The 58,586-nt window shown below is 34.8% G+C and overlaps 9 protein-coding genes and 1 long non-coding RNA gene across 12 annotated transcripts; 6 read left to right on the plus strand and 4 right to left on the minus strand.

Moving 5' to 3' along the window:
• The first annotated feature begins 6 nt into the window (after positions 1-6).
• On the plus strand, positions 7-1,498 carry LOC111385156 (protein NRT1/ PTR FAMILY 3.1-like). The gene is made up of 2 exons (XM_023009531.1): positions 7-439; positions 513-1,498. The coding sequence occupies exons 1-2, from the start codon at positions 231-233 to the stop codon at positions 1,195-1,197; spliced, it is 894 nt and encodes a 297-aa protein (XP_022865299.1). The 5' UTR covers positions 7-230; the 3' UTR covers positions 1,198-1,498.
• A 5,544-nt stretch (positions 1,499-7,042) lies between these two features.
• Positions 7,043-9,806, plus strand: LOC111385153 (ACD11 homolog protein-like). The gene is made up of 7 exons (XM_023009529.1): positions 7,043-7,137; positions 7,281-7,357; positions 7,463-7,715; positions 7,991-8,163; positions 8,258-8,403; positions 9,239-9,421; positions 9,530-9,806. Exons 1-6 carry the CDS (start codon positions 7,108-7,110, stop codon positions 9,343-9,345), a joined length of 786 nt encoding a protein of 261 aa, XP_022865297.1. The 5' UTR covers positions 7,043-7,107; the 3' UTR covers positions 9,346-9,421; positions 9,530-9,806.
• A 2,700-nt stretch (positions 9,807-12,506) lies between these two features.
• LOC111385154 lies at positions 12,507-15,023 on the plus strand. The gene is made up of 4 exons (XR_002701019.1): positions 12,507-12,654; positions 12,917-13,661; positions 13,741-13,828; positions 13,928-15,023. It is a non-coding gene; the product is annotated as an uncharacterized LOC111385154 (long non-coding RNA).
• A 5,495-nt stretch (positions 15,024-20,518) lies between these two features.
• Positions 20,519-22,872, plus strand: LOC111385161. Its single transcript, XM_023009536.1, has 5 exons — positions 20,519-20,873; positions 20,969-21,072; positions 21,170-21,341; positions 21,418-21,540; positions 21,742-22,872. The coding sequence occupies exons 1-5, from the start codon at positions 20,682-20,684 to the stop codon at positions 22,576-22,578; spliced, it is 1,428 nt and encodes a 475-aa protein (XP_022865304.1). The 5' UTR covers positions 20,519-20,681; the 3' UTR covers positions 22,579-22,872.
• A 1,284-nt stretch (positions 22,873-24,156) lies between these two features.
• Positions 24,157-25,606, minus strand: LOC111385158 (30S ribosomal protein 3-1, chloroplastic-like). Its single transcript, XM_023009533.1, has 2 exons — positions 25,239-25,606; positions 24,157-24,610 (listed from the first exon to the last, which is right to left on the minus strand). Exons 1-2 carry the CDS (start codon positions 25,503-25,505, stop codon positions 24,329-24,331), a joined length of 549 nt encoding a protein of 182 aa, XP_022865301.1. The 5' UTR covers positions 25,506-25,606; the 3' UTR covers positions 24,157-24,328.
• A 475-nt stretch (positions 25,607-26,081) lies between these two features.
• Positions 26,082-28,964, plus strand: LOC111385157 (aluminum-activated malate transporter 9-like). Its single transcript, XM_023009532.1, has 6 exons — positions 26,082-26,545; positions 26,754-26,891; positions 27,206-27,475; positions 27,585-27,721; positions 27,905-28,051; positions 28,166-28,964. Exons 1-6 carry the CDS (start codon positions 26,209-26,211, stop codon positions 28,763-28,765), a joined length of 1,629 nt encoding a protein of 542 aa, XP_022865300.1. The 5' UTR covers positions 26,082-26,208; the 3' UTR covers positions 28,766-28,964.
• Positions 28,965-29,368: 404 nt separating this feature from the next.
• LOC111385155 (mitochondrial import inner membrane translocase subunit TIM10-like) lies at positions 29,369-33,837 on the plus strand. The gene is made up of 7 exons (XM_023009530.1): positions 29,369-29,375; positions 29,469-29,546; positions 30,567-30,706; positions 30,814-30,866; positions 31,173-31,211; positions 31,376-31,445; positions 33,597-33,837. The coding sequence occupies exons 1-7, from the start codon at positions 29,369-29,371 to the stop codon at positions 33,645-33,647; spliced, it is 438 nt and encodes a 145-aa protein (XP_022865298.1). The 3' UTR covers positions 33,648-33,837.
• Positions 33,838-34,549: 712 nt separating this feature from the next.
• LOC111385151 (probable serine/threonine-protein kinase BSK3) lies at positions 34,550-39,650 on the minus strand. The gene is made up of 10 exons (XM_023009525.1): positions 39,326-39,650; positions 39,026-39,237; positions 38,617-38,752; positions 38,018-38,151; positions 37,826-37,931; positions 37,528-37,613; positions 36,874-37,062; positions 36,228-36,392; positions 35,489-35,602; positions 34,550-34,939 (listed from the first exon to the last, which is right to left on the minus strand). Exons 1-10 carry the CDS (start codon positions 39,405-39,407, stop codon positions 34,697-34,699), a joined length of 1,467 nt encoding a protein of 488 aa, XP_022865293.1. The 5' UTR covers positions 39,408-39,650; the 3' UTR covers positions 34,550-34,696.
• A 3,929-nt stretch (positions 39,651-43,579) lies between these two features.
• LOC111385152 (phosphatidylinositol:ceramide inositolphosphotransferase 2-like) lies at positions 43,580-47,964 on the minus strand. 2 transcript variants are annotated; one of them, XM_023009526.1, is made up of 12 exons: positions 47,498-47,962; positions 47,276-47,365; positions 46,676-46,762; positions 46,503-46,571; positions 46,322-46,402; positions 46,037-46,108; positions 45,831-45,891; positions 45,640-45,739; positions 44,330-44,425; positions 44,190-44,236; positions 44,004-44,116; positions 43,580-43,904 (listed from the first exon to the last, which is right to left on the minus strand). In XM_023009526.1, exons 1-12 carry the CDS (start codon positions 47,528-47,530, stop codon positions 43,824-43,826), a joined length of 930 nt encoding a protein of 309 aa, XP_022865294.1. In that variant the 5' UTR covers positions 47,531-47,962; the 3' UTR covers positions 43,580-43,823. The 2 variants fall into 2 exon arrangements, with proteins under 2 accessions (XP_022865294.1, XP_022865296.1); XM_023009528.1 differs by lacking the exons at positions 43,580-43,904; positions 44,004-44,116 and having other exon boundaries at positions 44,185-44,236; positions 47,498-47,964.
• Positions 47,965-52,838: 4,874 nt separating this feature from the next.
• LOC111385159 (phosphatidylinositol:ceramide inositolphosphotransferase 2-like) lies at positions 52,839-57,223 on the minus strand. 2 transcript variants are annotated; one of them, XM_023009534.1, is made up of 12 exons: positions 56,757-57,221; positions 56,535-56,624; positions 55,935-56,021; positions 55,762-55,830; positions 55,581-55,661; positions 55,296-55,367; positions 55,090-55,150; positions 54,899-54,998; positions 53,589-53,684; positions 53,449-53,495; positions 53,263-53,375; positions 52,839-53,163 (listed from the first exon to the last, which is right to left on the minus strand). In XM_023009534.1, the coding sequence occupies exons 1-12, from the start codon at positions 56,787-56,789 to the stop codon at positions 53,083-53,085; spliced, it is 930 nt and encodes a 309-aa protein (XP_022865302.1). In that variant the 5' UTR covers positions 56,790-57,221; the 3' UTR covers positions 52,839-53,082. The 2 variants fall into 2 exon arrangements, with proteins under 2 accessions (XP_022865302.1, XP_022865303.1); XM_023009535.1 differs by lacking the exons at positions 52,839-53,163; positions 53,263-53,375 and having other exon boundaries at positions 53,444-53,495; positions 56,757-57,223.
• Positions 57,224-58,586: the final 1,363 nt, after the last annotated feature.

The following is a 58,586-nucleotide window of genomic DNA, read 5'->3' on the forward strand; positions in this document are numbered from 1 at the left end:
AAAAAAAAAATACAGCTTAACCACCGATGTTGCTACGCCACGTCAACAATGGATAATTATCATCCTATCCCCTGTGGACAGGAGATCAACTCTGTAGAGGCGAAATAGTTTATCTAAAATGTAAAGTTTAGTAACTATTTTGAAACCGAAATAAACCCGATTGATCTAATGGAAATCAGGCTATTAAGTTCGGTGACTATTAGGTTTTTAAGCTGTTGGCAATTTTAATAATGTACAGGTTTTTGGACAAGGCAGCTGTTGTGACAGAGGAAGACAATGTGAAATCCCCAAATCCATGGAAGCTTAACACAGTCCATAGGGTTGAAGAACTAAAATCACTTATAAGAATGGGGCCAATATGGGCAGCTGGAATTCTCCTCATCACAGCCTATGCCCAACAAAGTACTTTCTCACTTCAACAAGCCAAAACCTTGGACAGGTATATATTCAATCATCTAATCTAAATTATTAGAAAGAAAATAAATTTATTAAAATTATGCCTTCATGAACAGGCACCTCACCAAATCCTTTGAAATTCCTGCTGCATCCATGAGTGTCTTCACTCAAACCTCCATGCTGTCGACTATCATCTTCTATGATCGAGTATTTGTGCCTATAATACGCAAATTCACAGGCCTTGAACGCGGTATCTCTTTCCTTACACGAATGGCAATTGGGTTTTTCATTTCGTTATTAGCCACATTGGTTGCTGGTTTTGTCGAATTAAAACGCAAAGATGCAGCAATGGCACATGGACTAATCGACCTGCCTGGAGACATAATTCCCATGTCAGTGTTTTGGCTAATGCCACAATACTGCCTTCATGGAATAGCAGAAGCCTTCATGTCGATTGGACACCTCGAGTTTTTCTATGATCAGGCGCCGGAAAGTATGAGGAGTACCGCTACTGCATTGTTCTGGTTATCCATTTCTGCTGGGAGTTATACAAGTACACTTCTGGTTACTCTTGTGCATAAGTTCAGTGCCGGACCTGGTGGATCAAATTGGCTTCCGAATACTAATTTGAACAGGGGAAAATTAGAGAATTTCTACTGGTTAATCACTCTACTGCAATTTGTCAACTTGATTTATTACCTGTTTTGTGCCAAATTCTATACGTTCAAGCCAGTTCAGGTATGGAAGGCAGAAGATGAAAAGGTCGAAGAAGATACAATCGAGCTAACAAGCCATGTTTAATGGCAAGATATTTGGAGGTTACTGAGCATTGTCTAGAGTTTAGCCTCGGCCTTTCTTAACTTGAAACTTCTGTATGTAGAACGTTCCACCTCGATGTAGAAGGAATTACGTAGACTAGAGAGAAAAATGTAGAAATGTGTGTATGACCTAAAACGTGTGCATTTTCAAGACTAATTTTTAGGTCATTGGTTTAGTTTCTATCTAATGCAAGGATTCACCGAATAATTTGATCGACATGCATATGTATCAAGAGTAGCGCTATTAGAAGAATTATTACCGCTTTTTTTCAAACACCCAATTTATTTAAGGGAAAATTGCAGTCGAGGTATCAAACCTTTCGTTTATTAGCAGACTTTATCTAAACCTTTAGTTTGTGCCAGCCACAGTTCCAAATCTTTCAAAAATATACACCGGGGGTCCAAATGGATGAAATCCGTTCAGTTGACCGTTAGTTGACCAAGAATAGTAAATGTTGACCTATTTTGACTAAATTGGAAATGGTAAAATGGTAACTTGATAATTATCATATTAAATAAAAAATCAAAAAATCAAGAAAAAATCAAAAAATAAAAAAATTAAGAAAAGAAATTAAAATAGGGTCATCTTCACCCCATCGCCCAGCCCAAAACTACCGCCGTCAACGGCTCAACTGCTTGAAGCTGCATCCCAAGCCCCAACAAAAAATGAGCGACAGTGTTTCTATGGACCAAAAACCATGTTTTTATCGACCGAAAACTAGTGATTTTCGGCCACCATTGAAGCCGATTTCACATGTATTCTCATCGAATGCTTTGCGTTTAACACAAAATGAATGGGAAAAACTTTATTAGTCCAATTTGTGAGTGCTTATACAGATTTTTTCCTGTATCACCAAATTAATAGGGAAAACTTTACTGGTCCGGTCTATTACATTTTATTTCTAATTTAAACCATTTCTTGATGATTTGGGGCCATGGAACTGCTCGTCTAGGGGAGCATTAACAGCTTGTAACGAAGTTAGGCTATGGGTGTTGAAGGATTGGCCAGAATTGGAGGAACAGTCATTCGCAGTGACGATTTTTTGTGCATGAAATATGCCTGATTTTCAACCAATTATTGTTATTTCTGGTATGGGATGTAGAGTGGATTAGGAGGGTTGGTGATGTCAAGATCCGATGGTTTTTTCGGCATTGAGTGGGTGGTGGCGGTGTCAATGGCTATCACGGTGTGACTGGCCGGAGAAGGAGAAGGAGGAAATGTGGGGTGGGGTGGGGTGGGGCCTGTATTAGTTTTGAATTTTTTCTTAATTTTTTTATTTTTTGTTTTTTTGATTTTTTTTTCAATTTATTTAATATGATAATTATCAAGTTACCATTTTACCCTTTTCAATTTAGTTAAAATAGGTCAACATTTACTATTCTTGGTCAACTAACGGTCAAACGGACGGTTTCCATCCATTTGAACCCCCGGTGCATATTTTTGAAAGGTTTGGTACTGTGGGTTGCGCAAACTCAAAGTTTGGGTAAAGTCTGCTAATAAACGAAAAGTTTGGTACCTTGGCTGCAATTTTCCCTTTATTTAAATCAATTTGAACCCCCGGTGCATATTTTTGAAAGGTTTGGTACTGTGGGTGGCGCAAACTCAAAGTTTGGGTAAAGTCTGCTAATAAACGAAAAGTTTGGTACCTTGGCTGCAATTTTCCCTTTATTTAATTCAAGAAAAGTTGAGCTGCATAATCAAAAAATTATTATTTTTTCTTCTTAAGAATATTTTTTTTTTCCTTCTTCTTTTCTTTTCTTTTCTTTCTTCTTCTTCTTTTTTTTTTTTAAGTATGGTGTCAAAAAAAAAAAAAAAAAAAAGGGTTAAACTCCCGTTTGATGGGGATTAAAATCAATGTTATAAATTAATTTCATCTACATATTTCATTAAATTTACAACTTTTTCACCATACGTTTTATCAAAATATTCTGAAAACCTATCAAAACAAGGGCTAAAAAAATATCTATAATTATCTATCTGCAACAAAAGAAAACTTGTGGGCATTGAATGTGACTGGAAAAGTATGCAATTTTAGCCATTAGTCAATTAAAATATTTATCCTATTCCAATTAGGCTTGCAATATTGCTTTTCCATGCTAATTAGTTGCTCATCTCACGAAAATATTTGTTTGTTTAAAATTACTGCAAGTGCACGATTTGTTAACAAGTAGCCAAAAACAATTAATTGTTGGGGTTCAAAGTAAAAACACTAAAAAATATTATGCGAACAACATAATTCTTATTTCACAGGGTTTAAACAACTTCACAAGAAAATCAGACAAAACTGATCCTACAACTAAATTCATCAAAGCATGAATATTCGAATCACCACTAAACAACATTATGTCCAAATCATGTCAGTCTTTTTTTCTTTTTTGAAAAGTTCATTTTCAACCTCAGATTCTCACAATAAAATATTTCACACTTAAATTCAAACATTTTTCTTACTTTTTAATTACACATTTTCCAAAAAATTACTATTTCAAAACTCATTTTCTCCCAAAAGACTCATTTTAAAGATTATCAAATAGGGGCTAAAGAAACTAACATCCAGAACATACGTCAAAGTTAAGAATAAATTTTAACTGCATATTTCATGAGATTCACAATTTTTTTATTTCAAATATCAACAATTTTTGTCAAAATCCACTAAAATTTTAATTTCCACTAAACAGGAGCGTAATATACAGCCCATGTTTGGCCCCCATTCTTATCTCATTCTCATTCTCAGTCATTTTCTCTATCTTATTTTTAACCATACAATCTTCCATAAAATAATATTACACACAAATAAAATAAATTTCATTCTTTTTCAACCACATATTTAAAAAAAATATTATTCCATCCATTAAAATTAGCTAAGAATGAGGGCAAAACACCCACATAATATCATGGAAAAATTGCAGTCGAGGTACCAAACCTTTCGTTTATTAGCAGACTTTGCTCAAACCTTTAGTTTGTGCCACCCACAATCTCAAACCTTTCAAAAATATGCACCAGAGGTTCAAATGGATGGAAACCGTCCGTTTGACCGTTAGTTGACTAGAAAAGTCAAAATTTGACTAATTTGGACCAAATTAAAAAGGGCAAAATGGTACTTTGCATTTTTTCTTAATATTAATAATTAAAATAATTAATAATAACAATAGAAAAGTAAAAACAAAATAAATAAAAATCAAAGAAAAGAAAGGAAATATTGTTCATTTTCATCTTCACCACACCCCAACTATTCATCATCACCCCCACGTCCCCACCCCACCCCACCCCACCACACCCCAAATTCTTCATTCCATGTCTGCAACTTCAAAATCCTTTAATCTATTTCACTTCCCAATCTCGCAATCAATTGAAAACCCGAAGAACATCAAATTCAAACATTATCCCTACTTAATTAATTAAAATCCAAATCCGAAGAACAAATTTCTTGCTACAGTGGAATTGGAGAAATTCCACTTTCGCACCCGACACCAAGACCCGCACGATGCGAGAGTCGTCCGTCCGTGTTAGCGAGGTTGCTACTGAGCAACTTGAGAAGCGACAGAGCGACTGGGCGTTTGTAAGCCTATAGTAGTGATGGACCTTATATGGAACCTAGAATCGTCTCGATTTCTATTCTGATTTGTAATGGTTTTTGGTAATGGGTGTGAAGAGTTGTTGCCGGCAATGGTCTTTTGGCGGCGGTACTGGTGACGGGCGGTGGTGTTGGATCTGCTGGTGGCTGGTTTAGGGGTGGGGTGGAGTGGGTGGGGGTGGAGAAGACAACAATTTTCTTTATTTTCTTAATTTTTTGATTTTTTCTTTATTTTTTGATTTTTTTCAATTTATTTAATATGGTAATTATCAAGTTACCATTTTACCCTTTCCAATTTAGTCAAAATAGGTCAAAATTAACTTTTTTTTGGTCAACTAACAGTGAAATTGACAGTTTCCATCCATTTGAATCTCTGGTGTATATTTTTGAAAGGTTTAGGACTATGGGTGGCACAAACTAAAGGTTTGGGCAAAGTCTGCTAATAAACAAAAGGTTTGGTACCTCGACTGCAATTTTCCCTAATATCATAGTGAAACCTTGATTTTAGGAAAAATTGCAGCTGAGGTACCAAACCTTTCGTTTATTAGCAGACTTTGACCAAACCTTTAATTTGTGACACCGGAGGTACCAAACCTCCAAAAAATTCGCACCCGGAGTCCAAATTGACAAAAACAGTTAGTTTTACCATCAAAATTGTTAGTTGACCCCAAAATTGACATTGACCAAAATTTTGACTGATTTTTAAAGGTTAAAATTGTAACTTTACATTTTTTAACAAAAAAGACAATTATAATAAATATTGATAATTAAATAAAAAAACAAAAATCAAAATATAAAACCACCCACCACCCTTCCCTTTTTCCCCAATCCCGGAGCCCCAAAAACCACCACCGTCACCGTCCACCGCCATAGCCAGCCCTTCGAGATCGCCTTCTGCTTCATCTTCATCTTCTTTATCGTCCCATTTGGCAATGATTGAATTAAAGCAGAGAATCCTTATTGCGCTTTCGAAAATTGACCTACTGAGATGCCCACCAGATCGCTATGGAGGACCTCGAGAAGATTATTGAAGCCCTGTCCAATGATGGGGTTTCAACGCTACTCAATTGCCTATACAATGCCAAGAATGACCCGAAGCCTGCAGTGAAGAAAGAGAGCATTCGACTCCTTGCTGTACTCTGCACTGCTCGCACTGATTCTGCTGCGACCCATTTGACCAAAATCATTGCTCACATTGTTAAGAGGCTAAAGGATTTAGATTCCCAAGTTAGAGAGGCCTGTTGTGATATAGTTGGCTCATTGTCTGCACTGTACTTGAAGGGTGGAGGAGGGAGTGATGGGGGTGGGATCGCTGTTTGTCAAGCCGTTGTTTGAGGTGATAGGCGAAAATAACAAGGTTGCGCAAGGTGAAGCAACAATGTGTATGGTGTTGGGCGGTCGACTGTTTATTTGGAGAATTTGAAGGCAATGAAGGGGTGGCGTTGGGCGGTCGACTGGCGTTGAAGGTGTGGCGTTGGGCAGTCGGCTGGCAGGTAAGGAAGTGAGTGGTTCCTGGTTTTTGGTTTTGGGGTGGGTGTTTGTAGGGTGAAGTGGAAAAGATGAAGTATATTTCTTTTTTTTTAATTTTTTATATGAAAAATATAAAGTTACATATTTAACCCTTTAAAAATTAGTCAAAATTTTGGTCAATGTCAATTTTGGGGTCAACTAAGGGTTTTGATGGTCAAACTAACGGTTTCTGTCAATTTGGACTCTGGGTGCAAATTTTTTGAAGGTTTGGTACTTCCGGTGGCACAAACTAAAGGTTTGGACAAAGTCTGCTAATAAACGAAAGGTTTGGTTTCTCAGTTGCAATTTTCCCTTGATTTTATTTGATCTTCGAGCAATTGAAACCTCACCCATGGGGGGTCCTGAACAAAAAAATGGAACCCCTATCTATGGGTAGGGTTTGGTTGGAGGGCTATTAGTCCCCTATTTTTGTAGCAAAACCCTTATTTTTTTGAGATTTTATACATATTAAGACTTGTCAACTTGCCCCTAAAGTGTGTATTATTCACACAACTCGATCAGAATAGTATGGTTGATAGAGTCTTAGTCAAATATTTCATAGGTAATTAATTGGTGGTATTGCATCATCTTGATTCTTAGACAAGTCATGGTGCTTTAATGTCCAAACATGAACATACACGTAACGCAACTCCACTGCTTTCTTTAATGAAGATAAGAAATTTGTTAGAGGTTCGAAAGTTTCAACTTTTATTAATGCTTTAATTTGATGTATACATATAAAATGATTTATATAGAAATGCAAAAACCAATTGACAACGAGGTTGACGAAAGTGATCTGACGGTCACGGTGCATGGCTCTTTCTCATGGCCGTTCCTTTGGGGTAAGGTTTCGATGACTTATTTCTTCTTCAAACATGGCGATGCGACCATATTTATTACCTTCCCACCTACTTGTGTATATATATATTGTCTTTATACATAGATATAAGTTTTCATTATCGATATTTGTTGGATTTGAGGTTAGACGGTAGATCGAAAAATCATGGCCCCCAATTTTCATTCTCTCTTTTCCAGAAGAGAAAGACAGTGGACAGCCAAAAAGTAAGCTTCTAATTTTCTCCAAAACATCTTCGTTTCTCTCTTCTGACCTTTTTTTTTTTGGGTGTTAATGTTTGAAAGTATGAAAAAATGTTCTTGAATCTGAAGGACCGGAGAAAGGGTTTCGAGTTCAAGAGTTGCCATCGTTAAGGACGCGGCGCTTGAGGACGCTAACACTGGATTAACCCAGTTATCGGCGGTTGCGAATTCGTTCGAGGAGCTTTCTTCGGTGGTGAACTCCAATGGTTTCAATTTTGATCTTCGTTTGGAACCCTTTTGCGATGCTTGTTCGCTTGTTTCTGATCTCTTTGGTTCTTTGGGCATAGCGTTTAAATTTGCCGAATTGGAGTATGTTTCTAAGGTTGGTTTTATTTAATTCCTATTCTATTCTACATTTCGTCCATATGTACATGAAGAATAGTTGCATTTTTATTGATCTTTTATATTATTGATTTAGATGTGAAATTTTGTGTTAGTGTGTGTTTTCAATAATTCAAGATTATCTAAGGAGGATTCTTGGTTCATGTGAATTGAAAATGATATTCCTTAATGATCTTCCAGAAAAAAGACAAATGAAGAAGAATAAGGGCCCGTTTGGTCTGTCTAGGTAACATATAATGCTCCAATTCATTTCAGGTAAATGATCTGGCAGAAGCATCACGGATACATGGAACTTTAAATAATATACTTGATTTTGATGTAAGAAATGATACAGTGAAAACACAAGGAAGCCTCTCACGTAACTTGCGCAGAGTTAGGCTGGGTCTTGATCTCATCAGAGCTTTATTCCAAAACTTCTTGTCATCGGAGTACGTTTCTCTTCCTTCCTTTAATACCATCTTGTCAAAATTTAGATTTTTTTCTCTGGAAAGGATGTCTAACTTCTCACTATGCTACTTCCAGTGATTGTTCTTTAAAAGAAGCTGCTTCAGCAGCTTATGCAAAAACTTGTGCACCATATCACGCATGGGCCATCAGGACTGCTGTTTCTGCTGGTATGTTTGCACTGCCGACAAGGGAACAACTACTGCTGAGGCTCAATGAATCTGGCGAGTTTATTCGTCACCTTTGCTTGCTTTCTTTTGATTTTCCTGTCATTAAATAGTAAGATCGTTTTGGTGACTACTGGGGGGCTACGTTTTTTTATTAGAGTACCACACTGTGAAATTGTGGAAATTGGAAAGGTTACTAACCAGTTCTGAACATAAAGGTTAATGTATAATAGAATTTGCAGTGAAATAACTGCAAAAATTTCTCGACTAAGTTCTCCATAAGGACCTATAGGAAAGGAGCTCCACTTTGGAAGTTACTTTGAAGGGCTATCAACCACTCACCTGTTTCTGCAAAATACGACCTTTATAGTTCGTTAATGGTTGATAAGGAATTTGAGAATTTGGTAGGCTTTGACCACAATCGAACTTGCTATTTCTACGAACGTATAAGCTATATGTTTAGTGATCAATCCCTGAAATTCTGTCTTCCCACAGCATCTATTGGATAAAAACAGAGTTGAGCTTTAAAGTTGAGATTTGGAACTTATAAAACATTAATGAGCCTTTTTCTGTATGATGCCTAGTGACTAAAAGAAGATGCGTAGTTTTGATAGGCGTTGACAGGGAGAGATTGGAAGTCGCAATTCACATTCACATCATACTTAGCACGAATTTAACAGTAATATAATATGCAAGTAAAGGTCTCTTGACAAAGGACAGTGATTATTTAAAATACAGGACAGACATTTTGTCAGCTTTGAAGTAGTTTTCATCATTGTCAATTACGGATTATTGCTTTTATGCATAAAGTTTCTGTTTAGATTCATGATTTGTATGCTTTTCTGATTTATATACTGGAAACGCGACTGATACTGATACAACATCATTTCAGACGAGTCAGCAGAGAAGGAAATGCAAAGATACATCGATGCCTCTCTTCCAATCATAGAATACATTGATAAATTGTACACTTCAAGAAATATCAGGTTGGATTGGTGAGCTTTGCTTCATTTGGAAGAGGCTACTGATATACAAACCTCTTTCTCAGTGCAGCAAGATTGGACATTTTCTGAAGGTACATTCAAAGCATGAAAGTCCAATTTGTCCTGAAAAGTTTTTTTTTTTTTTTTTTTTTTTAATCACTGCCGACACGAATTCTCACTTCTAGTATATGCTTCTGCAGGCTTGTTGCCAAGCATCCTAGCAGTCGAAAACTCGAAATAGCAGTATCTTGTTCATGTAGGCCAGAAATTTAGGTGGAAGTAGCTACTTTTTCTACAGAAATACCAGTTATTTGTGGGTTAATTGGCACGTGTGCATAAGATGTCCTGCCAGAAAATATAATTTCGTAAAGAATAGATCCTTTTATTTGATTTCGTGATCCACTGATTGAATTATCAAACGATATTGGTGAAGTCCGGGTGACCTTTGTGCCCAAAAAGTGCATATTTAACTTCTCATCTAAGTCCACGTCTCAATGTTATGTATCTCTCTTAGGACGCCTACTTCTGGCATATGGTTTAGCCTCTCCACATGCTTTTTAACTCTGCCTGGAGGCCTGGAGACGAGCTTTCTTGGCCGTTTTCTTTAACTATGATGCTCTTAACAACGTTAAGGGTTCTCAACTATTTTTTTTTTGTTTTTTTGTCTGAACAAATGCAACTAGGGCTGGTCAAATTTTTCGAACCCGAACCAAACTGAATCGAACTTGACGGTTCTTGTCAAATTAAATACCCGAACGGGTATTTGAATTGAGAAACGACGGGTACAGTTTGGTTCTCGGTTCTAGACCAAGAATCGAAGAATGGAATAAGAATCGAATCTTTTTAATTTTTTTTATATTGAGTAAATCAAATTATTATAATTTTAATTTTTTCTAAATAAATTAACAAATTAACAATTTCTAAATCCAAATTTTTGATCCAATAATTTGTTTCATTTTTAATTGTTGGCCCAATTACCCATTTTATTGTTTCATTTCTTAGCTCAACAAAATTCAATCCACTAAATAATCATAAACACCTATACTAAAGTGCATAACGTTGTCTTGACTCTCGCAGCCTCGCTAACATTCTAAAACCTACATAATCGTCTGTCGACGCTGTGACCTCCGATCGAAACTGTGACATTCGCTGACTGAAATTTTGACCGTAGCGATCATTTGAATAAGGTAGTCTACCGGTTTCTGACATTCCAAAATCATTGAATATATCATTATTTGTATTTACATAATGTTGTTATAAATGTTAAAAATTTTAATTATAGTACAGAATCGAACGGAACCGAACCCGAACAGTTCCATAATTATATTTGGACCTGACGGTTCCATTTACTAGATACCCGAAAATTTTGGTTCGGTACCGACCCACCCCCACCCCTAAATGCAGCCAATTCAACACCATAAACAGCAAGAAAGTTCCTTGACCTGGTATAACGCAGTATCAAACCAGTAATAGGTTAAGAGAACGTTTGGCATGGTTTTTGAATAGTTAAAAGAAGTCTTTGAGACCCAAAAGTTGTTTTTGAACTAGTTTGACTAATTTTGTTAAAATGTTTTTTCTTAATATAAAGAGCTTTTGGATGAAACTGGTTTAATATGATTTTTTCTAAAAATACATTCGGAATATAAAGTTTCAGTAATACTATTCAGCACCTCTATACTTTGACATTAGTCTAGGACACATCATTTGTGTCATTAAATTTTAGATTCAATTAAATATAAGGATTTATGACTCATTTATTAGGACACATGACTTTTTGACATCTAAATTAATGTTCAGGTACTAAATAACATAATTCAAAAGCAAAAGTTTCGTCAAACGGGTTTTAAGGACACACGCATAAGTTAACTCGCGTAACTCCAAGGCATTTTTTAACCGAAGAAAATATATATATCTGCAGAAACTTCACCACTTCTCGGTATACTCACCAAATATATTGCAATCTTCACCATCCATTCCAATCCCCAAACCCTATGCCCCAACTGTATATATCAACTTTCAAAATAATTAAAAAACTAAATTAAAAAAAAATGTCCGTTAATCTATCTTCTCCATTTCATCTTGTCCGAGGAAATACATGGAAATGGTCAGTTGACAACATTTCCAAAAACGTCTTTGACAAAAAAAAAAAAAAAAAAAAAAGTTAAATTGTGAAGTGAAAGATCAAAAGTCAAAAATACCCTTACTTCATCTTGTGCAAACTATGGAAAGGAAAAAGAAAAAACTCAGTCGGGATCTAGTCGACCACACTACCCTCACAGTCAACTCAACGCCAACCACCACACAACCTAGTCATCAGCGACATTATGTTCAACAATGTTAGTTTTTGTGATTATGAAATTGATTTTTCACATATGGTAAAGATTAAATTTAGTATTTATTTAGTCTATTGGTCATTATTTAGGTAGATGCTTGAGTGCATACTAGATTTAAGTGTTTTTTGGGGGCGGAGATCGCCAATTCTTATTGGATATAGCGATTTTTTGACCAAAAATTGGAGATGGCAGGAAGGCTGTTAACAGTTGGCGAACCCGACTCTTAATAGTCCTTCCTGTGGCCCATATATCAGTTGAGAGAGGTATAGTACTCTGGACAAATTATTAATGTATTACTATGTTAACAGTTTAGACTAGTTGATAGCGATACACTCCACTTCGACCTCGAGGGCAAAGTCGTTAGTTTCTATATTTAAGTTTGCCCTCATGATTGCACTGGAAATCACGGGCGACGAAGCAGCGAGCAACGATATTCAAAGAAACAATAAGTCGTATGACACATGTTTTCAAGAACAGGGAACGATACTTCTACCGTAGTTGATTGATGCAATCAGAGAATGTGACGAAGTGTTGGACATATTGAAGCTGGGATTCGCTTATATCCTAGAGAACATGGTGAGGTGTTATCACAAAAAGAATGTGATTGACCTTTTTCATTAAAAAGTTATTGACGACATCGATGCCTTCAACAATTATCCGTGGGGGCGGAGGTTTTTAGCACACCGTACACGTCTTCACAAGATCACATTCGAAGTCCAAGAAGCCCTTGCATAAGTACAATACTTATGGATTGTCATTGACAATGCATGTAAATGTTTAACATAATTAATATTAAAATATTTTTTATTCTAAATTTATATATAATAATTATATGTATTGCAGATATGGGCATATGAGACTGTCCTCTTCTTGGGTACCCGATTTGCGAAGAGAGTGGAGACACGCTACTCTCGACTGCATCATTGGCGAGTATCTCGAGTAGAAGATTGTCTATTTGCTAGACAATTATCAGCTCTCTTTGACGACCTCAGGTGAGTATTATACATTTGTGATTTATATTGTATGTTGTTTCAAAATCTCAGCACATGATCATTAACTAGTTGAAATGTCAATATGTCAATTTGAAATCTAAACTGATTTAACATAGTTTCGCATACTCAAAACAACTATATTTTCGATTTCATCCTGGACCGAGATTCGATATGTTAATTGAATATAATTTGTTAATTATTGTTTTTAATGAGTTGGGCTATTTTAATGAAGTTATTCATTTTAAGGTTCTTATTTGTGTAGGAGCGCGGTCTAATTGATCGAAAATCATTTTTGCCCCAGATATCATCACCTCTGCCAATGAGATCTCCTTCTTTATCATTTAGACACCTCCCCCATGGATCTCCTGCACACAGTCAGGGTTGTTATTTCGATAATCTATATGTACGTCTAACTGATTTTATTAGAGAGGAGATGTGCACGCAGCACGCTACAAAGTGAGTTGGAGAGGAAGTAGGGGCTCTTTGACAATAGTAAGAGGCGAGGTAGAAGATTTATGCCATGATGTTGGAGTGCTACGAGGCCATTTAGTAGACATTCAAGAAGAGATTGCTGCGCTATAAGACGATATAGTAGGCAGACGAGAGGGAGACAGATTGCATGATAGAGAAGGTGACAGAGAGTGTAATATAGAGGATGGTAGAGAAAGGGGTCACACTTAGGATCATTTTATTATCCGTGACACGGGATAGGGTCTCCTTGATGGTGACGTAAGAGGTGGCAGAGGATGAGAGAATAGAGGGTTGGCCCTGATGGCAGATAAAGAGAGGATGATTGTCATGACAAAGGATTAAAAGCATGCTATTGATGTGCCAGAGTAGGTGGCCTACAAGAGGTCAAGATTACAGTCATAGTACGCCACTTCTCCCTTTATGGCTGAGGCGAAGAGGAGGACGTTCATAGACGGGACATTCCCCAATCTTTTTTTAGAGGTAAACCCTGCCAAGTGGAAAGCTTTTGAAATAGAGTGGAGAAGAATTATGCCTAGGTAAGTATTTTATAATTTTAGTAAACTATGCTAATTCATCTATACTTCTTTTAACATTTTTTCCTTTTCATTTTCAAAGTTAACTACACGATAGCTCAAAAGACGATACCGGATGCTTATAAGTGATTTTAGGATATCACGACTTCGACAGCTTAGCTCGTCAAGATGTAAGTGTAATATCACAATTGTTTTTTATTATGTATATATAATTTGTTGTTTATTAAATTAAATAACTCTCTCTTTTTTATTGGTGTTTCATGTTGTAGCACATCAACCTGACTTTGGACCTATTGTGCAATCAGGCTCGAAGATATCTAAGATCATTTGACGTTCCAGGCCGAGTCATTTTGAGCATCGAGTCCCTACATGCCATTAACATTGTGCATCAATCGCTTCAACTTATGGGGAATGAGTACAGGTTGCCTAAATATATGCTCGGGTGGATCACAAGGATGAGATCGAGTATCGGGAAAAAATCATGGGGCAAGTCGAATGCATATGTACATTCTAGTGATCACTAATTATCACTGCTTTGCTGTGGAGATTGTCTTTCTTGATTCCACTATATACGTGTACGACTCTGATCATACCTGTTGGACACAGGGTCAGGTCGAGCATATATTAGAGCCAGTGCCTATAATCGTTCATTTGATAGACAATTACCACATAATAAGCAAGCAAGGCCAAATGTTTTAATGTAGGGAGTTCGTCTTCACCAGACCCAAACTTCTCCTCTCGCTTTTGATTGGGTTAAAAGTGTTTGTGGCGTCAATTCCTTTTGGTGTACATCTTACCCAAAATACCAAGAAACATAAGTTGTCAGCTCATATCTATCTATCTCCGCTCCTCAATCAAACAAAAGTAACCGTTTGATCCTATATAGCCTGGACCTACATACTCATCGTGGTCGTCCTACAGCCTCCCACACCCATATTCCTAACCTCTCCTCCTATTTTATTTGCTTACCATGCGGTCTCTGTGTCGATTGAGCCCAGTATAGTATTAGTTTTTTAGATCTTAGAAATGAAATCATATCTGCCCGGAAGTGATTTGTGTGACAAACTAGTTATCGTGTGGGACATGACGATGATGAGACGATAGAAATCGTAAGTATTTATAAATTTTTTAATTTGAAAACTTAGTTTTTAGTTATTGAACTAACACGTTGTTTTTAATTGAATTGGCGATTGCTGTTGTTCGTAATTAGGTATATTGAACTTTTGAGTATAATACATAAGGATGATAGAATCAACCAATCCTGAAATTAGAGGAAGAACTTAGCATGCAATTTGTATGAAATCAATAATGGTACGTAAATATTATATATTGTTCCATTCGAAAATGTAAATATTGATTATTTAATTTAAAGTCGTTATATGTTATGTCCCCGTTTGGCCCTCATTTTGGGATAATGAAAATGGGTGGAATAGTATTTTTCTGAAAAATGAGTGGTTGAAAAAGAATAAAAAGTTTTCGATTAACGTGTGATATTATTTTATGGAAGATTGTGTGGTCGAAAATATAAGGGAGAAAAATGAAATGTAATGAAATGAAAATTAACGGGGCCAAACAGGGGCTCTATATCGTTTATTAAAAATGTATGTATTATTCATTTAATTGTTTACAATCCGTAGTAAATTGTACATTATTTTAATTGTATGAAAACAAAGTATGGGACCCTAACTAATTGCAAGTTCTTAATAGTTGATTCAGAACATGAAACTGTGGTTGAAGATTAACATTGATAGATTACACATTGATAGATTACACATTCGTCTAATTTTCATATTAGCTAGTATGCCAGGTTGCTCTGCACCTACACGGCTGAGGAAACTCTTCGATAGATGGTATTGAAGATGTACGTGGACTTTCAGGACCACACGTTGAACTTTGAGTGGCAACAAATGAGTGAATTACCCAAATGGTCATTGAACTTTATAAAAAGTTTTCATGAGATCACTGAACTTTAAAAATCACCAATTTATCACTAAACTTTGCAAAAAGTTTCCGCATGGTCATTGAACTTTGTAAAAGGTTTTCCAGGAGTCACTAAATTTAGTGATCCATGGGAAACTTTTTGCAAAGTTTAGTGATGAATTAAGCGATTTTTAAAGTTTAATGATCTCGTGGAAACCTTTTGCAAAATTCAATGATGAATTGGATGATTTTTAAAGTTCAGTGACCTCATGAAAACTTTTTATAACGTTCAGTGATCATTTGGGTAATTCACTCGCCAACAAATTATAAAATGGGAGAATATGGTCGAAAACTTTCCACGCGACTTCATTCAGTGGAGAAAATATAGTTTTAGCATATGCTACTTTTCGATAATCAGCTATATAATAAGGAGAATATAAGATTCTTGCTGCAAAGCCTCTATAAATAGTCACTGCGATTGTATGCTTACATGAAAAACTCTCCAGCTGAAATTGATCACAAGTGCATGTGTAATCGGTCAAGTCCACCATGTATGCCATATTACGTGAACATTTTATGGAGAAGCCGCAACTCATTTAGTGGTTCTACATTCAACTTTCTTACAATCACTGCAGCCTTGAATAGTTTATCCTCCTGGTGCAGCTAACACGTGCCTGTAACTCTGTGATTCCACACATCAATTTTGAAACCACTACTACAACTTGTTATGAATGTTTTCAATCATTGCGAGGATAGATAACTTTCAATCCTTCTTGAATAATACATTGAGAAACTCTGCATTATTTAACATCATCATATTATATTGACGGCCTGAAAAACGTGGCCACACCTAATGTCCAATCACTATTTTTATTAGATAATCCCATGTCAGAAATGATTTACTTTTTATTTTGATCATAAACTTATTAGTGACATTAATTTGGAAGGCCATTGGTGAATTTAACACATATCTTATATATCAATCAGCTTAAGCCTATCAACAATTTCTAGTTTGCAAGGCAAGTTTGAGGTTTGTAGAATCCATTAGCTCTCCTATATCAAAGTTAGGAAAAGTCATGCTATAATGTTTGTGATGTGAGATTCATGTTTTTTCAGGTTTATTTTTTGTTTTTTTTTTCAACTTCCTAATGCAGGAGCATACCTTAAAGAGTAATTATATTCACACCACAATTTTTATTTTTTGCATCACATTTTAATTGCACTTAATGTTCTTAATTATTGCTCTTTATAGTACTTATGTCCCTAAAATCACTATTTCGGTATGATAGTTCGCAAAGTAAGGCATTTAGATTGTGGATAATAATCCCCTTTCATGGTGATCGGCATTGGGACCATTGGAATACAAGAAAATTGCAGATTTGGATATTTGAAAAGTAGGTGATTCAACCATTCAAAAGATCTTAAAATTCATCTTTTTCAAGTAAAAATTCTTGATTCGGAATTTATGTTAAAAAATGTTACGAATTATTACACTCCCCTTAATTATTCTTTTTCAACCATGTTTCTCTCTGAAATCTCCATTTTCTCTATTAGAGGAAGCATATACATCTCTCAAAAGATGGCAAGATCCTCTCATCTAAGTTTTGTACGCTGTTTTAACATGTAAAGAGTTTGACTACGTCTCTTAACAAAAATAAGATGGTAGGATCAAGGCATAACTTTAATAAATAGGCAGAATCTTTTGTTGAAAAAAAAATGTGGGGTTGCTATAATGTTTTGTGGATTGTAGGTTGAATTAACCTTTTCGTGTGGCAAGGTATAAAACAAAAGGTTGTGTTGTTTTCCAAAAGTATTGCATATTTTATTTTATTATATTTATCCAAAGAAAATAATAAAATATTGTTTGCATCTCTATCACTGAATTTGTTCAGTCGCATTGGATTTTTTTTCACCAATGAAAACTACCAGTAGGATTATTACTCAAGAATGGGTTTAACTTTTAGGTCGGACTCTTGTCCTTTAATTTGTTGTGATGCCAAGAAACTTGTAGTATGAAATTAGTAAATTTGGTTTATGAATTCTATAAGTTATTATTATTATAATAGAAAGTTTTGTCTTCTCCTAAATGAATATTTTAATTTGTACTAACTTTAAGTGTACAAAAATAAATCGACGTGTTTGGTAAGCCAATATCTTTCTCTCGATTTCACTAATATTTATACAAGTAATTCAATCTCTTTCTCTTAATATCATGTTTCACCTCGTATTATTTATGTAAGAGTGAATTGCACAAATGGTCACTGAACTTTAAAAATCACCTAAATGTTCACTAAACTTTACAAAATATTTTCCAGAAGTCACTGAATTTTAAAAATAACCTAAATAGTCACCGAACTTTGCAAAATGTTTCCCAAAAGTTACTAAACTTTCCAACCCCTAAACCACCTTAGAGCCACCATTTATGGACCACCAAAATCCACCCTCCGGCCACTTTGGCTGCTAGACAAACATACCACCTTGAAGCTCTCGTTTCCCTCTTCACAATTCATCCAACCTCCAGTCATAACACCAACCGATGTGGCCAGAAATCCAAGCCAAATTGGGCAGCCTGAAACAACAAAAAATGAAGATTTCGGCCATTTTTCGTGCTTGATCAACCCATTTTGGCTTGAACTTTTGACAAAATCGGTTGGTGTTATGACCTGAACTTGGGGTGTGGGTTGTGAAGAGGGAAATGAGGGCTTTAAGGTGGTATGTCAGTTCTGCAGCCAAGGTGGCTAAAGGGTGGAGTTTAGGTGGTCCAAAAATGGTGACTCGCTCACTTTCGACCATTTTTGTGCTTGGTCAGCCTATTTTGGCTTGAATTTTTTGTCAAATTGATTGGTATTATGATCGGAACTTGGGTGGGTTGCAAAGAGGGAAGCGAGGGCTTCAACATGGTATGTCGGTCCAGTGGCCAAAGGGTGGATTTTGGTGGTCCATAAGTGGTGGTTCTAAGGTAGTTTAGGGGTTGAAAAGTTCAGTGACTTCTGGAAAAAATTTTGCAAAGTTTAGTGACCATTTAAATTATTTTTAAAGTTCAGTGACCTTTTGGAAACCTTTTGTAAAGTTCAGTAACTATTTGGACAATTCACTCTTTATGTAACATTATTATCCCATAGGCAAAGCTATTTAAAATATTATGAAAACTACGTCTATGTGATAGATTTGCTAATAAAAATGGATATGAATATGAACTAATTTATATTTTACGTTCTCTAATCAATTAAATAACGATTTATTTATAAGTTAGTATTATAATAAAGTTAAATATATACTTTAAAGCACCAAAAGTCCTAGTAATAAACATGGTACTTGCCCTCCGGGGCACAACTCAACTGATGGATCAATCAACATTGTCTTGCTTCCAGCGGTAGAGTAGAGAGTTCGATTTCTAGTGGGAACCTGCGGCCAAAAATTTGGTATGGAGCAATCACTGTGAAGGAGGGTCTCTTGTGCGCAAAAGTGTACAGATAATGGGGGGAACTTGCAATCCAATTGAGACATAACCCGCGATTTACCCCCTCCAAGGTTCTAGGGGCAATGGTCTTGAGGGTCCAGGATTTAGTCTGGTGTAAGTTGGGATACCTGGATATCAAAAATAAAAATAAAAAAATAAAATAAAATAAAATAAACATGGTACTTTATATTCTTCCTAGTCTACTAGACGTGTTGTTATGGACCATTTTGGACAAATGGGTCTGATTTTGAGATTTCTTGTACAATTTGTACAGTTTTATTCATTCAACAAGTTTCCTCGAAACTTCTCATCACAAATTTCAACAACTTGACAAGTTCTGAATTAAGATGAGTAATTTTCTTAATTAGCCCTTGTTTGGTATCGATTAAAATTCAGATTTTAATTTAAGTCAAAGTTAATAATTAATTTTAATCACTGGGTCTTACAACTTTTCAACCATACATTTCATCAACTTTTATCAAAATCTTCTAAAAATCTGATTTTAATTTGGATTAATTTGTCCATTAGTCAAGAAAATTTGAATACTTACTGAATGAGGGTAGCTTTTACTAAACACCACGATAGCCACCTCAGTTGAAAATTATGTTTACCATCTTCACCCTGCTCGAACTATCTTCCTTGTCTGAAACAGTTTTCTTAATCGAGTTAAATGTGAAACAGGCGGATATACTAACGATATTTTTATTTATATTTTGACTTCTTTAATATTGTTCAATTTGGGAAAGCAAATATGATATTTAACTTTATATCCTTAGAAACAATATGTTCATTAAAATTAAAGCGTGTTTGGAAAGTGTTTATTCATAGTTTAAATTATAAATTGATATAAAATGTGTGATGAATAAGCGAATTGAGTCTAAATGTGTGGATAAAAAGTGATCGGAGTGTACATAGACAGTTTATGAACTTGGGCAGACATAGGCTAAGGTTTAATTAGATTTTGTAATTGATTAAGCAAATATTTTCATATGAATTGACATTTCCCTACTTTGAATTAATAATGTCTTTTGCTTTGTCAAAATAATAATAATAATAATAATAATAATAATAATAATAATAATAATAATAATAATAATAATAATAATAATAATAATAATAATAATAATAAAATCTCGGGGAGCTCCAAATTCCATAATCAAAGCAAGATTAAAATAATAATAATGATGATAATGATAAAATAAAAATATTGATTTTCCAATAGTTTAGAGATAGAGAGTTGGATTAATTTATTAAATTCTAATTCGATTGGACCTAAAAGAAGAAAACCATCCACTCTATGATGTACAAAGATACATAGAAAATGGCATATCACCATCAATTTCATTTTAAATTATTTTTGTGAATTGATGGGATAAATATTGGCTAAAAAAAAGTTAGTAGAATATGCCAAACCATTCACGTTTAATCCTGTTTTAGGTCACTCAAAAAAAAATAAATGGTAGTCTTATTAAAATACCCAAATATTACTAACATTCATGCATATATACAGACATATTAGACTCACTTCCGTGTCATCAAAGAAAGGTGTAAACGGGCAAGTCTGGTTTGTATTGTAGCCAATTCCCTTTGTGTTCACAAACAGCTCTTTCTTGTTCTCACTATTCTTCTAACAGTTGGGAAGAATGGGCATTAGAAAGAAACTGCAAGCTGTTCTTGGAAAAGGCTTCAGAACCTCAAAATTCAGATTCAAAATCAACCTCGCCATTGCCCGGCTTTCAGTTCTCAAGAACCAGCGCCGAGCACGCTACTCCATTGCACGGTCTGATGTGGTAGAGTTGCTTAAACTTGGCAACCATGAGAGTGCTCTTCTTAGGGTAATTTCATCAACTCAGTAATCACTTAATTCTCAATCATACTTTGACTTACTTGAATGTGCTTTTTTTGTGTGTGAAATGATGGTTTTTGATAGGTTGAGCTAGTGATCATGGAGCAGAATATGTTGGATGTGTTTGCTATTATTGAAGGCTACTGTCATCTGTTGATAGAGAGGGCTAACCTCATAGAACAAGAAAAGTTGGTTTCTATTTGGTTTTGACTTTTTCACGGATTTTTTAAGAATTATTGAAACGTTTTCATATATATTTAAGAGGGTTATTATTCTTCCTGGTAGAGTATGTCCTGATGAGTTGAAGGAAGCCGTATCAAGCTTAGTTTATGCGGCCACAAGGTGCGGGGAACTCCCAGAACTTCAAGAGATACGAGCAATTTTCACAGCGCAATTCGGGAAAGAATTTGCAGCTAATGCTGCTGAACTGCGCAATGGATGCATAGTAAATCCAAAGGCAGGCTACTTATCATTTCAACACTAATACAGTTAAGAGCTAAGATAAATTATATGCTAATTTCATTTATGTACAGATAGTACAGAAATTGTTGACTAGGGTGCCAAGCTTGGAGGAAAAATTGAAGGTTCTCAAGGAGATTGGTTCAGAGTACAACATTGATATACAAATTGAAAAGGCAGCTTCTGTCGTTCCAGTGGTATGGATATTATTTTGACAACATTTGAGTTTATTGGACAATCTAATACAAATTTGGGATGATCAACATACCCAGAAACAAAAAATTCGACATGGCTGATAGTGCTGATTAGGTCACTTCAGTGTCGTAGAATATGATTAGGTTCCACAAAATCCAACATTGTGAACATTTATTGATTACTTGGTTATATGCTATTTTCAGGTAAATCTAGAATCAGGTACAAAAAATCAGCAAGAGTCATCCCGAATAACCACATCAGGAGTCTCTAATCCAGAAGAGAACAGGCGAATGTGGCCTGAAGATATAGAAACGGTTGAAATTTTTTCTGATTCGGTGAAAATGCGGAGAAGGTACACTGATGTAGCTGATGCAGCCCAAGCAGCTTATGAGTCTGCATCTTATGCAGCAGCAGCTGCGAGAGCTGCTGTGGAACTGTCACGGTCTGAATCAACTGATCCTGATGGTCCTAACAGTCCTAATGTCCAGGAAAGAATTGAGCCAACGAACTCTAAAATTTTTACGAGGGAGAAAGCGGTTGCCAGATTCATGGATGCAAAAGTTGATCCGATATTCAAGAAAACCCACCCAATACAAAACTACAGTTTCAGTTCTGGTATTGAGAAAAAGACAGGACACTATAAGAATGGAACAGAATTTAAGATATCGCTATCTGGTTCAAGTTCTGATTCAGCTGACGACTATGAGGAAACTAAGATGTTCGTTGGTGAAGAGGGCCGACTGGGGAAGGAAAAAGTTCTTGATGGAACTGATGATGAAACTGCATATATAAGTAGAACTCCAAGGTCAGAGACTTATTTCATGGATACCAGTATAAAGGATGATATCCTGGAAGGTAGGAGCACAAAACCTTATTGTTCATCCCACAAGAATTTCCTTTTAAGATCTCAAACTGTATTGACAATGGAGTCCGGGCCTGACAATTCAAAGAAGCACTTTGCTGAAGAAATCAGGACTCAAGGTGCACAGCATTTGAATGTCCACAAGAGACCAATCTCTGTAAGGACTAGACAGGCATAAGGCCAGTAACAACCACACAAACTACAGAAGAGGATATATATATAGTCACTGCAACAACTTATGAGAGTTTAATTTAAATAGCAAATACTTTATTTTTCTCATATTATGAGAGTTCAATGTAAATAGCAAATACTTTATTTTTCTCATCATGATATTTCTTGAAAACTATGTAATGGATCTGATGGGTGGCACTTTGTTATATTTCTTTTTTTCAAATGTAAAGCACACAATACTGACAATCTTTATTAGATTTACAAATTTCAATAAAATGCTAATATCACTAACTTCTGAACACAGACAATCTCTTACTGAACTCCAGTGTGATTGGAGGACACAAGATCGACATTATGAGGAGGAAACATGCAGTTTAGAAGCTACTCATATTAACATCTGCTATCATGTAAGAGAAGAACATTAATATTCTCAGCAATTTTAAAATTTGTATATTAGAAGAGATTTCCTTATCAGCAGAGATAAAATAACGTCAACAACGGCTAGATGAACCTAACATGCTAGTTATATTTGGAAGTACAATCATGTCCAAGTGGTTAGCTTATATAATGTTAGGGTACGATGTAGACGAAAAGGTAGTCTAGTGCAATAACTCAATAGCACAAAAGAAGGAAAGGGGGGGGGGGGGGGGGGGGGGGAAAAAAAAAAGCACATTGTTATTACATTTAGCACCTGTTGTTTGAAAAGATTTAGCCCATGTTTGGTATCGATTAAAATTCAGATTTTAATTTAAGTCAAAGTTAATAATTAATTTTAATCACTGGGTCTTACAACTTTTCAACCATACATTTCATCAACTTTTATCAAAATCTTCTAAAAATCTGATTTTAATTTGGATTAATTTGTCCATTAGTCAAGAAAATTTGAATACTTACTGAATGAGGGTAGCTTTTACTAAACACCACGATAGCCACCTCAGTTGAAAATTATGTTTACCATCTTCACCCTGCTCGAACTATCTTCCTTGTCTGAAACAGATGTTGGGCAACCACACACATGCATTATTATCTGGACTTCTCACCTGTTCTCAGTTAACAAAATTCAAATACAAAGTTCTGCAGATCAGCTCAAGAAATCTTAATTCTGGTTTCTAGATTCTATTTGTTAATATTTGAACAAAGCATGGCATAATCATGTTCAAAAGAGCATATAATCTGAGTTTAAGATAATTTTTGTGGCCAATATGCTATTTACGAGCACCTGCCAAAAAAATATAAAAATCTATCGTAGTAAAGATACTTCCCAACATGATAGTGCACCGGATTGCCTTGGCATAGACCCCAAGTCAGGAGCCAGAAGGAGAATAATCATATGAAATGATAAGCAAATAATAAGAACGTCTGCTTACGTACTTTCTGTTCTATGATGCTTAATATATAAGTATATCAAATTGGTAGTTATTTGTCAATCATAAAAAACTTTAACCCATAATTATTAAAATTGGACTAGACCAGCCAGTTCAACCGAAAATCAGTAACTGGACAACGACCGATCCGGTTAGCTACAGGTCGAGGTGCATGATGGGTAGTTATCTCTCAAATAGGTTGCTCCGGATCCTCAACAATCTGAAATTTCAAAACTCTGCATAAATTAACCATAGAGGAACATGCTTTAAACAGCTTCTCAGTTCAATTATATTGGCCCAAATTTGAATCACAGGTACAATATAGTACGAAATCAACTTAAACTCAAAAATGTTACATTAAAGACTAAACAAGTGACAACCCTATACTGGTGTCTAGGACAAATTGCCACCACTCTGTTGCCACAGATTGATAATATCAGTGGCCTGATTAAGAAGTATAATCATTTTCTTCTGGGATATCCATGGTTTACTCTCTAGAGTTGTCTTCAGCTCTTCCCATGCGTCCTTCCTTGGCCAAAAGAAGTAAGGACTCAAAGGGACGGTGCCATAGCCCGGTATCATCTGATCGAGGCAAAGACCAATGTTCTTTTCCATCCAAATGAACTTCAATACCAATCTAGGCTTCTCCACTGATTTAACCTCCACTCCTAGCTTCTGAAAATTCATAGATAAAAAAGAGAAAAAAAATTGAATGGGGATCGGATTGATGATAAAATACAATCCCCAGCCGCAAACAATGTTTCCATTGGTGATGCAAAAATGAAAAAATTTTGTTTGCTTCTCCACTTAGCGACTTCAAACCAGTGAGTCGGTTAAAATTTTGTAGGTGCAAATAATTAAACACACACGTTATCAATAAGAATTCATATAACAAATATATAGTCTCAAGAAAAATTCTTTCTTTCATGCCGTTCGGTTGAAAACTAAACTTAAAGGAATATGTGCCATCTCTAACAGTTGAGATTTTAGATGTGGCAATTCAATATGGTATTGGAGCACGAAGGTCTTGATTTTAAGGTTTATCACCACCAATTTATGAAAATTGTAATGCGCCTTTGATTTAAAAAATCCGATCTGCATAGGGGTAGTTTGAAGACTAAACAAATATGTATAAATAACTGTGTTTCCCCGACAATTAAGCTTTTAGACTCAACGGTGGCAATTATAATAGGACTCATACCGTCCTGTAAATTAATAACTTAAAAATCAATTAATTATATGCATACTGACTCCGAAGTTGCAATAACTAAAATGAAATGCACATAGGATTAGTGCGTCGAACCTCAGATTTTTGTGCAAGCTCAGAGTCCGAAACCTCAGTGGGTGTTTCCGCAGGAGCTAATTCTGAGGCGGCGGCAGCATTAAGCCTTTGAATTCTACCAGTAGGTCTAATTTTTAGGCCAAGATGGGTTGAGGAATGCAAAGAGGAAGCTCTGGGTTTCAATGAATTTGAGGTTTTGATGGGTGTAAAACAGGGCTTCTGGGAAGTAAAAGAAGGGAATGACAAAATGCTCTTCGCACTTGGTTGAACTGGAATCGACAACATCATGCTCTTCAGTCTTTATACCCACACGCAGAGTCGAGAGAGACGGAGACGGAGAGAATTTCTATTTATGAAAGGAAGCCATTGCCATTGACAAATGAATAAAACTCCCAGTGTAACGTGGATAAGGTATCAGCCATCTGGGCACTGGGCCGATATTAATGGGCCAAACTTAGAAATGTATGTCCGGTGACATAATGAGCCATACTTTACAAGGGCCGGTCCAATGGCTGGCTGGCTAGACTCGATCTATTTGACACTACCAGATAGGAATTTTAAGTGGGACGAGTCGCTTGTCACCTCGACTCACATCCCTGACAAGTTGTAAGCACGAGCAAGCGGATTTTTAGCTACAAAATGTATTTTTTGGCTTAAAAAAGGTTGGAAGTGGATCCACAAAATGCTAAAAATCACTTTGTGACATTTTATTGAAGAACTGATTTGAAATGTGCATGATGTGACGTTAATATTTTATCACAATATTATGATCCATATTGTCCTCTTTTCTTGTTCTTGGTGTAACTATTTGGTGTAACTATTTATCCAAGACAAACAACCATTTATTTTGTATCAAAGAGTTTTTTTCTTCAGCCGCCCATTTCAGTTTGTGTTTTAAAAAGGACAAAAATCTATCTCATTTTATAAACTTTAAACTCATTCTGCCCTTATAATTCTAATTGTACTCGAAGAAAGTAGAATATTTTTATAAATGAGAATGATCGCTAAAGCCAGTTCTTTAGTCAGCAATGAAAGATTGCTAATCTATAGAAGCCTGGAAGGACAAAATGATGAAGGCAGTGGATGCATGTTTTTCCAATCAATACGTCAAAAATTTGAGCAGTTTTGGAATGATATTAGGAATTTCTCTAAGACAGCAATTGAGATGGGCCGGAATGATCCCCGGAAAATCATGCATGCCATCAAGATGGGATTGGCATTGTCCCTTGTATCTCTCCTCATTTTCTGGAAAGAGCCTTTTGCTGATGTTGCTCAGTATTCAATCTGGGCAGTTCTCACAGTCATTGTAATGTTTGAGTTCAGCATAGGTATGTTACATTTGACACGAATTATTTTTGGTTTAAGAATTTCTTTCTAGTTGGTCCAGAAGAAATATGAGATCCTATTTCTCTAAAGAATATGGGATTCGACTTCTGGCAGCTGCTTATGCAGTCTACATTCATCTTAGCTTTCAACCGGCGAGGTTAATCTTGTTATTTGCTTCTTTCTTGTATCATGGTTTTGCCTTAAATATAGGAGCAACCTTTATTAAAGGATTCAACCGTGGATTAGGAACATTTGGTGCTGCGGTACTCGCATTTTGCTTCGGCGAGTTAGCTATTTTGGCTGGAAAGTTGGAGAAAGTGGTAATTGTCATAAGTATTTTCCTCATAGGTATGCTTCTCTTCAACCACCTTGTCCAAAAGCCTGGAGCTTTAAGTTGTTAAGAGAGACACATTTATTTATTCAAAGTTAGACCCCGTTTAACAAAATTTTTTCGAGATTATAAGTTGGTCGAACTTCATTTTTAACCACACATTTTATTCGACCCACAACTTTTTTTCCCACTTTTTAACCACACATTTTATGGAACTTCACTCAAAAAGCTTTGTCAAACTGGGGCTTTAACCACTTGGTCCACTTCTACACATCTAATATCAATATCCATATTGAAATTCTACCTCACTATGATTGTTCTTGTGTGGCAGCTTCATTGTCATCGTACTTGAAACTCTACCCGACAATGGCAGCTTATGAATATGGATATCGAGTATTTTCATTGACATATTGCATCCTCATGTTGGCTGGAAACAGGACAAGGTCATATACAGAAGCTGCTCTTACTCGGTTAATACTCATTGCACTTGGAGCGGTTGTCTGTTTTCTTGTGAACATTTTTATTTACCCGATATGGGCAGGCGAAGATTTGCACCGCTTGGTGGTAAAGAATTTCAAGGACCTTGCAGCAGCTTTGGAAGGTTGTATGACTTATAACAAAAAAGTTGCTTTTCTCCAAGGATTAATTTTAGTAAAGAGATTTTTATATTTTTCCTCTACTCAAAGAACAAAGTTGTAAGAATTCTGTAGGCTGTGTTAATGGCTACTTGCAATGCGTGGAATATGAAAGAATCCCCTCAAAAATCCTCACTTACCAGCCATCTGATGATCCATTATATAGCGGCTACAGATCAGTTGTGGAATCAACGAGTAGAGAGCAAACACTGGTATGGACTAGACTAGAGATCATTTCAATTTGCTTAATGGTGGCTTAATAGTGAGTAGACAGCGCGTTTTCACACTGATATTGATGCCGATTGCTTGTTTTCTGATAGCTTTTCTTTTTATTTCACAATCCAAGAGGCTAATCGTAAGAAATCATGAATCTGAAAATATTTTTGATTGAGCAGCTAGGTTTTGCTATCTGGGAACCACCTCATGGATGCTATAAAAAGCTTGATTATCCATGGAGAAACTATGTCAAAGTGAGTGGTGCACTGAGGCATTGTGCATTCATGGTCATGGCGCTACATGGATGCCTCCTCTCTGAAATTCAGGTAAATAAAAGTAGAACTTCGAAGATACATAACTTCTGTAAGTTATTGATTTATTATTTTCAGAATTTCTTAACAAGAAAGAATCAGCAAAAGGTTTAGTTCATTTATGCTTAGGCACCACCAGAAAAGAGGCAGGCTTTCTGCAGGGAACTTAAAAGGGTTGGTGCAGAGGGTGCAAAAGTTTTACACGTGCTGGGGAGCAAAATCGAGACTATGCAAAAGTTGAACTCAGATGACATACTCGAACAAGTTCACGAGGCAGCCCAACAGTTGCAGAAGAGAATAGATCAAAAATCATATCTTCTAGTCAAATCAGAAACCTGGGAAATTGGTAATCGCTCTCAAGAAGTAGCAGATAATGAGAATGTTCCCACTGAAAATGATGATCATCAAGAGTTGCATTTAGTGCTTAAGTCCCTTAGTGAAACTGTACTTGATCCGAGATCAATGCCAATGTTGACATCAAATTTGGACACAAAAGACATGACGACTTACACGTTAAGGAAGCAAGTGCCTTGGCCTTCGTGTTTTGCCCTCGACAATGAATCTTTGATTCGGAAGGATGAAATCAAGACATATGAAAGTGCGAGTGCTTTGTCTTTGGCGACATTTGCATCCCTTCTGATTGAATTCGTTGCAAGGCTTCAAAATCTAGTTGATTCTTTTGAAGAATTAAGCGAAAAGGCAGAGTTTAAAGAAGTATTAGCCAGATAACAAGCAACATACAAAGAATGTGCTTCATTGTAGTTTACCAGGTTGGTAATATGCTTCAGGATCAAGAACTGATTTCTTGACAATCAGTAATTTTATCATATTATACGTATCAAGTCTAAAAAAGCAGTATGACGTGAGTGCATGAAAGATATTGTAATCTAATTTAACATACTATATGTATCAAGTCTAAATTGCATTATCTGATCCATATTTTCGTCCAAAAAAATCGTTAAGAGACAATAAGAAAACTTAGTTGTCCCGCTTATTTTGAATAAGTAAATAAAGAATAAAAAAAATCGCGACGATATATTTGTTCTCATTTTAAAACATTCTAACAAAATTTTTAGACAAAAATCGTAATTAAGGATAATATGTGATAATTAATGACATACTATATGTATCAAGTCTAAATTGCATTATCTGATCCATATTTTCGTCCAAAAAAATCGTTAAGAGACAATAAGAAAACTTAGTTGTCCCGCTTATTTTGAATAAGTAAATAAAGAATAAAAAAAATCGCAACGATATATTTGTTCTCATTTTAAAACATTCTAACAAAATTTTTAGACAAAAATCGTAATTAAGGATAATATGTGATAATTAATGGAAGGTTAAGTTTAAGAATACTATTATAAAATATTTGACATAAATTTGATAATGAATAAATATTAAGGACCTTTTATGCAATTAAAATATGGTGCAGGTATAAAAGATATGATGTCAATATATTCAACATTTTCAAAAAGAGAAGGGGTTCCCTGCAATAATCAAATAACTTGTGGTTTGCTATCCAGGATACGATCGACCAGTTCGATCAGAAAATCGATAAATTGAACCTTGAACTGGCCCAATAGTGATAAGACAACTTGACAATTAACATGATAAAGAAACAGTCAAACTTGCCAAAACTCTAATAGAATCAAGTAAATTCGAACTAGTTTTATCGTTGAACAGGTTTTGGGTAAACACATTTTTTTCAAAAAAATTCTAAAGTTGTCGTGAAAGTGTTTTGAACAAGAGATCTAGAGTTATCGGATTCAACCCATTCATTGACCTGAAATACTGATTCTTTGGATCTTTGGTTTAACGGCGAGATCATTATTTGATGCAAATATAATTAAAATGGAAAATAAATGTATAAAACAACTAGAAATTAATACATTTCCATTTTTAAAATATTTTGAATTAAATTTGTACAATCCGCCAATTTAACCATTGATCCAGACCAATAACCCGGTTCTCCAGTGATTCAACCGACCAGTGAGCGGGTCGATCCGCTAACTATGGATAATTTGCTCTTCGTCAAATTAACAAATTCAAATAGGCAAACTGAAAGGAATTAATTCTTCCACTAGTCATTGAAATTATGTTCATATCTTTGATTGATAGCTGAAGTTTATAATGTCGAGTTTTGGTCACTGAACTTAGGTCCATGTTTGCAATTGCTCACTGAAGTTTAAAATGTCGAGTTTTGACCATTGAATTTTGAAAAATGTTGTACATTACTCACTGAATTTTGAAAAATATTGTACATTACTCACTAAATTTTGAAAAATGATGTACATTATTCACAATAAACTCATTATTTTTCAAAATTCAACAGTTATGCTAGTGATCAACGTGCGGCATATTTCAAAGTTCAATGATCAAAACTAGACATTTTAAATTTCAGTGAGCAATCTAAGATATAGACCCAAATTCAATAAGCAATCGAAGATATTGACCTAAGTTTGGTGATCAAAATTCAATTTTTTAAACTTCAGTGACCAATTAAAGGCATGGACCAAAGTTCAATGACCAGTTGAACAATTAGCTCAACTGAAAGTTTTGAGCCCTAGTTCTTTACTTCCGTACTGTGTAGAATCCATTCTCATTCAGCTCTCTGTGTTACTGCACGTAATGGCTCCTACCAACAGCCCACCTGCTTTTGAAAAAGAACAGGTATTTCTTACATGTTAATACACGTATATATATTATAACTGTCGTTGCCACAGTTTTTTCCCCATTTTTTGGGATTTTAATTTTATTTTTGATAAATTTCTGTGCAGATATTTGGAATGGCAGAGAAAGAGATGGAATACAGAGTGGAATTGTTTAATAAGTAGGAAATCCGGGTTTATGCATTCGGATTTGCTTTTGCATATTACAGTAATTTTGTTTAAAGTACTGTTTTATTGGTCGGTTAATCGGCCGCAAAAAATTGTTCGGCTGCTGGAATTTCTGCCATTAATTATTTACTCTGCTGATGTTTGTTTATACTTCTGGGTGCTTGGAAAATAGCCTGAATAAGAGAACTGAAAAAAGCATGATTACCAATTGCGTTAGCATTTCATTTATTATTGACATTTGCAATGTCATCCATCTGTTCATGCATAATTTATTTGATTTTCACTTTGTTCTTATTCAGGCTTACGCACACATGTTTCAACAAATGCATTGAGAACAAGTACGTATTCTTAGTTCCTGGTAGCTTAATTACTTCTGTAAGCATGATTGAATTACTGCTCTATAAAATTGCAGACCAGAGCAGTTTATAACTTATTTTCACTTATAGAGAATGATTCATTTTGGTTGATGTGCTTAGCAGAAGTGTAACTCACACCTTTTCAGGTACAAGGAATCTGAGTTAAACATGGGCGAAAACAGTTGCATTGATCGATGCGTTTCAAAATATTGGCAGGTGAATTGATGGTTTTACTCTCTTTCTATATTTAGTTTTTGGGTGTGAATGCGTTTAAACAAGCGTCAGGCCTTGCAAATGATTTATTGAATATATTATTATTTTACATCTTGCACAGCTCTGTACTTGTTACTGCACAATCAGATAATGTGAAAATGCTGAGTGCCTTAATGATGGTTTAAATATGGTTCCATGTGCCATTTTGGTTTCGAAATAATGCCACCTCTCCTGCTTTCCATGGAGATACATGAGTGAAATTTTAAATGGGGATGTAGTAGAGGTAGAGAAAGTAGTATATTTGAGATTCAATTTAAAATTATCGCTAGAAATATGTTGTCAAAGATGATAGAAATATATGAAATCTGAACATTAGCTCAATGGCCTGTGATAGGATGTCTAATTTACTGATTGGCCTAGACATACTGAAAGAGATTGCAGGTTTGCAAGTATTCATAATTGCCCCTAGTACGTGGATCCCTATTGTTTGTAAGACGTGAATGACCAGAGGACTTTCTAGTTAATGTAAAACGTCGACTCTGGCTGGGAGGTTGTCACGAGGACACATTAGCTTATTCAAAGAACTCTGTCATGAGAATAGATATAATGAAGGTAAAGGAATTGCGAAAGTTTTGATTTGCCATTATGATCACTTTTAACCCAATCGAAAGTAAGCTCGATTCAAAGCAAATAGACAAGCGCGAGACAAGGTTGAGTTAGGGTTCAAGGTGTAGATCAGGTTCACTCTGCCCTTTGTTTTCTCTGCAGATTCTTTCAAATACTCTAGAGTTGTATGGGAAAAAAAAATGGTAATAATAAAAACTCTAGAGTAATGGAGGTGTGCAATGGCATGTACCAACATATTCTTGTCAAAAGCACTTCTCTTGTGTTTTTGAGTTTTTTTTTTATCCGACCCAGACTGTATGGGGAAGAATGTGGAGATCAGAAGCAAAAAAGGAGAGTCAAACAAAGCCAAGTAGGTGAGTACTCATCAAGAGAGCTGCTGTGCACAAGCAGCTATTTAGAGACCAAAACTTGAGCTGATCAAAGATGCATTCCAAACCAACCTGGTCTTTCCTCTGGGACTATGAGTATTTGCTGCTTAATTGAGTGGATAGAAGAGTTTGAGCACAGTCCAAGGAAGGTGTTGCTCTAGAAGGGAATATATATCATAGAAGTTTGTGCTTAATTGAAAAGCATGGCATCTGCAGATAGTTTGCCTACTCTTAGGGGTTGTTTGAGCCCTATTTTTCTTAAACAATACATTTTGAAATAGTGTTATGATGTGGAGAATGTGTGGTTAAAAAATAAAGAAAAGTTTTGGATTTGCGTGTAATATTATTTTATTGAAAAATATGTGGTTGAAATGATGTCAAATCACTGTTGAAAAATGTATTTTGATGAAAGAATGAGCCTCAAACAAGCTGTTATACTACACAGTAGAACCAAGTCAAGATGGATGATTTAGAACTTAGAAGGGCTTGGATCACTTATATGGAACTGGGATTATGCTAAGATAGGAAATATGATTAGGTCAGAATGAGACTTTCAAGAAGCCAGGGTATAATGTGACCTTTCAAGAATGAAGAAGTAGCCTAGCCGAAGGTGGAGAATTCTGCTTTTATAGAACCTTGGACATTTTAGGAGACTAGTAAATAATAAGAATGGCGAACTCAAACTAGAACCTCATCCTTCAAAGGTTTGGTCTATATTTGCCCATTCTTAAGGGTTAGAGTAATAATAGTTTCTTGCTGATTCTTTAAACAGTCATGGTTTCTTTGCATTGAATAGGATTTGGTCGATGAGCCTTCTCTGTTGTTCTTTTATTTGCTTAATGACTGTAATGTTGAGAGAATCCTCTTTGCATATAATTGGGAACGTGTGACTTAACATAATCTCTTTAAAATGCCAACCCGGATTCTTTGAACCATTTACTCATAGAATTATGCTACAAGTACAGCAATTTTGACATCATGGTTGACAGCCCTCTCACGTACAAGAGGTGGAGCCCATGATTAAAATAATTGTGGGCCCCACAATTGTGAGTGAGCTGTCAAAACGAGTGTCAGCATTATTCTTACTCATGTTCTTGAATCTTATTCTGACTGATGCTTTTTAAATTCCTTCTTCAATGTGTCAAATTGTTTTCTGCAGGTGACTAATCTAGTTGGCCAACTGCTTGGTAACAATCGACCACCAATGTGAAGGAGATCATTTTTGCACCTGACGTTTGGAGTCGACATAGATTCACATGGTTTATGTTATGATGTGTGACTTAATTTAAATTTAAGAAATCAATGCTGACAGTATTAACCTGCTTGCAAATCATATTTATATGTATACTATTTTTTCATCCATGTTTTGACCTATTGATATATTTATAATTTTAATGATCGATTGTCGAAGACAAATGATTTTTTGTTAATGATTATAATTGTAGCATTCAAGGAAAATCTTATCACTAGCATTTGAAAAAGAATTATTGCTTTTTCCACATAAATCAACATTATCATTTCAGAGTTGATGGGATACATAATTATTGTTATTGCTACATAGTCAAGAACCTATATAAATTTGCAGGGCCCATCACGTGTGATGTTGGAATTCAAATCTGTAAAATTTTCTTCTATGCTCATCTCAAGTCTCAACTCTACCTTTGTTACATAGTAATGGTTATTAATTTTGGATAAACGAGAAGGATTATGGTAAGTGACGATTATTGTAAAATTGTCACAACAAAGAAGAATTTTAACTCTAAATTATGAAGGAAGAGTTTAATGGGAATCCGAAAATAAAGACAATGCGTTTGGTTGCCTTAAACAGTAAGTTAAATTTTACTTTATATAAGTTCAATTAATCTATTTGTACAAAGATTTTGTACAACATTGTTGACAATGATGGGTGTGGCAAAAAAGTATTGATTGAAAATATGGGTTATTTTTCAAACTGTCTAATGATAACATGTCATGTGGTGGATTGTCAACAATGTTATCAAATTCATTGTACATAAAACATTGCTCATATAAGTTACTTGTGTTGTCAAACCCACAAAATCACAGAATAGTATGGAGGAAAAAAGGCTTGTGGAGAACATGATAAACGAGGAATGCAAAACAACTTAAATTGAGAAAGCTGAAGTTTACAAAAACAACAATTTAAGCAATCAATTTTAAATAATCCTTTGATGTTTGACACAGGGAATTAAAAGGTTAAATACATGAAAATTAAATTAAAAATGGAGAAACTATACACTTTTAATTTTTGTTCCTTTTGGCTTCCATATTTGTGGCTTCTTTAAGTAATTCTTGAGCATCATTTTCCATCCCAAGGCTAAAAAGGGAAGCTGCTTGAAGGTAAAAAGCAGTAGGCCACTCAGGAGATATAACCTGTGCTTGCATAGCATCTCCCATAGCTTCATTAAGCATGTCACTCATCAAATAAGATAAGCAGCGTCGAGCATAGACAGTTGGCGATACCATGGTCCCACCATCAATGAACTACATGAAAAAAATGACAATCTTTTAACAAATTGTCTGAAACCATGTGTATTCCTTGATCATCCGAGATAAAAAGGAAAAATATGGTATGGTGATAGCGGTATCATGGAATTTGATAAATGTCTGCTCAATTGATATGTATGTCATGTTTCATAAGAACTATTTAGCAAATTTTGGCATTTCAAGGTTTTTAAGAAGAGTAATACCATTCATCACAATTGGAGTGAAACACCCATCTAAGCGGCAATTACATGACATTGAATAGATTTATTTAAATACAAAGTCACAAAACTCATTTAATTATATATATAAAATGTAGTCACCTAAACTGATGCTCTAGATAGATTCTTTTTTATTTCCTTTATTTATTTTTATTTTTTTTTCAGAATGGTCCAAAATAGCTTTTGATGCTTACACCAACTAGTTTTATCAAAATATGAGGCCTGAATTTAGGGAGGCTTTCAAATTGTGTCATTGCTGGAACTTATACTTGATTTTCAATGATATGTGAACAATTCAAGTGAGAGGCCAATGCAGAGAAGGGCTTACCTGTGTGTAGCAATCAATGGCAGTTGTGAAATCTTTGGCTCGAAAAGCGGCATCACCATGCTTCTTAGAATTCAAGGTCTCCTGCATTTGATTTGTCCACACTTGAAACGATAACTGCAAGGATAGAATCTTTAAATTTATTAGTGATGATTAATGTGAGAAAATCTGTCTGCTAATGCTGCCTAATAACTGCTAGGATATTTGAATCGCCTAAGCTAAAAGCTTAATCTCCTGGAAAAGGGACACATTTTTTATTTAAATTTAGTCTTCAACTCGCCCCCACATGTATAGGCGGGATTCATTTTTTCACCAAAAGCTCACCCCTCATTTTCTACCTGGGGACCACCACACATGTTTTTGTTTGTAATAACATGTAAACTAGACATGACTTGACCTTCTTTAGACAGAAGTGTCTTCCTAATTGGAGTAGCACATTAAAGCAAGATTTCAAATTGATTTGGCGCAAGCAAGATTTGAATGACTCGTTGGCATTAGTACTTTACTCTATGATATTGGTTCAACGTTTCTGCACGATTTGTAAGACACGGTCAATAGTCAAATTGTGGGAGGACGGAAGATCAGAAATTAGAGATAAATAAATGAAAAACATTTATGCAGATGATTATACGGATCACAGAGATACTAAAAGAGAGAGAACCATGTATAAGTCGCATTAATTTAAAAGTATGAAAACTGATCAATCCTGAGAAGGCAAAACAATAACTTGGAAGATGCAAACCTCATTGGTGATCCCTTCATCATCTTTGTATCCAGTTTTGTCCAATATTTCGTGTATAGCAGTAAGGTCCATTCTAAAGCATGCTTCGCCCAAAGGCGTCAACAACAATGGCTGTTCGGAATTTGCATTTCCATGTGGAATGCCCAGTAAAACGTGTGACGGGACCTGATTGACAGATCAAAGAGAAAGCACTCTTCAGGTCTAAAGGATTAACAGACTTCTGACTCATTGAGAATTTTCAAGTGTGGATGCACCACCACAGTTTGTAGTGCCCTTTCTATTTTCTGATACTTGATGATTGGGTAACAAAAGTTAATTGTCTACTCTCGGGAAAAATAAAAAGAAAAGAAAAGATGAAAAAAATCATAGATGTAACCTTCCTCTTAATTATACAGGTAAAGTTCATGAGTGATCAAGGGAAAGAAAATTTGCATGACAACAAGAATCTAAGTTATGAAATATTTGAAGTGAAAATTTATGATTACTTATTTCCATCAGTATTGCAAGCAAACAAGATCAGTACCAAGAAAGAAAATACTGTATTAGAAATTAACTGGAAATGGGTTTTAAATACTTCAGTAATTTTTCAAACGTCTGCAAACAATTGTACCTCAAGCAAAGATAACTTCAAATGACATTTCCATACCTCGTCTTCTTTCTGAAGAGATACGAGAGAAGTGACTAGAGACTTAGCATTGGGTCTTTCTCGAGCTTCATATTGCAAACAACGGGTAGCCAAGCGCACCAACTCAGTTCCATCATCATTTGAAAAATGGCCCTCTAAACAAGAATCCATGAGCATCAGAAAATTCTTGCCACGAATGAGATCAAGTGCCTGTAGGAAGACTGTAATTAATCAAACTTGCCATGACGAGAGTCGTTTAACAGAATGCCATCCTGTGGACAAACTGTCTCCTAAAGAATGGCAAAAGATACAAACTAAATATTGCCAATTGAGAACAATAGTATCTAACGCAGACGATGACAACAACAAACAAACCGAACAGGTCTTCCAAGACCTTTGGATTACACCCAATCTATTCCAATCAGTCCCTCAATAAATCACAGTATGTCATGAGCTTTTCTCCTCTCTAATTTGTGCAATCTTGAATCTTTCCAATACAATTAATCTTACAAATAGGAATGGCAACACACTCCCTCCATATCTTGCATCTTTTTACTATTTAAAAGCTCATTAAGTAGTTCGATAAGTTAAACTTTAAGGGCAGGGAAGTAAAAAGATATCAACCAAGATAGAGATAGATTCTACTATTCTGATCTTTAACAATCAAGAACTTACATGGCTTGGAGGTATATGCTTTCCACTTAGAAGATCTAGCAACATGGTTCCAAAACTGTAAACTACACTCTCTGGTGTCACTCTTCCTGCCACACAAATAAACAAGTCAACAATTCGTACAAGCTGTACACTAACATGGGAAAATGTGCTGGTAATATCTCAAGCCTTCATGCTCAAGATCGCAGGGATTTGAGATCTTCGAAAAAGATGATCATGATTTCATCCATTGGATAGGATCGAGGAAGAAAACAAGTTAAATTCTTGCATGAGTACTGTGTATTGCTTTCTAGCTGCATACCAGTTCTCAAGTACTCTGGAGGAGTGAAAGCTAGGTTTGTACTATAACTTTTGCCATCTCTACTATTCTTCATCAAGCCAAAGCAAGAGAGCCTGGGGTTACCATCCTGTCGATGAGTAACTTTACATAAGAGCTAGACAATATCCAACCTTTTACAAGGTAATACAAAATCATATATACGGTACATTTTACCTTATCAAACAAGACTCTGTAAGCATTAAGATCGTGATACAATGCCCGTCCCTTGCTACTGCAGTACTCCAGAGCTTGAGCCAAATATAAAGACACCCTCAACCTCATTGCCCATTTCATGGGCTGGTTCTCCCCTATCCCAATTCCACAATTAATAAAGAACAATAACCATGGCGTACAAAACAGTTGGGCACAAGAAAACATGAGCAAAAATTGGGGGAAAATCATAAAATCACAAATATAATTAGCAGCATCATAAGCTTATACTTTTAATCATGAATATCGTTAATATTATGAGCAGCATCATGAGCTTTAATACTTTTTTATCAAAGCTTTTAACATTATAGAGAATGCGCAAAAGTGTGATGTCAGCCCAATAACCAAGCATTTGGCTTTTCTATCCCTGATTCCATCCTCATCCGCCTCCAAACGGATATTTAAGTATTATAAATATAAATCAAATATTTAAATATTTTCCTACACATTTTCAATGAGAATTCATAACATTTCTGTTTTAGAATTGCCATCGATTCTTTCCTCGGATAAGATCCACCTCTTTCGCCTACCAAGAATTATAGCTATGTAATGTACATACTCACAATGAAATAAATGCTTTGCCAGTGTCTCATGCGGCATGAATTCTGCCACCAACAATCTCTCATCCCCTTCGTAGCAACATCCTATCAGATTCGCCAAGCGCTCACTTCTCAGATTCCCCACAGTGCGGGCTTCATCCTACAATAACCCATCACAAATTAGCATAAACAGTAAAAACAAAAACTTTCGCTCATGAATTTCAAGTTAAGCGCAAAAATTTAATCTTGATTCTTAATAACAAATATCCCAAAAATGCAAGAGTGCCCAGTGCATAATTCTTGTGGGGAAAGCTATGTAGCCTTGGGATTAATCCGATGCTCAACAAATCCAGACATTCACAGTCCGAAAAATTGCAAAAACAAACAATAAACTAGAACAGATGCACAAAAACTTGATTGATTAATTACTAACAATGAATTGACGAGAATCAGGCCAAGCAGATTTGTTGAAGCGCTTAACAGCAATCCAGTGATCATCGCCTAGCAAGCCTTTGTAAACTACATTTGGAGCCTTCTCTCCGTGTTCTGAAACAATATTCTCTGAAGAAAACCCATTTGTTGCATTTTTCAGTTCTTCCCAGCTGAACTCAGTAAAACTTGGCAATGCATTTTTCTCCCCATTCTCTGCAAATCATTGTATAAACTATTAAAATCTTAAAATAAAACAACAGTAGAAAACACTTGCAAATTGGGGCACCCTATATCTACTGACCTGGATCAGAAGATTGAAGAACAGAGGGCTTCAGGTGAGAATGCCACCAGCAGAAGGAAAGTTTTGAGCAACGCGCACCCATTTAGCAATAATTTTCAGATAAACTGTTCAAGAAACAGATGCTTCTATGACAAAACACGAATGATTTAAGAGTTTTAGTATGAGCACTTAATAAGAAGCATTTGAAAGAGAGAAATGGGAAAGCGGAAGTGGATTTTGTGGATCCGAGGATAGTATTTACTCCTGTACAGACAGGCTTTTTCAAGAAAGACATGCATTAAAGAATAGTGTATTAACGTGTGTATACGTATTCGTATTCTTATACATACTGTCATTTCACTTGTTTCGCTTTGTCTAACATTAGTACGTAGACGGACCAAAATGATGTCTGTATTGTGTTGGCGTTGCAATTTGCAAAAGAGAGTCACCTTTTCCCCCTACTCTCTCTCTACTTTCATGTTTTTCTGCTTTCACGTTTCCTCTTTCCGACTTGCTCATCATTTCCCTTTCCTTTTATGCTCTCTGATACGTATTCGTATTCTTATACATACTGTCATTTCACTTGTTTCGCTTTGTCTAACATTAGTACATAGACGGACCAAAATGATGTCTGTATTGTGTTGGCGTTGCAATTTGCAAAAGAGAGTCACCTTTTCCCCCTACTTTCTCTCTCTACTTTCATGTTTTTCTGCTTTCACGTTTCCTCTTTCCGACTTGCTCATCATTTCCCTTTCCTTTTATGCTCTCTGCCCCTCGCTCTCCCTTTGTGTGTGTATACACAATTTCACTCTATTGAAATATTGTGTTACCTATTAATATTCTGGTATTGTACAATTTAGAGTTGTACTGAATTAATCATCGAAAGGGCTACGAGAACAAACCTCATAGTCTTTATTCAAATGTCATGATCATCCTCAAATTCAAATCCCTATCTTAATCTCTTGTCCGACCTAACCTCACCCGATGTATGAATTTTGGTGGTTTTAGAACTCAAAACATGTGACAATTCTCAACATTATTTTGTTCAGTTTTATTTTTGGGATACCTAACACGTAAAATAATTCATTATATTTTTGTAATTCTAAACTTATGTGTGTCCATATTTAAATTAAAGGGTGATTCATGATTGTACTCCATCATATTTTTTATGAATGCACCACTCATTAATTACATTAAATGTCCTTAATCTTTATTCATTGTCACATTTAGCCTCTAATTGGGCTCTATTTTTTCGAAAATGCATTTTGCTTAAAACTTGTTTTCAACCACACATTCTAACATAAAATAATATTATATGTAAATAAAAAAATTCTTATTTTTAACCACTCATTTTCCAAAAAAAAAAAATCACTATTCCAAAATACATTTTCTCAAAAAAAAAAAAAAAAAATTTTATATATATATTTTTTGACTTATTTAAAAATACAGCGACAATTAAATTTTTTATTTTCTCTTAACGAAATTTTGGATAGAAATCATCATTAGAGACAAGTTATGTTAATTTGAAAATAAGAATGCAATGATTCCAAAATACATTTTCTCAAAAAAAAAAAGATAAAAAAAGTTCATTTTACTGGAGCCCAAACAAGGGCTTGTATCCTTAACTTTTCTTTGTATCATGCTCTTATTTGTTAACTTTTAATCAACTAGCATATTGTCCTTAATCACAATTTTCATGCAAAAGTACTATTAACGTGGTTTAAAACGAGGAATAAATATTTTGACTTATTTAAAAATACAGCGACAATTAAATTTTTTTATTTTCTCTTAACGAAATTTTGGATAGAAATCATCATTAGAGACAAGTTATGTTAATTTGAAAATAAGAATGCAATGAAATAAAGTTAGGGTATAAATAAAATAATGAGTAAAGATTATCAACTTTTCATGTAATTAAAATGCAGTATTAACCTTTATGGGGTGATTGAGTTAGTGGAGAACGTGAACGTCGAGGCCTTTGTTCACGAGTTCAATTTTTCCTACCAACACTTTCTCGGTCAAGTCTGTAGCACAGGACTTGCCTAGTGCGATTTACCTGACTGGCGTGGTTTACAAACTATAGCGTCAATTTGAGGGTTTACTCAGTACGCATTCGAAAGGTAGCAGCTGCGGGTTTCCCCATCATAAAAAAAAAATGCAGTATTAAAGAAATGGAGTGAATACATCCTAAGTGCTTGTTTGTGTCCCATTATTTGTGAATAATGTATTATGGAATAGTGATTGATATTAAATGTGTGGTTAAAAAAGAAGAAAATTTTTTTAATTTACGTGTGATATTATTTTAATGAAAAATTTACAGTTAAAAATAAGTATTGTAAAAAAAGTAATGTGAAAAAATGGTAAACAAACAAAACCTAAATTAATATGACAGCATTTTCATTCACCAATAAAAACGAGGTAAAATGTACTTAAGATTTAAGAAAGGTATATAAATAATTGTGCGACAAGGGTCGTTTTCAGCAGGTCAATGTCGAAAAATTCGGTGATGTAGAACAAATCCTAAGTAATTCGATTTGTTTAGTCAAAGTTTCGCATAAATTAATTGAAGCTGTCTAATCACTAATTAAAATTAATTTTAGTACTTTTCTAGTCCTTGTCTTAGCAGATTACTTGACTTGCTTTTAATTAAACGAGGGAGATCCAATCTAAACTGCATATAAATTATTTAATTTAATTACTTATCTGAATATTACTTCTTACTGATATTATCATTTGGTATAAAAAGGTGTAATAATACGAATAATTAACTATGAAACTATTAAAATTATAACATTCAACACTCCGTTGGTGGGTCCCATTTTGTCAACGTAGTACATAATTTAACGTTGGTCGTATTCAATAAAATTGTATGTTTTCTTGTCATCCCATATGGCCGTGCTCCCTCTCCCTTTTTCCATGCATTCTGTTTCCCTTTTTATTCCTTTCCATGGAGATGTCTGTATCAAGATATTTAGTAGAATCATGTGGATGACAAATTTTCGAATTTATTTCATTAAATTTGAGCACATTTGATTGTGAAAACTTCATTTTAACTCGATTTCTTGAAGTTTAAATATTAAATATTCATATAAAAATTGTCAAACTTGGTTATATATATATATATATATATAATGTAATGAAAATCCTCATGTTATTCCCTTCTTCACAGGAAAAGGATGAGCAAGTGCGACCGTACAGTCCTAATAAAGGCAATGGTCCCAAGTTATGATTAACCCCAAATTCTGTAGGCAAGCCTGATGACAGAATAATGATAAATCAGGACAGTCCACAATGGCTAAGTCACAGTATCCTTGCACGCAAGATGTAGTAATCATATGTACCACCCATTTAGGATTCAAGAGGACCCTTTTACACATTAAGCCTGCAAAGGAGAGAAATTGAAAGAATCGCAGTCGAGTAAGATCGACGAATGATTTGATCCAATATAAATAGCACGACCTGATTTTTTGCTCACATGAACAGGATAAACCTTGCCAATCGTCCAGGTGGGGCCCTTTTTTTGACAAATAAAAAACGAGAAGGTTTGACCTATCGGCCACATAACGGTGGACAACATAACTCCTATCTACTGTGAACATTCCTCTTTTCAGTATATCAATTCTAATGAATCATGTATAGGTGTGGTTGGTATTTATCATTTTAAGATGAGCATAAGAGAGCCGCTGTGAATAGTTTGATACACACTTGTAAGCCAGTTCAAAATCATTCATATAGAGTTGGTCCAAATTAATAGGCCCCTGGGAATGAAAGCCTATTTCTTGACACTGTTTATTCGCATTTGGGGTTTCCATGGCCTGTTGGGGCACATCCCGCGATTTACCTTCCTCACAAAATTCTAGGGACGAAACGTTGAGAGTCCTCAGAGTTGGGGTTCAACCTTTACTTGTCTGGTGCATTAAATGTTTGTACAATTTCTCTTTCGTGTACTTGAATCGACATTAATTTGTGAAACTGCAATCCCAGACAAATTATTTTCCAGTCATTGGGTTGATGTTCCAATGATCAGTCAACCTCGACAGTTGAAGACATGTTTTCTGATAGAAGGGATTGGTGCCAATTTACTTTATTCACGTGATGCAGACAACCCCAAAAAAATGATTTAAAAAATAATAAAATTAACAAACTTTTACTTCTTCCTCTGCAGTTAAGACCGCTGATTTTTTATTTTTTTTTATCCTTTCGGTCTATTTAACAGGAAGATGTAGAGTAGAGTATTTCATTGTATGAAACAATAGCAGAAGCAAACATGTAAGAGGCTCAAGATAAAAAATGATTGAAGCAATTAAAATAACTGGAATTCCATGACAAGATATTAATTTTAATGGCGACATTGCGCACTTTGGAATCCACCAGAGAATCAGGACTATCAAAACACTGAAAAGCATAACCCAAACTCAGTTTACCGGTTCGAAAAGCAGCAGATGTGAGTCGCTGAAGATCAGGTAGTAAACCGAGAGAGCCATCTCCATTGCAACACAGTCTCTTCCATAACCATAATCTATACGCCATTGATCGCTGCTTCAATATGCAGGGAATTTCCATTTTCGATGATCTTGCCATTGCTCTGAGTCTTAGGCCTCTGAGAAGGATGCAATAATAATATCAGAAAACCAATACACCATAGGCCAATAAAAAGCCAGGTGACTAAAATACAAAGAAAAATGGTGAATGTTAGTACCCTGTCAGTCGAATCTCCAGAATTCCCATTCAAAAGTTTGTTATTCTCTTCCTTTGTCCAGCCATCCTTGGTGTATGGGAGCAATGTACCTCCATTAGAGCGATCAGGCAATTCTACATGAAATAGAAACAATGTCAGGGGAGAAGTAGCCAACAATGGCTATCAAAAGAATAATTAAACACTAACCTGGCAATGTTTTCTCGATGAAGAACACGACTAAGTTAACAGTATACCTGAATCATATTCAGGTGTTAAAAAATATATTAGACCACTTTAAAAAGTAGAAGCTCCAAAATAATATATTGCGAGTAAATTAATATATTTACCATGCCACAACAACATCAACTGTGTAGTGTTTACGGGATGCGACAATCAACAAGCTCTGAATCACAACAGTTAACCAAGCACACTGCTTAATGAACCTGCCATACCACATAAAGAATTTAACCAAAACTTCCCAAAAAACATAAAACCAGAAAGAGTAACAGATTTATGGGGATTTTTTTTCCTTCCCAAAAAAATTAAATACATATGAATTAAACAATTTGGGGAAGGATGTTTTTCTCCCAATAAAAACCTCTACGAAATGGGAGCACTTCACCACCCATGTTTCTGTAATTTACCTATATTTCAAACATAGTCCAACTTCGAACTCCGTGGACGTTGATATATCATGTTAAGCACGCACGTGACCGCTAGTAAATAGAATGCTCATAAAACATTTTGAACGTCACTATCTTAAATTGCCTCAATATGACCATTCAATTCATCTTAATTACTGAAAATTGCTTCATGAAGTCAAAATTAGGCAGGTTACTAACTTTCACTCTAATTCCTCTAAGTCATCTTCCCGTACCCCAATATGGTGCAAAAGTCCCATCCACGATATAAAGCTTTAGTCCAAGCAGGATTGTAGTAATTATTGCCAGAGTCAAGAATGTAGCTCCACAAAGAAAAGAATGGGTGTGGAAAACTCAAAGTTTCAAAAATTGAATTCCTTTCAAAAGATTTTTCAAAAAAATTTAAGAACAGAAAAAAGGAAAAAAGTACAAAAAAGTCTATATGCCTAGGCACAAGTTTTCAAAGCCTCCAATTTTCTCTATATGATTTAGAGAAAAAGTTTAAATAGATCAATTTATAGACAGCCTCACCATAGAACTTCAACTTGAATACCTTCATTGGTAAAAATCCACTGAGAAGTCTTCAAAAATTTTAGCTTTCTATATCGTTCGCAAAAATCTTCAATAGAAATTTCTTGTTTTAACAGCCCTAACATGTAATCAGTATTTCAATTTGTATATCTTAGTTCAAGTTAGTTAGAAACCATAGGAAAAGAAAACACTTCTTTTTTTCAATCTCGCACCCATAGACGTGCACACTTGGATACGTGGCTTGATTTGGGAGAGAGAGGAGAGTAGATAGAGTGAAGCATTGGGACGTTAGTGTAAATATATCAATTTATATACCCATTATTTTGAAGCATCCTAAAACCAAAATGATGCCATTAAATTGAAACAAAGGGACTACTAGCTTTAGATCCCAAACTTAAACAAGGGGGAGGTGGAATGGGGGTTAAATGTCCAAGTTCTGCAAATACACAAAAGAGAATAAAATTCGATATTGTTCAATTAATTACCTCCGTGTTCCATATTTGTGATATGTCCGCACAAAGACTAGAGAGAAAATCATGTGAGATGAAAATATTAAATCGCCACATCCATAAAGCACACCATGAACTGCAAATTCATGAAAATCCAAATGAGCAACAAAAATGAAAAATATAAATTAGAAAACAAGAGGGTAGTAATAAATGCAACCCTGAATTACATTTAATTAAGAAGAATTCTACAGCATTGTCAGGAAGAGGCAGCCTGGCAAGGTTTGAGCCCTACAATGTAAAACAAATACCAATATAAATTTTACAGCTAGCGTGATGATTAGAGAGAAGTCATGGCAATTAATTGCATCTCACTTCTGGTGTCAATTCCAATCACAATGCAAGAGCACCACGTAAAATTCCAATTATTATTTACCTCGCGACAATGATAGTTAGGACCAGGAAGTTGAGTTGAATAGAAAGTTATGACCCGAAGAAATTGACAAGCCTGCAGCAAATTACAAAGAGAAGGCTATTATGACAAGACTAAATTGCCTCATGTAGTTTCCGACAAAATAGTGATCAATAATTACTATGAATCCACAAAAAGATGTTCATCTTGGAAGCCAAAGAGGCAAATGATTTTCAATTGTTTACTCCCCCAAAAATTACTGATTCATGGAGAAGTTTTCAAAAGATGGGAACAGAAATTTTCACTTACAACTAAACAAGCCAGGACCCTGCACCATATTAGGACTGTGTAAATTTTTTTGCTCTTGAAGATGAAGGGATGAAATGTCCACTGCACCAGAGCATAAACCATAATTAGTATTTGAAGGAAAACTTGAAAGAAGGAACATTAGAGTAACTAAATCTTAAAATCAGTAAATGGGAAAACTGACCAAGACAAATGATAGAAAGACGGAGGTAAATACGGTTTCACTGATGTAAGCTCTGTCTTGCCCAAGTTCCTGTGATAGTTCCAGAAGTTTGAAATGAGTGAAGAACTCGGACAGCAAGTATGCATCTTGTTAGTAGTAATATCCATTGGAAATACAGAAAATACAGTTCTTACCGGAAGAAGAAAGAAGCCAAGATCCTGAAGTATCGGTCCTGGCCTATGAAAATAATGAATTCCTCGAGCAGCAAGTCCATGTATGTACTGAAGCCAGAAGATAAAGATAGATACCGCATTTTAGGCATTTGTACCAATTATAATCGAGCAGAAAAGCAAAGAAAATTAAGCAAAATTAAGTTGATGAAAAAGATGTAATCTGTTGAAATTAAATGGAATAGAGAACACCAGATTAGATCTATTTCACAAGAAAGTCATATAGCTTCGCTTCATGATGTTGCAGTTAAAGCACAATGATGAATTATCCAAAGACTAATTGTAAAGCACGTCATGTTCATGTCACTCAGATTGGACAATAATTAATTGAAGTAAAATTTAATGACGAGCAATCTGGAAATAGTTAAACCTTAAGCAACCTAACAAAGGCTTTTGAAATCACCGAAAACACATCAAAAGACGATCTTAAACTACTCAAAAGATCTTAAAATCTTCCACCAAATTAACATGCATCAAAAAACTCATAAGGCTACAGAAAAATAGGAGGGAAACAGAGACAGAATGTAAAGTAGAGATTGTTGATCAATATATATTTACACAAACCTGACAAATGAGACCACCTAGAATATACTTCCAATTTTCTGCAAGAAGGTTGATTTCCGTCGTGACTTCCGCACAAAATCTCTTCCACGTCTTCTCATCAGGAAACAAAAAGACAAGAAAAAAAATCAACAAAAGACTCCCAGAAGTAGTATTAATCTAACTAACAAAGAAATTAAAATCAAACTAAAAATCGCAGAGAGAAAGTGCAGAGGTAAGTCGAACCTTTGAAGCCTCGCGGCCGATGTAAAGCGACATCTTCTATGTATGTGACAGTCAACAATAGTGCCATATTATGTTACAACATTGTTCATCCTCAGTATAGAAGAACTCTCTTTGCTGCTCAAATTCCACTAGTTAATTAATCAAGATTCCACTTAACAAACTAAAGAATCCCGGTCAATTAACCCTCCCAAGATCCGTAACAGTAAAACCCAGTTTCCAAATCGACGATCTTCCAAAAAACCAATCTATTGTCACAATAATTGTTTGGAAAAATGAAAGTTATATGGTAAATCAATCTGAAAAACTCTCTCGCTCACTGAATATGTACTAGTGTTGTTTCATTTGTCTCCTACGTGCGATTACACGCGAGTTCCACACGGGGAAACAGTTGAGACTCAACCGGGGATCTGAAGGGAAGAGGGAAAATAAAAATTCTCCTTTTTCCCAAAACCAATAGAAAATCAAAATAGTGAACGAAAATGAGCTGGACTGATTAATCTTTAAATATTCTTGCTAAGCCTTGTCTCCATTCTTGTCACAAGAAAATGAATTTTTGAATGGTATAATGATAAAAAATGTATGATTAAAAAATAAGGAAAAATTTTAAATTTACGTGTAATATTATTTTATTGAAAAATGTGTTATTGAAATAATATCAAAACACTATTTAAAAATGTATTTTTTCAAAAGAATAAGGCTCAAATAGGGGCTAAATTAATTTTTAAATGAAAAAGGACTTATATTGCATTTTAATTCTATCCAATTTAAGTCCCATAATTTTTTTTTTATTTTGTGTGAATGTATAGTTAAAATGAGTATATAGAGAAAAATTGAAATAATGGTCGTCAAATAGTGGCTAAAATACTCTGCACGAAAATGTAAATTCAAAATTTTCTCTACTTTTTAACTACATACTCTTCATAAAATCATTATTCAAAACTCCAATTTACCCAAATAATGGTTATCAAACAAATGCCAACATGGCTAAGAGCATATGCAAAAAAAACCCTTTATTTTCTAATAGCAATTTAGGAAACATTTATAAATTTAGCTCTATCCTCAGTTTTTTGGCTAAAATGTATTATAGACTAGTGATTTTTGGGAGAATATGAGGTAAAAAAGTAAGAAAATTTTTTTGAAATATGCGTATAATTATTTTATTGAAGAATGTGTGGTTGAAAATGAAATTTGAAAAAATATATTGTTGAAAAAATAAGGCTCAAACGCGGGCTTAAAAAGTAAAAAACTTTTTAGGGAAAATTCATAAACCATGTATTAACTATGCACAGTTCTTTGTTGCATTTTTCAGTTCTTCCCAGCTGAACTCAGTAAAACTTGGCAATGCATTTTTCTCCCCATTCTCTGCAAATCATTGTATAAACTATTAAAATCTTAAAATAAAACAACAGTAGAAAACACTTGCAAATTGGGGCACCCTATATCTACTGACCTGGATCAGAAGATTGAAGAACAGAGGGCTTCAGGTGAGAATGCCACCAGCAGAAGGAAAGTTTTGAGCAACGCGCACCCATTTAGCAATAATTTTCAGATAAACTGTTCAAGAAACAGATGCTTCTATGACAAAACACGAATGATTTAAGAGTTTTAGTATGAGCACTTAATAAGAAGCATTTGAAAGAGAGAAATGGGAAAGCGGAAGTGGATTTTGTGGATCCGAGGATAGTATTTACTCCTGTACAGACAGGCTTTTTCAAGAAAGACATGCATTAAAGAATAGTGTATTAACGTGTGTATACGTATTCGTATTCTTATACATACTGTCATTTCACTTGTTTCGCTTTGTCTAACATTAGTACGTAGACGGACCAAAATGATGTCTGTATTGTGTTGGCGTTGCAATTTGCAAAAGAGAGTCACCTTTTCCCCCTACTCTCTCTCTACTTTCATGTTTTTCTGCTTTCACGTTTCCTCTTTCCGACTTGCTCATCATTTCCCTTTCCTTTTATGCTCTCTGCCCCTCGCTCTCCCTTTGTGTGTGTATACACAATTTCACTCTATTGAAATATTGTGTTACCTATTAATATTCTGGTATTGTACAATTTAGAGTTGTACTGAATTAATCATCGAAAGGGCTACGAGAACAAACCTCATAGTCTTTATTCAAATGTCATGATCATCCTCAAATTCAAATCCCTATCTTAATCTCTTGTCCGACCTAACCTCACCCGATGTATGAATTTCGGTGGTTTTAGAACTCAAAATATGTGACAATTCTCAACATTATTTTGTTCAGTTTTATTTTTGGGATACCTAACACGTAAAATAATTCATTATATTTTTGTAATTCTAAACTTATGTGTGTCCATATTTAAATTAAAGGGTGATTCATGATTGTACTCCATCATATTTTTTATGAATGCACCACTCATTAATTACATTAAATGTCCTTAATCTTTATTCATTGTCACATTTAGCCTCTAATTGGGCTCTATTTTTTCGAAAATGCATTTTGCTTAAAACTTGTTTTCAACCACACATTCTAACATAAAATAATATTATATGTAAATAAAAAAATTCTTATTTTTAACCACTCATTTTCCAAAAAAATCACTATTCCAAAATACATTTTCTCAAAAAAAAAAAGATAAAAAAAGTTCATTTTACTGGAGCCCAAACAAGGGCTTGTATCCTTAACTTTTCTTTGTATCATGCTCTTATTTGTTAACTTTTAATCAACTAGCATATTGTCCTTAATCACAATTTTCATGCAAAAGTACTATTAACGTGGTTTAAAACGAGGAATAAATATTTTGACTTATTTAAAAATACAGCGACAATTAAATTTTTTTATTTTCTCTTAACGAAATTTTGGATAGAAATCATCATTAGAGACAAGTTATGTTAATTTGAAAATAAGAATGCAATGAAATAAAGTTAGGGTATAAATAAAATAATGAGTAAAGATTATCAACTTTTCATATAATTAAAATGCAGTATTAACCTTCATGGGGTGGTTGAGTTAGTGGAGTACGTGAACGTCGAGGCCTTTGTTCACGAGTTCGATTTTCCCTACCAACACTTTCTCGGTCGAGTCTGTAGCACAGGATTTGCCTGGTGCGATTTACCTGACTGGCGTGGTTTACAGATTATTGCGTCAGTTTGAGGGTTTACTCAGTATGCATTCGAAAGGTAGCGGCTGCAGGTTTCCCCATCATAAAAAAAAAAAAAAAAAAAAAAAAAAAAATTAAAAAAAAGGGGGGAAAAAAACCCATGAAATATTTGATGTTAACATGTAGTCGTGAAGGACGAATAAGTGGTAATACTAGTAGTTCACTGAAACCGCAACCAACAGTGAAGATGGGTTATAAAGCTAGGATATCTGCATCTTCAGATATCCTGGGAAATTGGAAAATTAATGCGGTCAACCTCGAGCACAATCATGAGATAAGTCCATCTAAGTCTAGGTTATATCGATGCAACCGAACTTTGAGGGCACATGTGTAAATGAAGCTTGAAGTAAATGATGTAGAAGGGATTCCCTTGCATAAGAGTTACAATTCTACAGTTGTGGAAGTCGGTGGATATGAGAAGATGACTTGTATTGACGGTGATGTAGAACAAATCCTAAGTAATTCGATTTGTTTAGTCAAAGTTTCGCATAAATTAATTGAAGCTGTCTAATCACTAATTAAAATTAATTTTAGTACTTTTCGAGTCCTTGTCTTAGCAGATTACTTGACTCGCTTTTTAATTAAACGAGGGAGATCCAATCTAAACTGCATATAAATTATTTAATTTAATTACTTATCTGAATATTACTTCTTACTGATATTATCATTTGGTATAAAAAGGTGTAATAATACGAATAATTAACTATGAAACTATTAAAATTATAACATTCAACACTCCGTTGGTGGGTCCCATTTTGTCAACGTAGTACATAATTTAACGTTGGTCGTATTCAATAAAATTGTATGTTTTCTTGTCATCCCATATGGCCGTGCTCCCTCTCCCTTTTTCCATGCATTCTGTTTCCCTTTTTATTCCTTTCCATGGAGATGTCTGTATCAAGATATTTAGTAGAATCATGTGGATGACAAATTTTCGAATTTATTTCATTAAATTTGAGCACATTTGATTGTGAAAACTTCATTTTAACTCGATTTCTTGAAGTTTAAATATTAAATATTCATATAAAAATTGTCAAACTTGGTTATATATATATATATATATATAATGTAATGAAAATCCTCATGTTATTCCCTTCTTCACAGGAAAAGGATGAGCAAGTGCGACCGTACAGTCCTAATAAAGGCAATGGTCCCAAGTTATGATTAACCCCAAATTCTGTAGGCAAGCCTGATGACAGAATAATGATAAATCAGGACAGTCCACAATGGCTAAGTCACAGTATCCTTGCACGCAAGATGTAGTAATCATATGTACCACCCATTTAGGATTCAAGAGGACCCTTTTACACATTAAGCCTGCAAAGGAGAGAAATTGAAAGAATCGCAGTCGAGTAAGATCGACGAATGATTTGATCCAATATAAATAGCACGACCTGATTTTTTGCTCACATGAACAGGATAAACCTTGCCAATCGTCCAGGTGGGGCCCTTTTTTTGACAAATAAAAAACGAGAAGGTTTGACCTGTCGGCCACATAACGGTGGACAACATAACTCCTATCTACTGTGAACATTCCTCTTTTCAGTAGATCAATTCTAATGAATCATGTATAGGTGTGGTTGGTATTTATCATTTTAAGATGAGCATAAGAGAGCCGCTGTGAATAGTTTGATACACACTTGTAAGCCAGTTCAAAATCATTCATATAGAGTTGGTCCAAATTAATAGGCCCCTGGGAATGAAAGCCTATTTCTTGACACTGTTTATTCGCATTTGGGGTTTCCATGGCCTGTTGGGGCACATCCCGCGATTTACCTTCCTCACAAAATTCTAGGGACGAAACGTTGAGAGTCCTCAGAGTTGGGGTTCAACCTTTACTTGTCTGGTGCATTAAATGTTTGTACAATTTCTCTTTCGTGTACTTGAATCGACATTAATTTGTGAAACTGCAATCCCAGACAAATTATTTTCCAGTCATTGGGTTGATGTTCCAATGATCAGTCAACCTCGACAGTTGAAGACATGTTTTCTGATAGAAGGGATTGGTGCCAATTTACTTTATTCACGTGATGCAGACAACCCCAAAAAAATGATTTAAAAAATAATAAAATTAACAAACTTTTACTTCTTCCTCTGCAGTTAAGACCGCTGATTTTTTATTTTTTTTTATCCTTTCGGTCTATTTAACAGGAAGATGTAGAGTAGAGTATTTCATTGTATGAAACAATAGCAGAAGCAAACATGTAAGAGGCTCAAGATAAAAAATGATTGAAGCAATTAAAATAACTGGAATTCCATGACAAGATATTAATTTTAATGGCGACATTGCGCACTTTGGAATCCACCAGAGAATCAGGACTATCAAAACACTGAAAAGCATAACCCAAACTCAGTTTACCGGTTCAAAAAGCAGCAGATGTGAGTCGCTGAAGATCAGGTAGTAAACCGAGAGAGCCATCTCCATTGCAACACAGTCTCTTCCATAACCATAATCTATACGCCATTGATCGCTGCTTCAATATGCAGGGAATTTCCATTTTCGATGATCTTGCCATTGCTCTGAGTCTTAGGCCTCTGAGAAGGATGCAATAATAATATCAGAAAACCAATACACCATAGGCCAATAAAAAGCCAGGTGACTAAAATACAAAGAAAAATGGTGAATGTTAGTACCCTGTCAGTCGAATCTCCAGAATTCCCATTCAAAAGTTTGTTATTCTCTTCCTTTGTCCAGCCATCCTTGGTGTATGGGAGCAATGTACCTCCATTAGAGCGATCAGGCAATTCTACATGAAATAGAAACAATGTCAGGGGAGAAGTAGCCAACAATGGCTATCAAAAGAATAATTAAACACTAACCTGGCAATGTTTTCTCGATGAAGAACACGACTAAGTTAACAGTATACCTGAATCATATTCAGGTGTTAAAAAATATATTAGACCACTTTAAAAAGTAGAAGCTCCAAAATAATATATTGCGAGTAAATTAATATATTTACCATGCCACAACAACATCAACTGTGTAGTGTTTACGGGATGCGACAATCAACAAGCTCTGAATCACAACAGTTAACCAAGCACACTGCTTAATGAACCTGCCATACCACATAAAGAATTTAACCAAAACTTCCCAAAAAACATAAAACCAGAAAGAGTAACAGATTTATGGGGATTTTTTTTCCTTCCCAAAAAAATTAAATACATATGAATTAAACAATTTGGGGAAGGATGTTTTTCTCCCAATAAAAACCTCTACGAAATGGGAGCACTTCACCACCCATGTTTCTGTAATTTACCTATATTTCAAACATAGTCCAACTTCGAACTCCGTGGACGTTGATATATCATGTTAAGCACGCACGTGACCGCTAGTAAATAGAATGCTCATAAAACATTTTGAACGTCACTATCTTAAATTGCCTCAATATGACCATTCAATTCATCTTAATTACTGAAAATTGCTTCATGAAGTCAAAATTAGGCAGGTTACTAACTTTCACTCTAATTCCTCTAAGTCATCTTCCCGTACCCCAATATGGTGCAAAAGTCCCATCCACGATATAAAGCTTTAGTCCAAGCAGGATTGTAGTAATTATTGCCAGAGTCAAGAATGTAGCTCCACAAAGAAAAGAATGGGTGTGGAAAACTCAAAGTTTCAAAAATTGAATTCCTTTCAAAAGATTTTTCAAAAAAATTTAAGAACAGAAAAAAGGAAAAAAGTACAAAAAAGTCTATATGCCTAGGCACAAGTTTTCAAAGCCTCCAATTTTCTCTATATGATTTAGAGAAAAAGTTTAAATAGATCAATTTATAGACAGCCTCACCATAGAACTTCAACTTGAATACCTTCATTGGTAAAAATCCACTGAGAAGTCTTCAAAAATTTTAGCTTTCTATATCGTTCGCAAAAATCTTCAATAGAAATTTCTTGTTTTAACAGCCCTAACATGTAATCAGTATTTCAATTTGTATATCTTAGTTCAAGTTAGTTAGAAACCATAGGAAAAGAAAACACTTCTTTTTTTCAATCTCGCACCCATAGACGTGCACACTTGGATACGTGGCTTGATTTGGGAGAGAGAGGAGAGTAGATAGAGTGAAGCATTGGGACGTTAGTGTAAATATATCAATTTATATACCCATTATTTTGAAGCATCCTAAAACCAAAATGATGCCATTAAATTGAAACAAAGGGACTACTAGCTTTAGATCCCAAACTTAAACAAGGGGGAGGTGGAATGGGGGTTAAATGTCCAAGTTCTGCAAATACACAAAAGAGAATAAAATTCGATATTGTTCAATTAATTACCTCCGTGTTCCATATTTGTGATATGTCCGCACAAAGACTAGAGAGAAAATCATGTGAGATGAAAATATTAAATCGCCACATCCATAAAGCACACCATGAACTGCAAATTCATGAAAATCCAAATGAGCAACAAAAATGAAAAATATAAATTAGAAAACAAGAGGGTAGTAATAAATGCAACCCTGAATTACATTTAATTAAGAAGAATTCTACAGCATTGTCAGGAAGAGGCAGCCTGGCAAGGTTTGAGCCCTACAATGTAAAACAAATACCAATATAAATTTTACAGCTAGCGTGATGATTAGAGAGAAGTCATGGCAATTAATTGCATCTCACTTCTGGTGTCAATTCCAATCACAATGCAAGAGCACCACGTAAAATTCCAATTATTATTTACCTCGCGACAATGATAGTTAGGACCAGGAAGTTGAGTTGAATAGAAAGTTATGACCCGAAGAAATTGACAAGCCTGCAGCAAATTACAAAGAGAAGGCTATTATGACAAGACTAAATTGCCTCATGTAGTTTCCGACAAAATAGTGATCAATAATTACTATGAATCCACAAAAAGATGTTCATCTTGGAAGCCAAAGAGGCAAATGATTTTCAATTGTTTACTCCCCCAAAAATTACTGATTCATGGAGAAGTTTTCAAAAGATGGGAACAGAAATTTTCACTTACAACTAAACAAGCCAGGACCCTGCACCATATTAGGACTGTGTAAATTTTTTTGCTCTTGAAGATGAAGGGATGAAATGTCCACTGCACCAGAGCATAAACCATAATTAGTATTTGAAGGAAAACTTGAAAGAAGGAACATTAGAGTAACTAAATCTTAAAATCAGTAAATGGGAAAACTGACCAAGACAAATGATAGAAAGACGGAGGTAAATACGGTTTCACTGATGTAAGCTCTGTCTTGCCCAAGTTCCTGTGATAGTTCCAGAAGTTTGAAATGAGTGAAGAACTCGGACAGCAAGTATGCATCTTGTTAGTAGTAATATCCATTGGAAATACAGAAAATACAGTTCTTACCGGAAGAAGAAAGAAGCCAAGATCCTGAAGTATCGGTCCTGGCCTATGAAAATAATGAATTCCTCGAGCAGCAAGTCCATGTATGTACTGAAGCCAGAAGATAAAGATAGATACCGCATTTTAGGCATTTGTACCAATTATAATCGAGCAGAAAAGCAAAGAAAATTAAGCAAAATTAAGTTGATGAAAAAGATGTAATCTGTTGAAATTAAATGGAATAGAGAACACCAGATTAGATCTATTTCACAAGAAAGTCATATAGCTTCGCTTCATGATGTTGCAGTTAAAGCACAATGATGAATTATCCAAAGACTAATTGTAAAGCACGTCATGTTCATGTCACTCAGATTGGACAATAATTAATTGAAGTAAAATTTAATGACGAGCAATCTGGAAATAGTTAAACCTTAAGCAAACTAACAAAGGCTTTTGAAATCACCGAAAACACATCAAAAGACGATCTTAAACTACTCAAAAGATCTTAAAATCTTCCACCAAATTAACATGCATCAAAAAACTCATAAGGCTACAGAAAAATAGGAGGGAAACAGAGACAGAATGTAAAGTAGAGATTGTTGATCAATATATATTTACACAAACCTGACAAATGAGACCACCTAGAATATACTTCCAATTTTCTGCAAGAAGGTTGATTTCCGTCGTGACTTCCGCACAAAATCTCTTCCACGTCTTCTCATCAGGAAACAAAAAGACAAGAAAAAAAATCAACAAAAGACTCCCAGAAGTAGTATTAATCTAACTAACAAAGAAATTAAAATCAAACTAAAAATCGCAGAGAGAAAGTGCAGAGGTAAGACGAACCTTTGAAGCCTCGCGGCCGATGTAAAGCGACATCTTCTATGTATGTGACAGTCAACAATAGTGCCATATTATGTTACAACATTGTTCATCCTCAGTATAGAAGAACTCTCTTTGCTGCTCAAATTCCACTAGTTAATTAATCAAGATTCCGCTTAACAGACTAAAGAATCCCGGTCAATTAACCCTCCCAAGATCCGTAACAGTAAAACCCAGTTTCCAAATCGACGATCTTCCAAAAAACCAATCTATTGTCACAATAATTGTTTGGAAAAATGAAAGTTATATGGTAAATCAATCTGAAAAACTCTCTCGCTCACTGAATATGTACTAGTGTTGTTTCATTTGTCTCCTACGTGCGATTACACGCGAGTTCCACACGGGGAAACAGTTGAGACTCAACCGGGGATCTGAAGGGAAGAGGGAAAATAAAAATTCTCCTTTTTCCCAAAACCAATAGAAAATCAAAATAGTGAACGAAAATGAGCTGGACTGATTAATCTTTAAATATTCTTGCTAAGCCTTGTCTCCATTCTTGTCACAAGAAAATGAATTTTTGAATGGTATAATGATAAAAAATATATGATTAAAAAATAAGGAAAAATTTTAAATTTACGTGTAATATTATTTTATTGAAAAATGTGTTATTGAAATAATATCAAAACACTATTTAAAAATGTATTTTTTCAAAAGAATAAGGCTCAAATAGGGGCTAAATTAATTTTTAAATGAAAAAGGACTTATATTGCATTTTAATTCTATCCAATTTAAGTCCCATAATTTTTTTTTTATTTTGTGTGAATGTATAGTTAAAATGAGTATATAGAGAAAAATTGAAATAATGGTCGTCAAATAGTGGCTAAAATACTCTGCACGAAAATGTAAATTCAAAATTTTCTCTACTTTTTAACTACATACTCTTCATAAAATCATTATTCAAAACTCCAATTTACCCAAATAATGGTTATCAAACAAATGCCAACATGGCTAAGAGCATATGCCAAAAAAAAAAAAAAAAAAACCTTTATTTTCTAATAGCATATTTTAGAATTTAGGAAACATTTATAAATTTAGCTCTATCCTCGTTTTTTTGGCTAAAATGTATTATAGAATAGTGATTTTTGGGAGAATATGAGGTAAAAAAGTAAGGAATTTTTTTTGAAATATGCGTATAATTATTTTATTGAAGAATGTGTGGTTGAAAATGAAATTTGAAAAAATATATTGTTGAAAAAATAAGGCTCAAACGCGGGCTTAAAAAGTAAAAAACTTTTTAGGGAAAATTCATAAACCATGTATTAACTATGCACAGTTCGAAAAACATGTTTAAAGTTTAACTAATGCAAAAATCAGGTTTTTATCTAATTAATTAAAAATATTTATTAATCAAATATAATAAAATTACAATTATACAATTAATGATCACGTGTACGCATTTACAGGTCACATATTTATTTTTTGGTCACATATCTTCAAATTAATTAGTTACAAATTATTTCGAGGTCACGAATCAAAACTTTGATAGATCACAGATTATTTCATGGTCACAGATCACAATTTATCTATCAATTTTATAGGTCACAATTTATGTCATTGATCACAAATCTAAAAAATTATAGGTCACAAGTCACAACTATAGGTCACAAATGGTTATAAATCCAAAATATTATAGATCACAGGTTACGTATTTTTTAATTTGATGGTCAGAAATTATTTTTTAGTCATAAAATGATCGAATTTCAAGGTCACAGATTAATTGTCGGTCACAGACACCAAACACCGATCTCGATCCACCTTAGTACATGGTCACAAATACTCCACCACCAAACCCAC

The sequence above is a fragment of the Olea europaea genome, unplaced genomic scaffold (genome assembly GCF_002742605.1).
Source record: "Olea europaea var. sylvestris unplaced genomic scaffold, O_europaea_v1 scaffold3093, whole genome shotgun sequence".
Classification (NCBI taxonomy): Eukaryota; Viridiplantae; Streptophyta; class Magnoliopsida; order Lamiales; family Oleaceae; genus Olea; species Olea europaea.

Bases quoted from the DNA above. Each gene is read 5' to 3' on its own strand.
- LOC111385156 (XM_023009531.1), top strand. From the start codon at position 231: ATGTACAGGTTTTTGGACAAGGCAGCTGTTGTGACAGAGGAAGACAAT. The intron at 440-512 runs GTATATATTCAA...CTTCATGAACAG, and splicing joins CAAGCCAAAACCTTGGACAG to GCACCTCACCAAATCCTTTG.
- LOC111385153 (XM_023009529.1), top strand. From the start codon at position 7,108: ATGGCTCTTTCTCATGGCCGTTCCTTTGGG. The intron at 7,716-7,990 runs GTTGGTTTTATT...AATTCATTTCAG, and splicing joins AATTGGAGTATGTTTCTAAG to GTAAATGATCTGGCAGAAGC. The intron at 8,164-8,257 runs GTACGTTTCTCT...TGCTACTTCCAG, and splicing joins CAAAACTTCTTGTCATCGGA to TGATTGTTCTTTAAAAGAAG.
- LOC111385161 (XM_023009536.1), top strand. From the start codon at position 20,682: ATGGGCATTAGAAAGAAACTGCAAGCTGTTCTTGGAAAAGGCTTCAGA. The intron at 21,073-21,169 runs GTTGGTTTCTAT...TCTTCCTGGTAG, and splicing joins AACCTCATAGAACAAGAAAA to AGTATGTCCTGATGAGTTGA. The intron at 21,541-21,741 runs GTATGGATATTA...TGCTATTTTCAG, and splicing joins CAGCTTCTGTCGTTCCAGTG to GTAAATCTAGAATCAGGTAC.
- LOC111385158 (XM_023009533.1), bottom strand. From the start codon at position 25,505: ATGATGTTGTCGATTCCAGTTCAACCAAGTGCGAAGAGCATTTTGTCA. The intron at 24,611-25,238 runs GTTCGACGCACT...ATGAATTTTCAG, and splicing joins AGCTTGCACAAAAATCTGAG to AAGCTAGGAGTGGAGGTTAA.
- LOC111385157 (XM_023009532.1), top strand. From the start codon at position 26,209: ATGAGAATGATCGCTAAAGCCAGTTCTTTAGTCAGCAATGAAAGATTG. The intron at 27,476-27,584 runs GTTGTATGACTT...AGAATTCTGTAG, and splicing joins CCTTGCAGCAGCTTTGGAAG to GCTGTGTTAATGGCTACTTG. The intron at 27,722-27,904 runs GTATGGACTAGA...TTGATTGAGCAG, and splicing joins CGAGTAGAGAGCAAACACTG to CTAGGTTTTGCTATCTGGGA.
- LOC111385155 (XM_023009530.1), top strand. The intron at 29,547-30,566 runs GTTTGCTATCCA...TTCAATGACCAG, and splicing joins CAATAATCAAATAACTTGTG to TTGAACAATTAGCTCAACTG. The intron at 31,212-31,375 runs GTACGTATTCTT...ACACCTTTTCAG, and splicing joins AACAAATGCATTGAGAACAA to GTACAAGGAATCTGAGTTAA.
- LOC111385151 (XM_023009525.1), bottom strand. From the start codon at position 39,407: ATGGGTGCGCGTTGCTCAAAACTTTCCTTCTGCTGGTGGCATTCTCAC. The intron at 38,152-38,616 runs GTGAGTATGTAC...GAATTGGGATAG, and splicing joins GGCAAAGCATTTATTTCATT to GGGAGAACCAGCCCATGAAA. The intron at 36,393-36,873 runs GTATGGAAATGT...TCTGTCAATCAG, and splicing joins CTCTTCAGAAAGAAGACGAG to GTCCCGTCACACGTTTTACT.
- LOC111385152 (XM_023009526.1), bottom strand. From the start codon at position 47,530: ATGTCGCTTTACATCGGCCGCGAGGCTTCAAAG. The intron at 46,403-46,502 runs GTCAGTTTTCCC...GCTCTGGTGCAG, and splicing joins TCTTTCTATCATTTGTCTTG to TGGACATTTCATCCCTTCAT. The intron at 45,892-46,036 runs GTAAATAATAAT...TTTACATTGTAG, and splicing joins CTAACTATCATTGTCGCGAG to GGCTCAAACCTTGCCAGGCT.
- LOC111385159 (XM_023009534.1), bottom strand. From the start codon at position 56,789: ATGTCGCTTTACATCGGCCGCGAGGCTTCAAAG. The intron at 53,376-53,448 runs GTTAGTGTTTAA...TATTTCATGTAG, and splicing joins CATCGAGAAAACATTGCCAG to AATTGCCTGATCGCTCTAAT. The intron at 53,164-53,262 runs GTACTAACATTC...CATCCTTCTCAG, and splicing joins CTGGAGATTCGACTGACAGG to AGGCCTAAGACTCAGAGCAA.